The sequence below is a fragment of the Carassius auratus genome, unplaced genomic scaffold, assembly GCF_003368295.1.
Source record: "Carassius auratus strain Wakin unplaced genomic scaffold, ASM336829v1 scaf_tig00216113, whole genome shotgun sequence".
NCBI lineage: Eukaryota > Metazoa > Chordata > Actinopteri > Cypriniformes > Cyprinidae > Carassius > Carassius auratus.
This window is the reverse complement of record NW_020528415.1, coordinates 236,734-308,822: the sequence shown is the minus strand read 5'-3', so window position 1 is coordinate 308,822 and position 72,089 is coordinate 236,734. Positions and strand designations below refer to the sequence as shown.

The window sequence follows — 72,089 nt, the reverse complement described above, 5'->3', positions numbered from 1 at the left end:
TGTAATCGAAAGCTGATTTACTTTTTCCCTACACATACTGCTGTACAATTAATTCAGTATCATCAGTACATTCACAAGATTAAAATATATTTTCTTACATCCCACATCTCGATTATCTCTGAAAGGAAACGTAGAAGGCCAAGGCAGCTTTTCTTCTGTTCCAGTTTGTGTCCTACATACAATTATAAACAAGACTGAGTGACTTCAATACATATATATATTAGAACACTTATATTAGTGAAATTGATCAAATTGAGTTCATTTTTATTCATACCTCCTTATCAAGGCACTGTATGACTGCTAAGGCTCAAGCTCCTGCTTGATGATACATATGCTTCGTACAGCTCTAAAAGACACCAAGGCATCTGGTCCATCCAGGAATGACTGCAGACGATTGATGGTGAACTCTGTGCTTCTCTGAAACAGACACAAGACAGGAGGAAAAATGGAGCCAAAGAGACTAGTAGTGGGCAGCATGTACAGATGAAAAACAATCACATATGTAAATCACATGCCATCCTATAACATAAATGATTAAAAAGGTCATATATAGAGGTCATGACACAAGGAATAAAATCAAGAATAAAGAATGTTTTAAAAATAAGCAAGTTCACAATTACCTTATTGTGAAATTGAACAGAAATAATTGCATGGTCTGCATTAAATATGTTGTGTGACTGCATTAGGCCTGCAAAAAAAAATATACAAGTTAAACAGCAAACGATTTTAATATCAGTAAGGATGTGTTAACTGTACCTCATTGTAACATGAATGTCCTTAAAATCAGCTTCTTGAAAACTGCAGGGTGACAACCTTATTTCTTGAGCTGACAATAACTTTGAAGAAGAAGCGCTGTAACGGAGTGAAAAAGTATTATACAAACAGCTGTCAGCAACGTATCAAAGTAACTAAAATATAAACATTGAAAACTGAAGTGAAATATTAAGCTATTTTAGCATTTGACGCTTTAGTAAACCGTAAAATTAGCGAGGGAAAAAACCCTGTGTCCTTATATTGCCCCAGTCAAGTGCGTCTTTATCTGTGTAACGTTACACCCGGTCAAGCAGCCGCTGCCTGGATTTGAACATTTGTCTATTTTTGAATTACAGTACAAATGCGTGGCGTGGCCCAAAAGCAGAGAAAGACGCTTTTTGTACGCTTGAATCGTGACACCTTAATTCCACAAACAGACGTGCAGCAAAATCCAGGCGACAGCAGGCTTGACTGGGTGTTCACCATAACACAGTGGTGTTCACAGACGGCGGTTCAACTGACCGCGGTCACTCGCAGAGCACGGTCAAGGCAGTAAATAATAATACCTGCAGACTTCAGGTCGAAGACCAACTAAAATATAAGCACCGTGATCCAAAGTGATATAACTATTTTAGCGTTTGAGGCTCTGGAAAACAGTGAATTAACAAGGGAAAAACTTGTGGTGTCGTATTACATTCGCGAAGCACAGTCAAATTGACTAAAATGCAATAAATCGCAACATTATTAATTTACCATTACAAATAAAAAAAGAAAAACTCACCTTCCTCGCATTCTTTGTGTTTCTCGGCACGAATTCGTGTAAGGTCTCCAGCCAGCTGTATTAACTCAAAATGGTGATGGCTTCTCTCCGTGTATCGCCCCTCCCCCAACATATAACTTACAGACACGAGTTAAATCAACTTTTACAACCAGACAAAACTCAGGAGAAGTCAAGACAACACATTACTTTACGTTTAATTTTTCAATAACGTATAAACATAAGTTCAATATCCAAAACTTAAAGTGACAATTTAAGTTAAAGGGGAAAAGTAAGTTCATATAACTAATTTGGGCTGTGATGTTTTACAGTGTAGTTTCATATTATGCTCCATCATTTATTTTTTGTGGTGCCACAAAATACATTGTTTACGGTAATAGTTTTCCATCATTTGGATGACTGTGATCTTTACACACCACCACGAGGCGTGAAGAGGAGACCATGACCAGCCAGGACAAAACGAGGAGCTCGTTCCTAAATGAGGGACTACATTTGTAGCATGGACACACATTTTTAAGACGTGTTTTGTTTTAAAACTGATTTTAAGCCATTGAAACACAAACACCAGAGCTGTATGTGCCGTCTCTTTTTCTGTGTGAGAGGAGTGTGCATTGTTTGTTTGCTAATGTATTGGCTTTGAACGATTTCATAAATCCACACATACGCGTCAGAAATCCCATCTTTGCAAGTTTCCTCATTAACATAACAGACACCCGGCAGAAAGTAACACGATTTAGAAACAGAACCAAACTCTGGCAAGATAAAGTTATTTTATATCAAATAAAATAAAAACATACTACACTGGGCTTCAATGTCTTCTCTTCTGATGTGTGCTGCCACAGACTGTATCTCACTAAATGCAATTCACCCTAAAGTATCTCATTGACATTACACCACAAGCATCTCTCTCTTTCATGTGGGGAGGTCATGTCAGTGACAAACATGTGGCTGAGAATAATGGCCTTCTTAATAAACTATTACCTGGAGACTTGGTGTTGGCAGATGGTGGATGTGACAGAGACAGTGTTGGACTCGTGTGTGCAGAAGTGAAAATACCTGCATTCACCAGAGGACGCAGCTGGATGCAGAAGATGTGGAGGAAACACGGCAGATAGCTCACCTCAGGGTTCATGTGAAGAGGGTGATATACACGTGTATGTGTGTGCATTTTATACATATACAGAAATGTACCTTAAATTACTGTTATTTTGGATGCTATTAATCGTTTTCACAGCCTTACATTAAATGTTGCCTATGCATGAACAGCATTATCATTGTTATGCATATTGCATACCACCTGTAACAACAATAAATGGCAAAATTGATCAATTCTGTATCTCTTTATTTGTGCATCACATTGAGGTAAATGTGTACAGTTTACAGTAAGGTATATAAAACCAGTAAAGGGGCAGTGTAACACATAAAAGGTAATTAGATAAACAACTATCAAGACTACAGGTAAGACAATAAGTAAAAAAATAAATAGAAAAACAATTATTTAATTTATACATGTAGTGCACTTGTAGTGTTAATACAACAGGAGTAACTTGTGACAACAGTGTAACCTTCAAGTATCAAGAACATAGATAATGCAATAAGTGAAGAAAAAAACAGTAAATGGAAAGACAATTATTAAAACTAATTAATTCAGGATCTTTGAGTGGACAACCATTTTCTGCTCATTGACACAGAAAATCTGAAGCTCCTGCACTCATCCATATTTGTAAATTGCAGGTGGCCTCGAGAGATTTCACATTTTTTAATTGCTCAGATGTGTAACATTACGCACTGACGCTACAAACAAGGAAAGAAAATACATCGATGAAGATTACGAGCGTTAGCTCATTAAGATCATCAGACCACCCTTTACTGTAAAACCTGACAAGTGACTTAACTCAAACCGTTTGAGTCAACAGATATCATTAAACACCTGACAAATTAGGTTTACTCAAACCGTTTGAGGAAACTGATTGCCTTAAACCATTTAAGTTTTAAAACTAATAGTTGTGAGTACTCTGAACTTAACTCAGTTGAGTTCACTGAAAGAAGATATACGTTACAATTAAATAATGAAGTGATTAATTGAGTGATAATTGAGCATTAGTGATGAACAGCTGCTGTTAACAAACAGAATTACTGAAGAACTTGTGGAAATCTACCGCTGTATCATTGAGAGCATACTCACAAACTGCATCTCAGTATGACACAGCAGTTGCTCTGCATCTGACCACAAAGCACTCCAGTGGGTGGAGAAAACTAAAACACCTCCACCCTGGTCAAAAAGACACAGCAGCACCTTTACTTCTTACGGAGCCTTAAACTGCTCAATGGATCACTGACACCCAGTTAACTTCCATCGAGAACATTTATCAGAAGCGCTGTCTGGGCAGGGCAAGAAACATGATCAAGGATGCCTCTCATCTTCACTATGAACTCTTCATCCTCCTTCCATCCGGCAGGAGTTACAGGAGACTACGCTCTCGCACTAGTAGACTCAGAAGAGCTTCTTCCCCGAGACTGTGACACTTCTGAACTCCACAACACCAATCTAACCTGCACCTGCTCTTTTACTGCACTCCTCACAGTACTTCTGTACAAAGCACAGTAAAATACTTTTATAAAAATATCATTGCATTACTGTTATTTTGCATAGAATACATTGTTTAACAATTCGTTTGCACACTCAATCCAACTGTATTTATTACCACAGCTCTCACGTTGCTGCTGTTCATAATGTGTATATAATCCTACATTGCTCTGTTCATAATGTACATATAATCCCTGCATTGCATTCATATTTATATTCTGTATATACTCTGCTCAATACTGTTTATAGCAACTCTACTGTACATTCTGTATATCATAGCTTCACTTACTCTGCACTTATATGTATATAAAACACTATATTCCTGCACTTCTGGTTAGATGCTAACTGAATTTCATTAGCTCTGTGCTGTACTCTGCATAATGACAATAAAATTGAATCTAATCTAATCTTTGTACAACATTTCCTTAAAGGGTTGGTTCACCCAAAAATCTAAATTATGTCATTAATAACTCACCCTCATGTCGTTCCAAACCAGTAAGACCTCCGTTCATCTTCACAACACAGTTTAAGATATTTTAGATTTAGTCCAAGAGCTCTCAGTCCCTCCATTGAAACTGTGTGTACGGTCTACTGTCCATGTCCAGAAAGATAAGAAAAACATCATCAAAGTAGTCCATGTGACATCAGAGGGTCCGTTAAAATATTCTGAAGCATCGAAAATACATTTTGGTCCAAAAATAGCAAAAACGGCGACTTTATTCAGCATTGTCTTCTCTTCCGTGTCTGTTGTGAGAGAGAGTTCAAAACAAAGCAGTTTGTGATATCCGGTTCATGACCGAATCATTCGATGTAACCGGATCTTTTTGAACCAGTTCACCAAATCGAACTGAATCGTTTTAAACGGTTCGCATCTCTAATACGCATTAATCCACAAATGACTTAAGCTGTTAACTTTTTTAATGTGGCTGACACTCCCTCTGAGTTGAAACAAACCAATATCCCGGAGTAATTCATTTACTCAAACAGTACACTGACTGAACTGCTGTGAAGAGAGAACTGAAGATGAACACCGAGTAAGTGTTTTACCTCATTAACTATGTTTTTCATACAATAATATTATGTAATAATGATATTTTTATGCTGTGCGTGCCTAGACGATCTGAATCTAAAATAGCAATATCATTTACGTTAGTTCATTGTTTCTTGCATGTCTGTCTTGTGACCAAATTTTGTGATTACATTAAGCATTTAATTAAAAAAGTTTCCATAATGTTAATGTACCTGTATATTGGATTTGTGTGATTTTTACACACACACACACACACACACACACACACACACACACACACACACACACACACACACACATATGTATGTGTGTGTGTATATGTTTGTTTCATATATTCATATATTTTCATATATATATTCATTTGTATATATTTGTAAATAACTTTTCAATATACGGTCCTCAAACTCTCTATACTGCATGAGTTACACGTGGGTAGCATGAACTACAGATTAGATTAGATTTTTTTTTTGGTATGCTTGTACTGTCATTTATTTATGTGCTGTCCCATTTATGTGCATTCATTCTGATAGACGGAGCCCTGCCTCAGCGCATTGAGATCAACATGGAATTCAGGAACCACAACTTATTTTCCAGTAAGACGGACTTCTTTTTACAACAAAATATTTTACAGTGAGTTAAATGGTTTTCCTTAAAGGGTTATGGTTTACCCCAAAATTTAAATAATCATCTACTTACCCTTGAAGTTTGTCTTATGTCATATCACAAAAGGAGATTTAAATAAAATGTCCCAAATATGCTTGTCCATATAATGTCAGTCTATGGCGAATAACATCAAGCTGTTAAAATAGAAGCCAAAGTATAACAGAGTGGTCTTATGTCTCATGTGATGTATATTCCAAGTGTTGTGTGTGTATACAATAAGGTTTGGTGAGAAACATACTGAACTTTTTCATATTATTTAATAAACATCCTGACTTGATTGTTGGTCTCTGTGCATGACTGTGTGCTCATGAGACACTATTAGTTCAGTTCACACTGAATTGCACACAAGTTCTGAAAAACATCAAGATTAATAAAAATATCACATAAAAAACTAAAGGAAATCCCAAAAATGTGTAATTTCTTCACTGACTCCGGACTGGAGCTTCGGTTGTCATGACAGCCGACAGATGAACGTGATCACTTCCTGTTGCAACGAGCACAACAGATGTATTTACCTCAGAGAAAAAAGCACATAGATTGTATTTTATTTTGTGTTTTTATTCATCTTGATTGGTCACAACGCACATTCATGCACAGAGACCAGCAGTCAGGTAAATAAAGATGACATCATTTTTATTGTTTGGGGGCGAAATAACCCTTAAAACAAATTGTTCACCTGAATTGTTATTTACTTATACTCATGCCATTCCACAGACATGTAAGACACATATGTCATACAGGATTGGAACCACATGAAGATTGACAACATTTTGGGGTAAATGTTTTGAGTAAACTATTATTGTATTGTAATTGATACTTGTCTCTGACATTTCAATTGTTAATAAAAGCTTTGATAAATGGATGTGAAATGATTCACCCCCCCCCCCCCCATTTTTATAGTTTCAATTTAAATAAATAATTGTAAACACGCATTGATTTGTGGATTATTATATATATATATGTATGTATGTATTTTATTTTTTTAATTGAACATTGAACTCCTGAACCTGAACACCACACAATTAACTCAATTTTAACACTCCTGAAATGTATATATGACTCCCTCCGTTTCGGAGTTAGAATAACACTTTCAGAAGTGTGAAATATGTACATTACGCACAGAGTACATTTCAACACTTGCTGGATTTACAAATAAACTCTTTCAGTGTTAAAATGTACATATTTCACACTTTCGAAAGTGTTATTTTAACTCCCAAAACGGAGGGAGTCATATATACATTTCAAGAGTGTTAAATTTGACTCAAATTGAGTTCGATGTACACTGGCGTTGTTGCTGTGGGGGTGCCTAATTTTTCCGTCAGACAAGATGAGTCGGGTTGGCGTGAACAAGTTTCTTTGGCAATGAATGTTTGGGGCTTACCCTCCTTGTGAAGGGTGTCAATGATTGTCTTCTGGACAACTGTCAGACCAGCAGTCTTCCCCATGATTGTGCACAACCCACTTAGACTCATTATGTGACCTGCACCCAACTGAAGTTTGCTACCAAAATAAGTATTGATTGCAAGTTTGAGATGATTGAAGTGTTTATGCATAGCTTGTATTAGCTTAACATTGGTTTTAATTTGAAAAAAATATATATTTTTATAATTAAGTTAAAACAAGACATTCTTTAAACTTGATACCCTAATTCAAAGACATAACTTAATTGAAATTACTACGTTGAACCCACTAATGGGGATAAGTTAACAGAATGCTCATTACTGAGTTCACTTTATTTTGAACTTGCATAGCAAAGTTGAAACAACTATAATTGTATAGTCACGTTGACTCACAGAAGACAATTCACAGCTTAACAAGACTCAGAATAATGAGTTAAATCAATTCATTAATCCATTTTGTTTTTAATTGAAATTTTGAGGCAGCTGCTTAACTTATGATTTTAAGAAGAACCAAGTAGATATTTTTTACAGTGATAGACACTGTTTCGTTTCCAATTTCTACAGGTGTCCAATGTGCTGGATTCCTCTTTTTGATCTATTTATTTTCCTCTGTTGTAATAATAAATAATAATTTGTTTGTTTGTTTCACACATCAGTTGTTAACACTTTTGAGTGAGTTTATGAGTTGTCATCATACTGTTTTTTAGAAATGTTTTTTTATTTCTTTATTTTCAGACACAAAGTGTAAGACATAAAATGTATCTGGGAGTTTGTTCAGAGAATGGTCTCATAAAATAAATAAACATATTCATAGTGGCTGATCCTTAACTTGTCTTTATTTATCACATATTTTGGATACACATTTCATCTATATCAAACTCTGGAAATGCCTTGGCAATTAACTGACAACCTGTTACGACATCTTTATACAAAGCTAATTTACATGGGAAATAATCGAGTAAATGTTTCAAATTTATATAAAACTATTGAACAGTGTCAAATAATGATACCATCATTTAAAATAATTATAACTTTTAAGTCTGTCCATTTGCACCGTGCACTTTATACCAATAAAAAGGTTTTTAAAAGCTGTTGTAAGTGAGCTCATAAAATATTGTACATATGTGTCTTGTGTCATTATGGCATAGCGTTTGTGACTTTCCCTGGATCCCCTTCCTCTTCAGATGACACTGTTATTACTGTAGATCACTTTTACTAAGATTACTGCAAACAGATGTCTTTCCATTAACAAGGTAATGTGCTGGATTATATTTATATTCTTAGCAATCACGTTACAGTTACACTTGTAATAAAACTTGTTTTAATTACTTTAATTTCATATATAGTAGCCTGCCATATTTAACTGTTGCTGATTTGATGGCTCCTCATATGTACGCATCAAACTCTTCTTCTTGGTGAGGATGTTGCTGGATTCTGAAATCACATAAATAAAATCTCTACAATACAAATCTGACCTGTACATTCTGAACAGCAGACAAAACACAAGTAGTGTATGTACCTCCCAAAACCTGGTGTCGGGTGCACAAATGTAAAAAGTCTGCTTATTAAGGAATAAGACGTTAGGAAGACCCCCACACACTAAAGATTGTCTCCCTTGTTCTTTATTTCAAGAACTACTCAGCTGATTAAGAGCTTTAAATACCTCAGTCATCTCACAAGTGATGTAGCCTGATGAAGACCTCCTGCTCAAAATGACTTGTCCTCATAAAGAATAATTTAAATGCATAGTCGGCTTAATATCTGTAAAATTAAGAGGAAGACATTTTAAAATTAAGGACCTGAAAATTTGTTAATTCCAAAAAAATCCAGACGACATCTGCAAGTCATACAAATATCAAATATATTAAATGAGTTGTCAACACACCAGTCTGATTATAAAGGCTAGAAACATTTGTTCAGTTGATTTCTGAAGGTTATGTTGGTCATCATATCTGGTACCTACAGAATCCTAAAGCAACAATAATATGATGTCTTTCAGGCTCGGCCTTAAAAGAGTTTCAATACCAATTTTAAGATAATCTAGAGCCCCAAATCAGTGTTTATAGTCTCAGTGGAGTTTACAAGCCCACAAGTTTATAGCAAGCAAAACAGGAAGACAAGTCCTTCCTTAATTCTCCTGCATGGCACAGATTCTCAGTTCTACACATGATTAGCAGACTGCAATAGTAAACTACTTCGATGACTGTCTGTAAAATACTGTACCCTCAGTAGCCCACTGTCTGACATCATGTACCCACTGAAGCACACCCTAGTTCACTGCTCAAATCCTCTTGAGAGTCTGGGGTCAAAAATAAAAGATGAACAAGAGTTTTCACTTTGCAATCTTAAAAACTGAGAAAAGTGATGAAAAGCTTTGTATTCATAACTGAAGGCGTAGCATCATACCTTGATGAATCTGCTGGATAATGCAAGATGAAGGCCTTCTAGCATGGACAGTTAGCATGTCATTCCTGGCTTTTAACAACACAATTATGTGATGGAGAATAGTCCTATTAAAGCTCATGGGATTTCAGTTCATCCACACATTGACCATTGAGTTTTAATTCAAGAGACGGAATGCAGTTTTATTAATGTAATCTCCTTAATTTATGTCATTTATGCAATATCCGACAAAGTTTCTGACACAGAATAAAAATAATAAAAAGAAGAGAGAATAAAAAAAAAAGGTTTTCTAAAATAATATAACCAACAATTACCAGATTTGGTCATGTACTTGGATGGGTGCCACCACATATACCATGTATCTAACTTCAAACCTCAACACAAGATTGGTTGAAAGACCACAACATATTGCTTGTAATGTCGGTAACAAACTGAGATACTAGTCTGTATTATACAAGCTTACACTAAGAGGTCTTGAGGGATACATTAACTATTTAATAAAGCAACAATCATACTTTTACATTTTCTCACACTGGTGCTGGCAGAAAGTGTATCCCATAAAGCTTCTTTGGAGAACATCTCCATGTATTTTCCCAGCCTGTGTGTTTGATTAGTGAAGAAAACAATGAAATAGCTACATTAATATTCTTCCATCTATACTTAAGGACAACTTTGATCCACACTGATCGTACCCTTCCAAAGTGACAAGTCCTCCTCTCCAACATCTGCAAAAAACCTTGTCTTGATAAACTGAGTGCAATAGTTTCCATTTCTTCAAATGTCCTGAAGACATCCACTGAAAACAGTGTGTCAGTATTCACAGATGCTGGTCAATACACACTTCTTATTAGGTCTCTCATGTCAGGAATTAAAGTAAGATGACATCTTACCAAATAAATGTTCAGAGTCGTTTGATTGGGTAACTGTGGGAACCTCTGTAGCTGAATCAAAAGTAGTAGCATCCTCACTGACAACTACAGATACTACTAAATATTTAGTTAGAAATTAAAGACATAAGACTTTTTTGTCTTATTAAAATAATACTGCAGGGGCTCTCAACTCTGGCCCTTGAGATCAACTTTACTGCAGAGTTGAGCTCCAACCTTGATCAGATTCACCTGGATTTACCTCTCTAGTAATCCTGAAAACCTTGATTATCTTATTCAGGTGTGTTTGATCATGTTTGGAGCTAAAGGACCAGAGATGAGAAACCCAGTCATACAGTACTTGTCATTTCTGAACCATACTAAAGTGTTTCTGAACCATAAATTATTAAAGTACTTGAATTAATTTGTTCTGGTAATTATATACTTGCTGGGATAAATAACAACTATAATAATATAAACAAAATACTGTACTAGGTTCATATTATACTACAATACTAAATTATACTACAGTATTTATTACAGTTTATCAGTTCACTATAGTTCATACTACAGTATGCTGTAGCATTCATTAAAAAGTGTTGTGAATACTATAATATCTACAGTATAATAAACTTTACTATAGTAGTAGTCTTTTTTCATGTGGGGACATTGATTGCTTCACTTCCATTTGATATCTTTGGATTTTCTAAGCATTACAGTAGTTGTGCTGAAGTTAACATCTCAGGATGTGTTAACAGTCTTAGTTTGATAACAAACACACATTTAAAAATAGATAAAGCCAATAACATAAGTAAAAGATCTACCATAGTTGCTGCACAGTTTAACATGCAGTAATTTAAATGACAAACTTATTAAAAAGAACATATTTTTTAGTTAAAAAGCTTAAATCTATGTACAATAGGCTGCTGTATTACACTGTTAAGAAAGATTGGGTGGTGGGTAATCCCAAATAATCTCAGAAGACATGGTCCACCTGTAGCTGAAGCTTGTTTCCGTGTCTCTCCACTTCTGCTTCTTTTAAGCAGTGGACGTCCTTCAGCATCTTTCTTTCACCCATCGAGAGCATTGTATGATAACACTGACATTGTGTGCTCTAGCTCCCAATATTTAATATTACCACCAAAACTACAAGATCACTGTCTCAGTAAATATACACAACTTTTTTTTGAGCAAGAAGCATGTCTGCCAGGAAAATAGCATCCTCTGCTTTCCCTCTGTTTTCCGTGCAGACATTTTAACAATCATATATTGCAAAGGAAGATAAAAACATGGATAGACAAAAGGAGGATTCAGGACGAGGTGTAGGGAGGCTAAAGGGAAAGTCAGGAGAAACAAAAAGGCAGGCTAAGTGTTTCGGACAGTGAAAGAGAATAAGGTGAAAGAAAAATAAAGAACAGAGTAACAGTGTTAACTTGAGGACAGTGAAGTTTTGAGAGAGAGAGGAGTATAGAAGAAGCTCTTAAAAGAGCTGTTGGTTTTCTTGCAAAGGGATTCACTAAGTGGAGGTAACACTAGAGAAAAGTGGTTTGTAAGAACAGGAGCTGTAGGACAAAGGAACACAAAACAGTTAACTCTCTTGAAGCAAGGCTTCCTGGATTAGACACATGCAAAACCGCAACAAAATAAATTAAAATTAAAATTAAATGTATGCATTTAGCAGATGCTTTTATCCAAAGCGACTTACATTGCATTTAGGCTAACAATTTTCTCCTATCATGTGGGGGCCAGCCGTGAATAGTGATGTCATGCACTGACAGCCAATCAGACTACAGCAACTGGCCAAAGAGCGGAAATTGCGTCACAGCCAATCAGATTTTTTCATGCATTTATTTGGACCAGGGTTCGAATCCCACTCACGCAGGTCTAAACCATTATTTCACAGCTTTGTACTTTTTAACCAAACAAAATTCTAACATTTAACAACACATTACAGCTGCAAAGTCTTTTTTTATTTATTTATGTCTTGTCTTTTTGGATTACAAAGCAAAGGATTATGAATGAATGATTATTATTAAAATAAATACAGTAAAATAATGCTAGTATAAATTACATGGTTATATTAAAAGCACAAATGGTTATATTAAATATGAAATGGCTTTTGAAAAGTAAATTAAAGACAATTAACTTACTAACTTAACTAACAATGAAAATTGATTGATGGAATAAATCAGGAGGAAGCAGGACGAGCAAGGTCTGTGGAAGATTTTTAGTAGTAAGGTTTTAATTAAGCAAGTATATAATCAATGTGAATCTAGCCATTTTTGTTTTAAGTTATTATTCTATTAAAAGCTAATAGAAAGTTGCCTACGCCCTGGAATGTACCAAACTGATAAGAAACACAGGGTCAGATATACATTGAGGGCCTGCGTAAATCAAGCAGAGGGCCTCTCCTCTAGGGATGTATGAAATGTGTAGACTAAAGATAAAGTTGTTGACTATGTGGAACCGCCCCATATAATGTATAAAACCAAAAACAAAATAGCATACGAGAGATCTTCTTGCCAGGAGCTCTCGGCTTTGTTTTGCGCAAAATAAAGTCTTTTCTTCTGAGAGAAAAATCCCTGACTGAGTTCGATGCTTTGGAGAACCGGCAAAAGACACCACATATTTGGCACCCCAGATGGGACTGGAAAGGAGCAGAGTGGACGACTGCTTATGAGCTGACTGATGAGCAACACACACACACAGTGGTGGCCACCATAGAATAAGGTAAGCATTTTTGCTTATATAATTAGTGTGTGTAGTTGACTGGTCAGTTCTGAGTGGTAAGGACACTTAAAATCTGCTCTTCCAAATTTAGAAAAATAATAGGATATCTAAATTGAAAAAGGGGTTTTACTCCAGAAGAAATAACTGCATGCACATATTTGGGTTATTAATAGGAAAGCCTTGGAAGGTAACCTTGATTTAAAACAAAAATGGTGTAGGCAGAAAGACATTGTATGCAATGGTCTGTGTTTATTGGATAGCTGTGACCTAGGAAAGGGCAGTGATAAACGGATAAGCAGATTAGTTAAGGAATCGCGAGGAAAAGTCCCACGGATACCGCTTTGAGAAAGTATAAGTGAAATTCTCGAAGGACTGAATAGGTGGGCCCTTAAGGAGCTCTAGGTGAGCTGTGTTTTGTTGTGTGGATGTATATGTGTCCGGACGAAATGAATGTGTGAACAAATAAATTCTGTGTTGGGTGGGTAAAAGTTGCGCACCATTCTTGGACCGTCACTTCAGGGTGGCTGGGTGGAGTTGGACGCAACGGGTATCCACTTGAGAGGGATTAATGTATGACAAGCCTTGATAATAAAGGGATAATTAATGACTGATTATCCCTTGGATCAAGGGGAAAAGTATGCGAGAATAAGCCCTCTGGCTCAATAAAGAGTGCAGAAAGTGTGAATGAGTTGAGGAAAATAGTATCAATATAGTTTGAACCAAAATCTATAATGGATTTTTGCATTTTGGATGTCTGTGTGAAAGGGGAGAACATTTTCTGAGCCCAGTACAGTGGGAGTGAGAGCAAGGGAGGAAGTTTCCACATTAAAGTTTTAATACATGGGTGGACAAAAAAGGAAAGAGAAGTAAAAATAAAAATAAATAATTATTGTTAGAAATAGTTATCTAAAAAGTGATAATAAAATAGAGTAAATAAAATAGACAGTTAAATAATAATAAAAATTAAAAAAGTGTAAACGCATGAGACAATAAAAACTAAATTCAAAAAGGTATGATACATAATAAAGAATAAAAAGTAGGGGGAATGGTTAAAAAATAGTTAAATTCAGTGAGAGGAAAAGAAGAGATTGTAACCAAGTTACTATATAAAACTAAAAAGTTGATCTTTGGTGGTAATAATATAAATAAAGATATGGCAGCCACACCAGTGGAAATCATTGGATTAAAAAATCCACTGTGTAAAGAGCAAATAAACAAAATCTCAAAAAAATGGCAGAAGAGAACAAAAAATATGACGACAAAATGGCCAAAGGAAGGGACATTTGATGTGGCATTGTGTGAGGAAATGGAAACTCTGATAAAAAACTATAAAATTAAAAGCATCAATATGAAAAAAGAAAAAAGAGAAACAAAAAGGGAAAAAGAGAAACAAAAAGGGAAAAAGAGAAAGAAGTACTTGCGCTGTTTAAAAAAGAAGGGGAAGATATGTTGAAGAGTATAAAACAGGCTAGGAAAGTCCTGAAGGAGGCAGAGAAAGATAACATGAGAAAAGAAAAGATATATGCAGAGCCCCCTCCTTATCTGCCTTTAGCATGGAGGTAACAGGAGAACTAGAGTTAGAAGGGCAGTTAGACATGGATGAGGAAAATAAGCCAGCTGTGAAAACACAGAGGCAACCCAGAAAGGATAAGTGCAGGAGCCCTAAAACAATAAAGTTAACTGTATGAAGGTTGTTTTAGAGAAAAAATAAATACAAATGTTCCAAGAAATGGACTAATATAGAGATGGCAGATATGGTGGAATATAGAAATAATAATAAATTAATTAAAATAAGATATGCATTTATTATTTAATAACTTATATTAATAGATTAATTTAAAAGATGCACGTGCTTAAAACTTTATATCTAATATGTGAAGACATCTAAAATTTGTATCTTGTTATGCCTGGGACACAGTATGAAAATGAATCCATTACAGAGTTTCAGAGATTGGGCTTGTTTAAATGTAAAAAATAAAATAAATAACTTGTGCAATGTGGAATGAGAGCAAGATTGGGTGACCAAGTTAATAGACATTTTGATACAAAAGCCATAGGTATTTTACAATAGGAAGGGAACTAGTTGCTTAAATAATTTAATTTAATTATTTTATTTACAATAATAGGAATTATTTTATGTTGGTTAGGAAACATTAATTCACCAATACCAGATTATGCTGAATCATGTATGCAAATATAGAAGAAAAATGATGACTGAAGTCTTTATTTTACCATACGCATGTCATGCTGTTATAAAAGGGTTTATTTTATTTTATTGCAGTATACTTAGATAATAAAGGTAGCTGATTTCTGCATTTTGCAAAGAAGAAAAAATGCTTGCTATTTTTCTGCAATGAAGAACTTGCTTAACTAACAAAGAATAAGAGAACTGCTGTTTTCAACCAGATGATTTTGTTTTTATTAAGGGACCACTGAAAGAGGAGGATTAAAAGTATATAAAATTTGAAAAAGAGCTGACTGCTCAGAAACAATTTGGTCAGAAGTTACATACGTACATTTGATTAATGCAGTCTCTGAGTGTTAAACTTTCAGATGATTTCTGGAACAGTGCCTTGACAAAGGAAAGCAATGAACTAGAGAAGTGGCAAAGCAGCAAACACAGAAGCAGAGAGAAGAAGAGGGAGGGGCTAATGGACGCTATACCCTCCTGAAAGAGAAGAACACACTTCAGAAAGGAGAAAGACTGAATTTAAGCAGGAAAAGGTGAATCTTTCACTTGAGACTTTTCCTGAGGGTGAAAAGAACATTATGAAATGCCAAACTCTGGCAGAAAGCAACCAGAAGCAAAGCAGAGGAACAACAGAGACCGTACGCCACAACATCAAGTCTTTGAGTGCCATCACAGACTGACGACCCAGTACAACAGCCCAGGCTGATGATGTCATCGGAAGGACTTCCATGCCTTCAGTGCACAGGTCCTGCAGATTCAATGAACACTATAGAGACTGCTTCAAATGTTAATTATTTTATTTCATTATCTTATTTACTATGTTTTAATCTTGATTACTCACTGGTCTCACAGCATTTCTTTAAATTCTGTGTTTTAACTAACTCTCTCAATCTGCTTTTCAATAGGTTCCAGTCCAATCTTATATTTTAAAGAAAAAAATATATATATATATATTCTGACAGACAGAAGTGAGTACTTGACTCACCGATCAGATAAACATGGAGCTGGATTTGGCATAGTAGGGCTGTTTCATTAACCAACTAGGGGAAAATGCATAACTGAATACTTGACAACAATGCGGAGTGCTTTGGGAAAAGAGAATAAATAAATAAATAAAAAAGGGTATCTTGATGAACAATAGAAAAAATATATATGGTTGAAAAAATAGAAATATTGGTCACTCCATTTTGTTTAAAGGTAATTTTCTAAGGTAAAACTGAATAAAATAATAATGAATAAAAAAATTATTCCAAAGATCCAAAATCATGAAATCAAATACGCTGTCATCACTGGGGATAACAAGATGGAAATGTTGATGACCATGGATCCAAGATTTACAGAGATCTCCAATCCTCTTCTCAGAGTTGCTCATGAGCAATAACAAAAAGTATTTGAATAAACTTTAAATTAGACGAACAAGTGACATTTGAGAAATTATAATTGGCTCTCTCAAATGCCCAATGCCTAGGCCTAATATTCTAAACAAATTCATCTATGAGATTTTGAAAAAAGGAGAAGAAAATAAAAGTTTTTGGCAAAAAAAAAAAAAAAAAAAAAAAAAAAAAGGGGGAGTGAAAGTGTGTGAAAAAGTATGAATGATGGTGTTGTATGGCATGAAAGAGAGTGTCTGACGAGACACTGAGGCAATTCAATCAATTTGCCCAAACAGCTGTATACAAATATGAATGTGGGCCCACAGGGCAAACTTATGCCCAGAAAAATAATGACCATGGATGAATTTGGTTAAGTTTCCTGGTCAGTACCTAGGTCTTTGTTGTGGCAGAAAGAAAAACAGTGCCACACATGCGCAGCGTATAACATGGGAAGGCAGAGCAGAGCAAAGCAAGCTTGCTCTGTCTACCCAACATTTAACTTTCTTTTCAGCATATCATGATGGAGCTGATTGTGTCAAAAGGATGAAATATTGTCTTTCTGACTGTTAAAATAAATACAGTGGGTTGAGTGTTTTCCAGGTCCAAAGGCCTATGCTACTGAGCAACATAGGCTTAGATAAATTATCCATTAATCTAGAGGAACTCAGTTTACAAAACAAAGAGATAACCAAATAAGCAAATTGTTGAGAATAAAATTGAAATGAATTAAAAAATAGTAAAGACAGCACTTGAATTGTAAATTGAAATTGAAAACTCAAAAAGGGGCCAGGACAGCCCTCAACCCACATTACATTTCCACAGGTCACACCAAGAAGGACGACTAGCAAGATGAGCAAATTAGCATGCTTGATAAAACTAACAAAAAACTCTTAAGTTTTCCATTTACAGGTGACAGCTGTTCTAGTAAGACCAAGGAATGCTTCGCCCCATCAAAGAGAACCAGTGAGGGTGCAGTTATGATCTCAAGAGAGCCTGGCATTAATCAGCAAAATGGTTACAGAGTGACACCTGAGTTCACATCTCTAACCTTAAAATAATCCAACCAGCTTCAACAACTCCACACAGCATGAAGTGAGGGATGAAGGGCGTGCTAGTAACGACCCACCCTTGCCAACGAGGGAAAGACCATTGCAACGACTCGCAAAGAGTCTCCCTGGTGAAGATGGAATGAGAGAATGATGGGACTGCTACTGAGATCAAAATACTTGGGTGCAGATGTGAGCCAACAAATAGAAAAGAAAAAGTGGAAAGAGAATGTCAAGTAATGGTAGATGAAGAATTTGAAGGTTATGAGAAGGGAAATATGGATGTAGGAAGATTTGAAGGGAAAATAGAGCAATTGGATGCAACAAATAGAATGAAAGGAGCAAAATAGAAAAGCTCAAGATTATTTGTGAATTGAAGAAGGAAAAGTATATGTTATGTTTGGGGGACAATGCTGTATTTATATACCAAATAATACTGCTCAAGAAGGAGCATTTAATGAAGTACTGATCAAATTTAAAAAGCTAAGAAGGGTAGATAAAGAAACTGTTGGAAAAGATAATAAAATGTAAGACTGGTTTGATTTACAGTTAGGAGCATGGGGAGCACAGTTTATAACTAAATTGGGAAAGTTTTTAGGAATGGCATTATTGACAGGAGATTTACTATTTTAATGTATACTTCCTATATTGAAGTCACAAGTCAAAGCCACAGTTAAGCAAATTAAATTCAAAGATGTCAAAATGATGGGAAATAGATTTTTGAAGGTAACCGAAAAGGCTCTCTATGATACATAAGGTATCTAAGCTGAAGATCAACTCTTATAATCTTGTGATATTCAATGTGTGATGTGATGTATGTATTTGTATGTCTTTTATACATAACTGTGATAACCACCGGCAAGTGCTGAACCAATTGCACGTTCATGCTTTTAACAATGTTTACTATTAAAAGAGGGGTTAGGGAGACTGGATCTTTTACTCGCTCCTAGTCAAATTAGGAGAGAGATGTTTGGTCCAGTAATCCCTCAGAGTGGAATTTCATAATCTAGTCACTGGTGATAATACAATGTGACTTATTTAGTCACTAGGTAGTGTAACTAATATGACTGGATTATGGAGTAGCACTCTGGATAAGAATAATCAAATGTGAGACTTATTAAGTCTCAAAGGGGAGAATATGTGGAAGATTTTTAGTAGTAAGGTTTTAATTAAGCAAGTATATAATCAATGTGAATCTAGCCATTTTTGTTTTAAGTTATTATTCTATTAAAAGCTAATAGAAAGTTGCCTACGCCCTGGAATGTACCAAACTGATAAGAAACACAGGGTCAGATATACATTGAGGGCCTGCGTAAATCAAGCAGAGGGCCTCTCCTCTAGGGATGTATGAAATGTGTAGACTAAAGATAAAGTTGTTGACTATGTGGAACCGCCCCATATAATGTATAAAACCAAAAACAAAATAGCATACGAGAGATCTTCTTGCCAGGAGCTCTCGGCTTTGTTTTGCGCAAAATAAAGTCTTTTCTTCTGAGAGAAAAATCCCTGACTGAGTTCGATGCTTTGGAGAACCGGCAAAAGACACCACAGGTCCGAGCAGTGGAATCGAAAAAAAAAAAATATATTTAACTAATATATATATATATATATATATATATATATATATATATATATATATATATATATATATATATATATATATATATATATATATATATATTAGTTCAATATTGCTAAGCGGCAAATTAATATCACATATTTTTCTGATATTTTTCGTTCAGATCATGCTGCAAAAAATGCTGTTCTTCCTCAGTATTTTTGTCTTGTTTTCCAGTGAAAATGCATAAATAAATCTTAAATAAAGATACATTTACTGGAGATACAAAATTACATGAAATACAAAGACAAGTTTAAAAGAATTTTGTGATTAAAACAAGAAGTAATATCTGCTATTTGGCAAAAAAAGTCACCCTAATTCAAAGAGAAGTTGAATAACTCATTGACAAATATTTGTTATTGTTTTAAGTGTAAACTCATTTAATTTGTATTACATTTTTCAAGACTTCATTTTACATTTGCATTATAAATTACATATTGATTGAAATATATTTGCACTGGACAACAAGCCACAACTGAGGAAGTGATTCAACTTTCTTAAGCCATTAATTTGTGTAAGGGTAAATTAAGACATTTTAAAGGCCATGTTGCAGGTTAACCACCACTGTCGAATAATGGGTACATAAATCACTCAAGATATGTATATCATTTTTAAAATGTCTCAAAAATGGTCTTAAAGAGCAGTTTATTTTAAGTTTTTGGTATTAACGTTTTTTGTACGCAACACTGTGATGACGTCACGTTGGGGAGAAGTGGAGGAAAGGTAGCCTCAGCCTAGTATGATGCCGCGTTCCAGACAACCCGTAACCCGTGTTTTTCCAACCTTAAACCCGTGAAAGTGCACTGGAACAGCAAACGTGAGAGGGCAAATGAGGAATTACCAAGAACTGATGGCCGTCAAAGCCAATTAAATGCATGGTCGGATGAGAATGAGTGGAGAGTTTTTGAAGTGTCCTGGCGAGTTGCTATCATTTAGCAATGCAGCAATGAGCACTGGAGCTAGTCTACGAGCAGCAGCGCACAATAACGACCCATATTTATTTATTTTTTTACTGTCATTGAGTAGCACCGAGTTTAAAAATCAATGTTTATCTTTACGTTAGTTCAGATAAGTACCGGTAGCCTTTGTCATAGTGTCATAGTACTGGTAAACTTTGTCTTTGTCATCTAGAAATATAAGGCATCATGCTAGCTATATGGACATTTCTAAGCGTTTATCTCTTATATTACAGACACAAACAAACACACTCACACACATACATACATATACATACACATAATACATAAATACATACACATAATATATATATAAGATTCAGGATGCCAGCGATTTTTAAAAACCTTCCTCCTTCCTGCAACAGACAGTTAAACTGTTGAACAAAGGTCATGTTGTAGGTGCTTACTGAACGGCTCTCAGGGTTGATCTTATGTATATATGTATATATATTGTAGCCGCACTGGGTTGTACATAATTATTAACTCAGATGATATATAGGGAATTTGAATAATTAATCAGGAATATTATTAATATATATATCTCATATGACAGTTACATTAATATTATTGATTATGAAAAATAGCTCAATTGCATTTATCAATAACTCATTACAGGGCACTGTAATTTACTCATTAATATGTCAATATTCCATTCTTCATATCAATTATGGTGATATCTCTTACTGTAAATTACCGCAAATCAAAGAGTGGTTTGTCCAGCAAACGGCCGTAAGATTAACTTATCAATTTTCAATAAAGTTATCACTTCTTATAATTCAAGAAAAAATATTCTCTGGCCATGAAAACATTATCCTATCATTGTGATAAATTTAGTTACTCAAGTAAACAGCATGTAGCTAAAGATCAGACACTTCATTGACTCATAATGTGAGCGGTTCAGAGGCTATCATGAATATATATTGGCTTTTAATAATTGAACTAATAATACATCAAACTACAATTACACAGAGTAAATACGCGTACGACAATACAGACAGTAAACTTTGTACAAGACATAACGGAATCCAAATGAGGGAGAGAGAGAGAATGAATGAGAGAGAAAGGGTGAGGGGGAGGTGAGAGAGAGAGCGTGATCACAGAATGAGCTCAGTTATGCAAACTCGCAGACAGTAACCTTTGAAAGACAACAACGAACGGAATCAAATCATAGACAAACTTTAAGCAGCATTTAAATCTCCATAGAGAGTGATACTTGCAGGTGTCTCTTTGTGACGCCAGACCGGCGTGCGTGTGAGCTGCACTGGAGCCGCGTGAGCGTGGTCTCTGTGGCTAGGCGGGTTTGTTCGTGTCTTCCTGGGCTGCTGCCGAATTGCGCGGTATTTGAAAGGTCCAACAAACAATGTTTCAGAATTCGTCTTCCGTGTGTGGAGAGGCGAATAGTTGAATAAACTTAGTAAAGAAAAGTAACAAAAACAACGGAAATGGAAGCTTCCGAAGGAGCCATGAGAACGTGCTGAGAGGGACTGCGATAGGAGAGCGGCCCAAGGCCGCGAAGCAGGACGAGCAGGGTCCGAGCCGTGGAATCGAAGAAGGACTAAAAGGAAGAGAGGAGGAGGAACTTCCTGGGTCAGCTCTTATGGCCTGAAATGGTTCACGCCTCTGTTCGCGTGAACAACCAATGAACGTCCGCGATCTGAAGCGGGAAAAAGTTCCTTTGTCTCTGTGGAAACACCCACCCTAATAAATTAGGGTTTATCAGATTTCAACAGTGATATTCTAGCAAGTTCGTAATTCCAGATTAATAAATTTTACACACCTTTTATACAGGTGGATAGTTGGGTCACAACATGACAATTCCAAAAACACCAAACAGTACATATATAACTGATAGAAACACAAAGTTACATTCAAATGCAGAATTACACACATTTAATAGTTTGATTAACACATGATAAATTTATAAATAAATGTATTTACTCCAATTTATATGGGAAACATCTAATGCACCAAAAAGGCAATACTCTATACACTTAGACTACATTTGGAGTACATTTTACCATTCTCTTTTCTAAGAGTTAGCTTTCCTGTCCTGCTTGTTAGGTTATAAAGTTTTACGACCTGGTCAGGAGTAGGGTTACAGAATCATGACTCTATTTGAGAACCTTAAAATGAGGAGAAACATTTCCAATTTACAAGTCAGCAAAATTATAATCCTCGCATAACAAGGATTAACCATTTTATGCAATACACAAACATATTCCAAAATACATATTATTAAGGACTTACATAAAGAAAATTTGTGTGTGTGTGTTAAGGAATGTGGGGGGGGGGGGGGGTCGTTTCTCCTTTTAGGCTGCTCACGTGACTCTGGAATTTCTTGTCGTAAATAATTTAAATCCAGCCAGGCTGGCGCCAGGCCAGGCATTTAGTGTAAAAAGGTTTCATTTTATATGCCTGAATTTAACCCATGAATCGATGACCTGCATATCTGTTACTGTATATATATATATATATATATATATATATATATATATGTGTGTGTGTGTGTGTGTGTGTGTGTGTGTGTGTGTGTAAATCATGATGTTACTATTGTAAAACTATAATAATCTTGCTGTTCTTGGCAGACTGATATTCATTTAAAGTTTCATGACTGTACTGTAAATATAATGCCAATGCAATAACAACAACAGTACATTTATTGTTGTGATTCTACTAAAATACCATGGCTAAATTATGGTTAATATAGTAAAACCATGGTCAGAAAACATTTTTGAACTGTGGAATACATGTGATCTCATTACAAAAGTGAAAATAATGTTTACTTCATTCATAATTCAGCTTGTAATAAACAGATGACGTGTTAATGATGACAAACAATACACAGAAATGTAAATCACGGCTATGTGTTCATTCATAATTTGCAAACAAATCAATCTAGGCTGTAGTAAACAGTTTAGAAACAAACAAAGTTTACCAATGCGATTTCATCATTAACGGAAACAAAACTGATGTCACGTAAATATCTTACCTTGTTAGACGCTTGAGAATGCGTTGAATTTAACAACAGAGGCGATCGATCGCTGTTGTGTGTTTTCTTCTTCTATGGAGTCAAAATAATGCCGTATATATACGCAAAAAAATTACGTTTTGCAAAAGAAAATATAGTTTTGCAAACGAAAATTTAAGTATTGAGGAAAATAAATTTTCTTTTTGCAAACAAAAATAAAAAAATTGCAAAACATAAATTAAACCGCGTGAAAGCAATGATTTTGCAATACATATTTTCCATGGTCATATCTTTTAATTTATCTGCAGCGCTGCTTTTATTTTGCATGTCAATCTAGTTTGAGCTTGTGATACCATTTTTCCTTTGCACTTCAGTTTTCTGCATGTCACTCCTTGTGGCACTGTTTTGACGTGGGGGTGGAGTCAAGGGACGGGGGCGTGTACAACATGCCTCCCTGGAAGTGACGTCATCGGCCCGAGATGCAGCTCACTGATCCAGGTCCTGTCATGATGAGCGAGACTTTCGAGTGGATTGTTTCTTTTTATTCAATAGCATTAAAACATTTATGTTTTCATTTTATTTACTTTATTAACAAATGTATGTGTATTAGCAGCGTTTGCTCAAGTTAAAGAAGTTGTTACCATGAACATCTGCTGTTTATTTCTCTCGATGTGCACACTTTTATAGCATTAAAATGTGTATTGTTTCATTTGGTTAACTGCAAGTGTTAAAAAATCTCTTAACTTGTGGAGGACGCCAGCGCACAGAAGCGTTCTTTGTTTACATTAGTTCAGAGTTACTGCTAGTTTTAATGTAAAATAATGCAATTCACTTCATAAACTATAACTTACATCATTAAAGAGGTTTACGACTCAAGTTTCATATCGATCGCGAATTCGTTTTTCATTTACATAACTAATGGCATAAATTAATAAATGTCATTGTAAGAGTCTTTTTGGTTTAGTTTTGTCGTGGCCACGAGATTAATTATTGGGAACATAATGTCGTGGCCACGAGTTTAATGAATAAACAAACCAGGGTGAACGGCAACCTGAGATTATAAGAGATTGATAAAATATGTTTATCCATCCCACAGTCCGTTGATCGTGTCTTTTTATGTAATATATGTTCATATAAGGCTATTATTATTTTTCGGACTATAAGTCACACTTAAGTATAAGTCGCATCAGTCCAAAAATACGTCATGACGAGGAAAAAAACATAAGTCGCACTGGGTTATAAATCATATTTATTTAGAAGCAAGAACCAAGAGAAAGCATTACCGCCTACAGCCGCGAGAGGGCGCTCTATGTTTATTAGGGGTAGAATACAGGAGAACTGACTGAGCAGCATAAAGCGCCCTCTCGTGGTTGTAGACGGTAATGTTTTCTCTTGGTTCATGTCAAATTAATTTTGATAAATAAGTCGCACCTGACTATAAGTCGCAGGACCGGCCAAACTATAAAAAAAGTGTGATTTATAGTCGGGAAAATACGGTATATATAATATATCCAAGTGGATACTGCACACTGCTGGTGGTTGAGGAGAGACCCAGCACATGATTGTACATCGCTTTGGGTGGACAACAATACACAATAAAGCTCTATATAAATGCATCATTCATTTATTCATTGGTTCATATAGGCTAACCGTATATAATTGATAATAATATTATATTAATTAGGGCTATATTTTTATAGTTATTGTTATGCTTATTTACCCTTTTCAATTCGTGTATTGATTACCCAATTAACGTTCTGTAATAAATGAGTGTTTTCATTTACAAATGAAACTAGCGAATTATTCATTTATAATTCTACTATTTATTATTATATGGTTAGGATATTTATGTAGTTATTGTTAAATCCATCCTCTAAAGTGCACTTCCAGTAAAAATTCCTGTCACATAGCATAATCAAAGCTTTGTTGGCATGTCGGGCTTTTACAGTATAAGCTATTATTTACAAAACTCTTCAGGGCTGCGTTTTCCTCTGAACTAATGTAAACAAAGAACGCTTCTGTGCGCTGGCGTCCTCCCACAAGTTAAGAGATTTTTAAACAAACACTTGCAGTTAACCAAATGAAACAATACACATTTTAATGCTATAAAAGTGTGCACATCGAGAGAAATAAATAGCAGATGTTCATGGTAACAACTTCTTTAACTTGAGCAAACGCTGCTAATACACATACATTTGTTAATAAAGTAAATAAAACGAAAACATGAATGTTTTAATGCTATTGAATAAAAAGAAACGATCCACTCGAAAGTCTCTGCTCATCATGACAGGACCTGGATCAGTGAGCTGCGTCTCGGGCCGATGACGTCACTTCCAGGGAGGCATGTTGTACACGCCCCCTTCCCTTGACTCCACCCCCACGTCAAAACAGTGCCACAAAGAGAGACGTGCAGAAAACTGAAGTGCAAAGAAAACACGGTATTGCAAGCTCAAACTAGATTGACATGCAAAATAAAAGCAGCGCGAAATTATATTGCATCCGTAGTGGTTTAGCACTACCATTGAGAATGAACGGGAAACGGTTTAGGGCCGTTTAGCTAAACAATTCAAGGGCGCGGCGCGGGGACCGGGGACCAACAACCTTGCATTTGTTAATGCAATGCTCTACCACTTGAGCTACAGGAACACTTAAAAATAAAGAAGGTAATTGTGATGCTGTTATTGCACAATGGATATTTAGCATGCAAACTGCATAAATGAACAGATGATCAGAATTCTTATAAATGACTATATTATTGTTTAGCCTATAGCCTATAAAATAAGTATATAATTACTGCAAGCTTATGACACTTATAAACAGGACTGCATAAAGTAGACTACAGAAAGTACACTGGCAGAGAAAGGATGTCAATCAAAAAAACACAAAAAAAAAACGCTGTGACTATTCATTCACTTATGCGCTTTATAAATGTGCTTAAAACTGGTAGTGTAAAATAGGTTACCATTGTATTTAATCAGAACACAATAATACTAATAATACTATAATTATTATTTATTTTGTGTTATTTTTGCACAAAGCTTTAACGTTAAAGTCCACACATGCAAATATGAGGTTAGCTAGACGCTAGTTAATTCAGGATTTATTAAATAACCGCACTCTAAGAATGAAATATATGGCTTAAAACATGACCCAGCCAGGCCGTGACCAGCTAAACTGAGGTTGAGTCCAGGCACTGACCTGTCTGTAGTCTAATATGGTGATGTTATATTGCTAAAATCACAATAAAGACCTAATATCGACACAACAATTACACGCTTAACTTGCGCGGGAATGTTTTGCGAATGCACTAAATAACTTATATTTGGTCTGTTGTTGGCATTGAGAAAATGATCGCCCTGCTGGTACTCTATAACTTCACCTTCATACATGCGTGTAACTTTCACGACTAGAGGAGACAAAGCGTGACACTTACACGCATCCTCGAGTGGACCAGTGTGTCTGCTAAACACTTTGGCTTTTAGCATTTAGTATTTATTGTTTTTTGACATTTAGGCACTTTAGAAATTGTGTTTTAATACACTACCAGTCAAAAGGTTTTGATTAATAAGATCCGTAAGAAGTCTCTTCTGCTCACTATCATTTATTTGATCCAAAATACAGTAAAAGCAGTAATATTGTGATTTTTTTTTTCTTAAAATGCAATTTATTTCTAGGATCAAAGCTGTATTTTCAGCTTCATTACTCCAGTCTTCAGTGTCACATGATCTTCAGAAATCATATTAATATGCTGATTTTCTGCTCAAGAAACATTTATTATTATTGTTATTATTATTATTATTATTATGTTGAAAACAGATTAAATTTTTTTTCCAGGTTTCTTTGATTTTTTACCTTAATGTCTCAGCCCTGATTTCTGAGCAACTGAGAAAGTATTTTGACAGAGTTCATGATAATATAATATTCTACAGCTGAAATATGACACTTAAATGTAAGACATAACTAATTAATACTCAAAAACGATTATTCAACAGCTGACCGTCCCAAACTAATGTCTAAAAAAGTATTTATTTATTGTTTGTGTGATTTTTATTTCAAATAAAAAAGGTGATGAGAAAAGTAGTTTAAAAATCAAACAGCAGATAAATGTGTTTTCCTGAACATGAAAGTGACGTGACATTCAGCCAAGTATGGTGACCCATACTCAGAATTTGTGCTCTGCATTTAAACCATCCGAAGTGCACACACACAGAGCAGTGAACACACACACACACTGTGAACACACACCCGGAGCAGTGGGCAGCCATTTATGCTGCGGCGCCCGGGGAGCAGTTGGGGGTTCGATGCCTTGGTCAAGGGCACCTAAGTCGTGGTATTGAAGGTGGAGAGAGAACTGTACATGCACTCCCCCCACCCACAATTCCTGCCGGCCCGGGACTCAAACTCACAACCTTTCGATTCGGAGTCCGACTCTCTAACCATTAGGCCACGACTTCCCCAAAGAATCATCAGATCATTGAAGAGGATTTTGTTTACATCAACATTGCATCAAAGAAAAAAAAAAAAACGGACAACACCAAGCTGTTTAAATAAATGTTTAGACAAAATATTCCACACAGAACTACTGTTTTTAATAAACTGTTTTAACCAATTTATTTTAAAAGTGTTGTTTGTACTGTTGAGAATGACATGAAAATAAAGAGAAGAACAATATGATATTTTTTGTACTTCTGTACAAAGTCTGATGAAAAACCACCTTTACTGCAGATAGTGAATAAAATGAGACAAACAGCGAGTAAAAGGCCCAGCATTTCTAAACACTGAAGCTGTCAGTCAGTTCAGCACAAACTCTGTGTGTGAAAACTCCCGTTTTAATCAATTAATCTGTCAAAACTGCACAATCCAGCTTTTATTGAAACTGTGTTTCTGCTTTGTTTGTTGTAATGAGAGGATTTGTGATTGTTAGCAACAGACGACACATAGCTAACTTAATATAGAATTAAACAGAATAACAATGAGTAGAAAATGTAACAGAGATCATGGACATGTTTAAGTAACATGGAAATTTCACACATTGTAGATTTGCTTTATATCTTTTGATACATTTAAAGGGGGGGGGGGGGTGAAATGCTCGTTTTCACTCAATATCCTGTTAATCTTGAGTACCTATAGAGTAGTACTGCATCCTTCATAACTCAAAAAAGTCTTTAGTTTTATTATATTTATAAGAGAAAGATAGTCTGTAGCATTTTTTCCCGGAAAAACACGAGCGGCTGGAGGCGTAACGTGTGGGCGGAGCTAAAGAATCACAAGCGCCAGTAGGCTTTTGCGTTGAGAGCGTTTGGAAGCTGTGACATTACCGTGAGGAAAAAACCATCATCCAAAACAAACCATGGCTAACAGTCAGATTCAGCGGTATATTTATGATTCAGAATCGGATCCAGAGGCTGAAATTGAACAAGAGCAGCATCAGCAACGACTACAGCAGGACGTCTCTAGTATGTATTGAAACTGTATATATTTGCTTAGCGGTTTTGGAAAATGACTAAGTTCCACTTTATCTCGTCTTTTTTTTTTTTTAAGGTGTACATGTGGAAAGTGCAGTTTGATGACAACATCGCATGTTGTTTACTTGATGTGCTTACGCGCCGATAGCTAAGTTAACAACACAGAGATATTTGAAGCAGTTTTACTCACCGCCTGCGGTTCCAACACACGATCGCGACCCTTTTTCGTTGGGACTGCATTATCCTTAAGAAATAAACGATATGCAAATCCGGCGTCAAACTGAGCCTTGTTTGTAAAACAAGCATCTTCGAAATGCAGGGAACAAACAAAAACACTTGCACAACTCCGTTGATGCTCTGTAAAAATAAACTCCATCCACTGGTCCCTTAATGCTGTTTTTTTTTTTTTTTTTGGTAATCTGTGCAGGGTTGTCTTGCCCTGGCAACCAAAAACACACTTCTTTTGTGACATTTCGGTCTCTCGCTCTGATCAGTGAATGTCTGTGCTCTGCTCTACGGGAGCGCGCGCTCTTCCGGGAGAAGTGCCCTTAGGACCCATATAAGGAAATTCCGCTCCATCTAACGTCACACAGAGCCATACTCGAAAAAAACTTTCCGAAACTTGTGACAAACTGGAAGGAGTATTTTTGGAACAAAAATACTCCTTCAAACGTACAACTTAATTTTTGAAACTTTGTCCATGTTTAGTGAAGTGACATTCAGCCAAGTATGGTGACCCATACTCAGAATTTGTGCTCTGCATTTAACCCATCCGAAATGCACACACACAGAGCAGTGAACACACACACACACACTGTGAGCACACACCCGGAGCAGTGGGCAGCCATTTATGCTGCGGCGCCCGGGGAGCAGTTGGGGGTTCGATGCCTTGCTCAAGGGCACCTAAGTCGTGGTATTGAAGGTGGAGAGAGAACTGTACATGCACTCCCCCCACCCACAATTCCGTCCGGCCCGAGACTAGAACCCACAACCCTTCGATTGGGAGTCCAACCCTCTAACCATTAGGCCACGACTTCCCTGATTTTAGCATGGGAATCCAACTCTTTAACAGTGTAAAAAACTCAGTATGCATGAAATAGCATTTCACCCCTCCTTTAAGTGCTGCACATCACATTTAAACATTTGAATCATTATGAATGAGTTTAATAGAAATATTATTAAACTGAAGAGCCAGAGAGACTAATCTGAGCTTCTTCCTCCTCTGTTCCAGCTTTACATTAAACACAATGATCATCTGCTTGAATACTAAAGCAACATTAATCATTCAATATCATGTTTCTAACACACATGCTGCATTATTTGATTGTAAAGTCTTGAATCTCTTCACCTGTATGGATCACATTTACACATTTATCACACATTTATTTCTCCTGATAGACAGTAGTGAAGCTCTTCTGTGGATCTTCAGCTGATGTTTACTGCTCCTCTCAAGACCAGTTCACATTATGAGATAAAGCATTTATCATCTTTTGGTGATGGATCTCTAGCTATCTAAACTGTAAGGTGGAATAAAAGAGAATATCATCAGAGTTCAGTAGAACAAAGTACAAATTAGTTACTATATTTCAATCACTTTTTTGTGTACTTTTTCAAAATCACTGTTTGTCCTCTAGTTTAAACATGTTTGTACTGGTCTCAGTAAATAAGTGAAATGATTGCACAGCTCGCTGGAATACTGGATTCTGATTGGTCAGTCGTGACATTCGGAGGTGTGTCATTCATTAGGTGTGTGTCATTAGCAGCAGAATAACACACAGTCATACGGTATTTGAGTCGGGCGTTTCTTTGACTTCTCTCGTATCACAGCACCGCGCTCTCACTCGTTTCATTCAAACACAACTGCTATTAGCTTGTGCCTCAGTTACTGACTGGATTTACCCTCAAACCAAACCGCAGGAGATTCCTGTTAATAGTAGACTTGAGGAGACATTGTTCAAAGTGTGTCTTGTTGTTCAAGTTGTTGCTAACTGACCAGAAGTGTTTAGCTGAATCTAAAGTGTCTCTAATTCTTCACTTCTGTGTCAAGAAAGCATATAATAAGTGTGATAATGCACATGCAGCCGGATGTTATCACAGAATAAGTCTCTTCAGGAGGACACTAGTCCTGATCACCCTGTCGGGTTTATTCTGTGATAACAAGCAGCAGGAGGTACAGTAAGTAGACATTCAAAAGGCCCTTTTTACTGCCGCCGCAGCATTTGTAAAGAACATTTTCAGCTTTTGACCGCTGAGTGGCGCTTTAACCACAAGTTATCAAACAAGCGCATCAAAGCACATTTTCGAAAATAGACGTCAGTTTTGCCTCGCTGATGTGTTACATTTGACTGCTTCAGTCACGGAAAATGAAAGAAAACACTATAGTTTAAATATTTAATATATTTAATATTTAATATTCACAGATGAAAGTTTGGTATTTATGAAGTTATGTGCATTTCTTAGAACGAATTCAAGCAGGATAAATGTCAAGCCTGTGCCTGAACCTGTGATTATATTTTCTAAGCTACATGTTATTAAACCATATTTTAGATTTGACACATTTAAAATGTGTGCAGTATTATTTATATTATATGAATTATGTGTTATATTATTCAAAATAAATTGTGGTTTACTTTGCACTGGAGCATTAAAAGTGGTAGCGTATTTTAGGGTGGTAGGCTACATGGATTAATATGCAAAATGTCAATATTTTCATATATTATGCCTATATTTTAATTTATATTTTAAATATAAATATATTTTTTCCTTTAATAAAACAACATGCATTTTTGTTATTCGTTACCTGTCCTTTATTTTGACATAACTTACTGGGAAAAAGACATTTGTCTGTAAACTGATTAAGAAATTGTTGCATGTTTAAACGTGAAGCACTGTATAATTTCGTTCCCATTATTTAGGCCTACTTAGCCTAAAACAAGAAACTAATAAAATTAAACCTGCACGATTAAATCTTTGAAACTCTAAAGAATGGATGGATTACGTTCTCTCATTATAATCAACAAAATACACACGATGTAAAAAAGAGGTTTAGTAATTGACAACTTAAGTGATTTTAAAGGGAGCCTTCTTTACTTGCTTTTAAAGTTGGGCAATAACATATGGCCTAAAAAAAAAAATCCTAGATTTTTTTTTATTTTAGAAAAAAATCTGATTTATGATTTAAACCGATTTTTAAATCAATATTTAAATGACGAAAAAAATCTTACAAAACAAGTTGTAATACAGTTCTTTATCATTCATTTAGCAGTCAAATTTATAACTGCAACAAGATGATTAAAAAAAACAGTAATGTTATTACCTTAATGCTGGAAAGACCTTTATTTATGTATGTATGTATGTATGTATGTATGTATGTATGTATGTATGTATTTATTTATTTATTTATTTATTTATTTAATACTAGCCCATCATGCATCTAACCATCCACTCAGCTTTAAGAGCTGTTAAGATTGAAACTGCAGCTCCGCAGTGAGTCAGTGTCATGGACGGAGGACCTGTTAATATATTTTCTAGTTTATATTTCCATCTCGTTATGCCGCTAGTTTAGTATTTTTTTTTTCTTTTTTCTTATACAACTTATTTGTAAATAGAGCAGATACTTTCTGTGTGTCTACACGAGACACGAGATATTATTTTACAGCCCTGCTTGTTTTAATGTTTTCATTTAATATCTGTATTGACGTCATGGTCATATTATCGAATTATTTACTGCCATGCGACCTACAAAAGTAAAGCTTGGCAAGTCGATGAACGAGCATTGCTGCAGGTTGATTTTTAGCGGATGTGCTGTGCTTGTGTTCCCGCGGTCGTCTTCATTTCGTCAGGTGAAACATCTCTCTCTCACAGCAGAGTCTGTGAGAAGCAACAACTTCCCCTCCACGCGCAATGATACCAGAAACACACTCCGCCTTCACTCCGTGAATAAAGTATTTCAGTATGTTTGAAATGTTATGTTCATAATGTAGCCTATAAAATAATAATAATAATAAAAAAATAACAGGAGAGTTTCAAAGTGGCTAAAGCTATTTTGTGTCAACTTTTTCCCTGTATCACATGCCAAACTAATAACGTTGTAAGCATTACATTTTTAATTGCTGCTTTCTGCTGTGAAAATTTTGTTTGTGATGAAAATAACAGTACATTTTTGTCAGTTATTTTATCTAAACAGATCGATTAACTTCTTCAAGATTTCAAAATCAGATAGCATGCTGATAATGTAGTAGCACTGTAAGATTACATTTGTTTGAATGCATTATTGCGAAAGCGATTGCGTATGAATCTGTTTAAATCATGCTTTAACCTGAAAATAATCAGTAAAAGAAACAGACAAACTCTTAACATTCCGCTCGACTCATTGTCATTGTAACCTTCTGATCAAGCTATAGCTAAATATGTTTAACATGAATTCTTGCTGAATATGCAGTTATATTATGGACTGTTGGCATGAATTGTACTCGTGATGGAGCGCTTTTGGAGCGAGTGAAAACACGACGCTCATATTCAAGTGTATGTGCAAAAATGATTAATGTGCATTAATGACAGGGAGGCGCCATCTCATCACTGTAATTTTTTCCTGATAATGAATTTATAATTGTTTAATTAACATAATATCGTGGTGTCTCACATACATTAAAAATATATTTACAGAAAGCTTGAAATGTTTTTTAAATGAAAACGAATTGTGTAATCTGTGAATGAGAGAGCCAGCACTGTGAATTTCATCTTGCAGCCGACAAGAAAACATTTGTTTATTAATAAATAATTAAAATGTCTAATTTTTTTCACAATTATTAGGCTACTTCTGTGTGTGCTTTGTTGCAAACTTAATGCATGTTCTTGTGCGTGGAAAATATTAAGATTTGATTATGTAAATTTAATATAAACCTCTGATTAGTTGAATATATCAAACGAACGACTAGAACTAGAAAAATCTTACGTGGGGACAGATCATTTTTTTAGTCTATAACCAAAACAACAGTCCTATATAAACCAGTTCAGCGAGTGAAATCCTCATAAAGACACTATCCATATGAAAGAGCAATTCACACGTTTATCCCAACCTACAAGTCATACATAACTAACCCCAAAAACCAAAACCCCTCCAGCTGAACTGAATTCGGTCTGTTTTTTTGGCTCTGAAGAACGGTGTGTTACTGGGCTGAAACATGCCTGCACTCAGCAGCACTACTCTTTGTATTCATTATTTTCTTGCAGCCCATATTATTATTTTCACAAGACAATAATGATAATAACAAATCAATCAATCATTCGGGACTCCCGCTCAGTGATGCAGCTTCAATGTCTGCGGTTTGACTTTACTAAATCAGATTGAGGCGAATACAACTTATTGATCACGAGCCCAACATTTAGCAAGGCTGGAAAACATTAATTCTAATGGAAGGAAGACATATTTCATTGAGCTAATGCTGTTAGAGAGAGAGAGAGAGAGAGAGAAACTAGTCTAGGGCTATTCTTAAACTTGGAGCTCATTATATTGAAGGACAAATCCAAACACCAGAAACGTTATGCATTTTATGAATAATGAAATGTCATAAAAAGTATGCATTTTATTTATTCACATGCTGTATGGTTGAAATTATATTGTAGTTCACAACTTTAAGTTCCATTGTTTAAAAAAAAAATGCTTTATTGGCTAATGTTTCATAAACCTTCAGTTGTCATGCTCTAAAATCCATGCCATTAGTAATTTCACAGTATTTTCACCTAAATCACTAACCTTTAAAGTAACAATTCTATAAGGGTCAAAATTACTCAGGCCTATGGAATTTTTTAATGACATTATTTTATTATTTTTTATTTATTTATTTTTTTGAATAATTGTAGCCTACATAAATAGGTAAAGCAAAAAAAATATTTGGATCGTCCCTTATTTTTTCCCTTATTTTCTTAAAGAATAAACATGTATTTTCTACAAGAATAAACATGATAACATATTAATAATTAATAACAATAATTTAAGAAATTAAAAACTTTTTTTAACTTGAATTTAAATACTATTAAACTAACTTTAAATTCTCAAGGAGTTTATAAAAAAAATGGTTAAATGTCACAGTGCATGTTAAATAGCCTAAATGAACTTGTGTTAATAATATAATTAGATCTAACAATATAATTCAAATTTTTAAAATGAACAATTCCTGTATAAAATGGGACAGCAACCTTTATATCAAACATTTTTAAATCGCCCACAGCTGAGCATAGCGGGAGGCTGATCTGCGCCAGAGCGCGTGAAGTGAATTTTCAAGTCATTTTCAGATGCAATGAAAAAAATAAATAAATAAATAATCTGGATAGCCTAGATTAGGCCCAGGCTCTGTTCTGAAGTATAAAATAATTTTAATTACTGTTAACCCAGAGTAACAAATTTTAACGGATTAATCGCCTATTTTCATTTGCTGGATGTTTTCTTTATTTTTTATTTTTTAAACACGCTAAAAAATATATGAAGTTTGTCAGAGGAAAAAAAATATATGAGTCGTGTATAGGTTTCATTTTAACGGATTAATCACCTATTTTCGTTTGCTGCATGTTTTTTTTTTAAACACGCTAAAAAATAAATCAGAGTTTGTGGAAAAAATATAAGTCAGGTATAAGTTGCATTATATTACATTTAGAAATAATAACGGCTGGCCTAATAATGTTATAATGTACCAACAGGATATTTTTAGTTCCCTTCACTTTACAACAAATCCTTTAAATTTAACAAATTTATCAGAACAAAACAAGAATTAAAAATATATAATTCTAATGGATAAATATAATTGCAGTATATAATAATATAGGCTTAGAAAAAAATAAAAAAATAAACAAATATAATAATTTAAAGCTAAGCAGGTAAGGTTGGGCTTTCTCATTCGGGAGAAATCCAAACTTTCCATATTCGTGATGTTGCCCATTTGAAGCTTAACTATTATTCATGAGGAAAATAGGCTGTGTAGTTCACTCGTGTTTCAGTATCGATGTAAAAAAATCATAATTAACAATATGTCAAAGTGCTAACGCTGAATGTGAACGACTGCTGTTCCCAGTGAATATGTGCGGGATCAAACAGCTGAAACAAATAATAATTTTTTTTTTTGGTCACACATAAGGCATAATTCAAAAATGTTGGTAGTTTGAAAATCAAGAATAATAACAGAGTTAATACTAATTATTGCTAAATGCTGGACCGTTCCCATTTCGCTCTGCATATGGAACCTGAAGATTTTTTTTTTAAACCAAGAATGAACCGAAATGAAAATGAAAAACATTTAGCTTATATGTACAGTCTTGTTCAAAATAATAGCAGTACAATGTGACTAACCAGAATAATCAAGGTTTTTTGTATATTTTTTATTGCTACGTGGCAAACAAGTTACCAGTAGGTTCAGTAGATTCTCAGAAAACAAATGAGACCCAGCATTCATGATATGCACGCTCTTAAAGCTGTGCAATTGGGCAATTAGTTGAATTAGTTGAAAGGGGTGTGTTCAAAAAAATAGCAGTGTGGCATTCAATCACTGAGGTCATCAATTTTGTGAAGAAACAGGTGTGAATCAGGTGGCCCCTATTTAAGGATGAAGCCAACACTTGTTGAACATGCATTTGAAAGCTGAGGAAAATGGGTCGTTCAAGACATTGTTCAGAAGAACAGCGTACTTTGATTAAAAAGTTGATTAGAGAGGGGAAAACCTATAAAGATGTGCAAAAAATGATAGGCTGTTCAGCTAAAATGATCTCCAATGCCTTAAAATGGAGAGCAAAACCAGAGAGACGTGGAAGAAAACGGAAGACAACCATCAAAATGGATAGAAGAATAACCAGAATGGCAAAGGCTCAGCCAATGATCACCTCCAGGATGATCAAAGACAGTCTGGAGTTACCTGTAAGTACTGTGACAGTTAGAAGACGTTTGTGTGAAGCTAATCTATTTTCAAGAATCCCCCGCAAAGTCCCTCTGTTAAAAAAAAGGCATGTGCAGAAGAGGTTACAATTTGCCAAAGAACACATCAACTGGCCTAAAGAGAAATGGAGGAACATTTTGTGGACTGATGAGAGTAAAATTGTTCTTTTTGGGTCCAAGGGCCACAGGCAGTTTGTGAGACGACCCCCAAACTCTGAATTCAAGCCACAGTACACAGTGAAGACAGTGAAGCATGGAGGTGCAAGCATCATGATATGGGCATGTTTCTCCTACTATGGTGTTGGGCCTATTTATCGCATACCAGGGATCATGGATCAGTTTGCATATGTTAAAATACTTGAAGAGGTCATGTTGCCCTATGCTGAAGAGGACATGCCCTTGAAATGGTTGTTTCAACAAGACAATGACCCAAAACACACTAGTAAACGGGCAAAGTCTTGGTTCCAAACCAACAAAATTAATGTTATGGAGTGGCCAGCCCAATCTCCAGACCTTAATCCAATTGAGAACTTGTGGGGTGATATCAAAAATGCTGTTTCTGAAGCAAAACCAAGAAATGTGAATGAATTGTGGAATGTTGTTAAAGAATCATGGAGTGGAATAACAGCTGAGAGGTGCCACAAGTTGGTTGACTCCATGCCACACAGATGTCAAGCAGTTTTAAAAAACTGTGGTCATACAACTAAATATTAGTTTAGTGATTCACAGGATTGCTAAATCCCAGAAAAAAAAAATGTTTGTACAAAATAGTTTTGAGTTTGTACAGTCAAAGGTAGACACTGCTATTTTTTTGAACACACCCCTTTCAACTAATTGCCCAATTGCACAGCCTTAAGAGCGTGCATATCATGAATGCTGGGTCTTGTTTGTTTTCTGACAATCTACTGAACCTACTGGTAACTTGTTTGCCACGTAGCAATAAAAAATATACTAAAAACCTTGATTATTCTGGTTAGTCACATTGTACTGCTATTATTTTGAACAAGACTGTATATATGTATATATATATATATATATATATATATATATATATATATATACACATACATACACATACACATGTGCCTTATATTTATTTACTGTTTAATAAAAATAGCATGCATAGTATCCTTTGTGTAAAGGTCTTCTTTTAATTTTTGTTGAGTAGACTGTAGCCTAAGACTATCCTACATTTTGAAATTAACAAATTGTATATTTTTTTAATAATGTTTTTTTATGTTACAATGTTATATCATAATGTTATTGTTGTTTTACTTCCTTCTTCTATCTCATTTTACAATTACATGAATTTCGCAATCCGTCCCTTTGCGCAACCTGGCAGTAGTTTCGCGAATGATTTTAACACGCGACTGAATTACAGTTGTACGCGCGGCGGTAATGCCCAATTAGGCTGTCCACCTACTGTACATTATCTCTTACAGAAAGTAAGTGTAAAGTAATGTGATGTGTTGCTTGTCAAAGTAAAAACACACAAGAGACCGAGACATTGATCATGTGATGCTGAACGACTGTGAGCTGAAGCTGAATCTGCTCTGATTTTACCAGCGTTTTCCTACAATCTGAACAAATCTATTTCAAACTCTAATGATTCACTATTACTGATGTCATTAATAAAGCAGCTGTTGTTGTAGAAAACTGTGACAGTGTGCTTTTCTTCTCTTTCCTCCTTTGTGTTCAACATTTTTATCAACTTTATGTGGCAGGTAGAGATCGGTAAGTTCATTAGGCATTAGTTTATTCATTGGTTGGGGCCGATAGAGGGGGTTGGATTATGTGTATATAAACAACATGCGTGTGTGACCTAGACGAGCGTCACTTCCAGGGACCCCGTTTCGCTTCCGGTTCATGGACTAAGGGCTGTTGTAACTTTGGCTTTGCAGGACGATTGTGGCAACTGTAGTTATCTCCGTGGCTGCAGATATTGTGGCTTTGACTTATTGTTGGTGGCGGCTTGTGTCTCGCATCTGTATTTGCGACCACATTCAGTCAATACAATGCTGCGTATGGGTGGATGATGACCGTATATGCTGAGTTATTTTCCTCGCATATCCTGAGCTCCACCAGCTGAGTGATTAAAATGAAATTATACTTCGCATTGCATCTATGGAATATTATCTTCACTTCTACTGATTCCTGGGTCCCTGTGCCTGTTATCTGAGTGATAGGGGCATGCAGTGACGTCACCACTGTCTTGTTCCTGGTTAAACATTCGGGAATTCCGTTTTAATACGGTTGTGAATCCGCTGAGTGGTGTGGGAGTGCTTTTGCATTTATATGGTCCAGATGTGTTTTCATTTAATTGGTTTATTTGTTATTTTGGGTTAATTTCTGCATTATTGCCAGTGTACTGGCGTGATTATTTGTTTTTCTTTCTGTTTGTTTCAGTGATAATTGGTTTTGTTTTGTTTATTCTTTAATTTGATTTAATTTGGTTAACTTTGCCAGGCATTAAGTGTCAGCTGTGTTGCCTGCCTTAATCTTGTGTTAATTATTTTTGTTTGTGTTTGAGTGTGTGTGTGTGTGTGTGTGTGTCTGAGATTCTGTGTTACAGGAGCTGCAGACCTTTTAAGGAGAGCAGGGCTGAATAATTTCTTTGGGTGGTGATGGTGTTTCCTCACTGAGTGCTGTGATTTGCAGTGTGCACTGGGGCTTTTGGATTGGTGTGAGTGTGCAGTGTACTTAGAGTAAAGGCCTGTACGGCCGGTCATGTAGCCCAGGCTGCAGCTCCTCATTGTCTTTTCTGGACCAGTTGTGTAATTGTGGTCCCATTTTTACAGTGAATGCATCTTAAGCTTTTTTCATTAAATTCAAAATAAATAGTTATATTTTTATACCAGTTCCTCTGTCTCCATTGTCTATTTTGCCACAGAGTGGGGGACCTGTGTATAGTATCTTTAATAAATTCCTTGGGTGAGATTCCCAGGGTGGCGTAGTCAGGCATTGTTAACCCTTTGGGTCTTTAATTCATCTAAGTTCACTTAATTCATACCTTCCCTCTGCCATCTGGCCACATTTACATTTCATTCAGACACAAACCCTTTGAAATAAAGCTTGATGATCATTTGATAAACTCTTTTCACTAATATTTGAAAGTATATATTTGTTCACATATCAGAGGTAAATGAATCTCTTTAATATCACAAAGTGAAGTTTACTCACCTCAGTTTACAGTTTGAGTCTCGTAGCACATCAATGAGCTTCTGCTTTGAGTCTTCAATCTTATTCTCTCTCAGATGAAGCTGTTTTAGAAACTGCAGAGCTTTTGTGTTTGTCAAAGACTGAGTTAAAGAATAAACATCTGTAATGCCACAGTCACAAAGACTAGAAAGAGACAAACAGAGGAAGAGAGATCATCTTACAAACAAATCATTAAGATGAAGAATCTTTCACAAATATAATATGAACACATTCATCATGAGATATTGAGTATAAAGTGTTTTGTTGAACTCTTATGTGCTGTTCGTTTGGGGACGACACTCGTGCTGTTTGGGGACCACAGGGAACACAGCCAACAAAAGGACATTTTGTTGGTATATGAGTGACATTTTTGACATTATGTAACAACAAAACCAAAATTGTTATATTCTCCAATTAATTTCTATGGTTGATTTTTGGGGGGTGTATGTGAGGGTAATCGTTCTACATTGTGATCATGTGGAAGGGTAGCCACTTCATCCTTGTGTATTTTGTGGTCTGAATTGTGGTGGATTTATTGATTTTATTTGATAAATTAAGAAGAAAGTATTGATTTGATAATTTCCTCATTCATTTCAATGTGAGTCTCCAGAGAGAGACATTTTTCACACTAACAGACAACCAGGTATCAATCCAATTTAAGTTTCTATTTGTAGAGCACAAAGTGTTGACAACCGTACAAATCTCATGTCATTTAGATAAAGGGAACATTTTTGTTTTTATTTCATCAAACGTAATTTGGGTCTCAAAAGACCTTGAACAGCACATAAGAGTTAAACAAAGTGATTTTCATCATTTTGATTCTTGTATGTGAATGTTACTGACCTCAATCTCTCCAGTTTACAGCGTGAATCCTTCAGTACGTCACATAAGTGATTCAGTCCTGTGTTTTTTATTTGATTCCAGCTCAGGTTCAGTTCTCTCAGGTGTGATGGGTTTGATTTCAGAGCTGAAGTCAGGATGAGACACTGTTTCTCTGTAATACTGCATCCATACAGACTGAAGACAGAAAGAGAAAACACAATGAATCAGATACGTTATGTTCATGTGTGAGTAATTCATCATGTGTTAACACCATACAGTGCAATAATTAATACAACATTGCCAAAAACCTTATTATATGTCCATAAACAAAAACAGAAAAGTACTTAAGTAACTTAAACTTAAGTAGATTAAGATATCGGATCATCTGCAGAACTGCTTAAAAATAATATTAAATGAGTTTAAATGTGAGAAATCAAGAAAATTCTGTTTCTGATTTACAGTTTACCTAAAGACATTTTAAACTTTATTTGCAATTGTCATTCTTTACTGTACAGCATGTCTGAGTGAATACAAAAAAAAATAATAATAATTTGGTCCATTAATGAACTGGATTGCTGTGATCTCCGGTGATTGACTGAGATGAGACCCTTGAGCAAGAACTGAACCCCAACTGTTCCTCAGCTCCGCAGGTGTGTGTGTGTGTGTGTGAGAGTGTGTGTGTCTGTTCATGGTGTGTATGTGTGTGTGTGTGTGTCTGTGTGTGTTAAATGCAGAGCACAAGTTCAGAGTATGGGACACTGTACTTGGCCACACATTACATCCTTTTCCTGAAAGTAAACAGTAATCTTTAATCTGACTGTAACTGCTGTAGAGTATAATGATACTAACTCTAGTTTCTCCAGCTTGAATTGTGTGTTCATCAGTAGATCACTGAGGTGTTTCACTCCAGAGTCTCCTAGTAGTTCATTCAGACTCAGGTTCAGTTCTCTCAGGTGTGATGGGTTTGATTTCAGAGCTGAAGTCAGGATGAGACACTGTTTCTCTGTAATACTGCAAGCACACAGACTGAAGACAGAAAGAGAAAACACAATGAATCAGACACGTTGTGTTCATGAAGTCACAGCAGAACAACCTTCATCTGTCAAATCACAGTCTCTTAACCTACATTGAGAGAAAGAGAGAAGACAAAAGAAAACTATTTAATAAATTCACAATGTCTTGATAAAACAAAACAAAAAAAAAAAAAAAAAAAACAGAAGAAGAGTGTCTGAATTTGAACTTTGGATAATTTTCAACAATTTGGTCTTCAAAACTTGTTCATTTAATCAAATAATTTACACTTCATGATTTATGTACAATTTGTGCTGATTCTTGATAGAGATAGAACAAAGTTTTAATTCCTAACAACCTTGTGTGAAAGGTGTTAAAATCTTTTATATCTTTTTATTTCTGTCATATAATTCTTATTTCATCTTTTGTCTAAAACTGATCATATTGTCTAAAATAAAAGTCCTGACTGCTGCGTATTTGTGTTTAAATTGATTCTGGTCTGCACATCACAACAACGTAAATGCATTCGCTCTGCTCTGTCCAGTGACTTGATCAGCTTTGCTACACAGATTCAACTTTGCACATCTAAATAAAACTGTAGGTTTGTCTGTGTGTGTAGATGTGAAGTACAGTAATATTTCTCTGAAACAGGTCAGACTGAAGAAGCAATGCCTGCACAGAATAAAGCCCAGTCTGGACCGGTTCTGTTCAGTTGTGTTACACATTCATTAATCTGGTGTTTGATGACAGAGAGATGATATGAAGCATCAATAAACACTATGAATATGTTCTGATACAGCAGAACAGAACTATTCTGTTGTGTCCCATTAATAAACACAATGAAAACAGTTCTGCGCCACTGGATAAAAGAGAAATGTGTGTATTTTTGGCATTATTAACTGAAATGATTGAATATTGGGTTGTGTATTTGACCTGCTGTATTAGCATAACTTTCAAATGTTTAAATTACACAACTTTACAAGTCACCTTCATTCATAACCTCCTCTAACCTAAACTCAGAGACCCAGTTGGCCAAAAAACCCTGGCCGTTGTCCCAGAGGAAGCCTGGACGATCAAGCCCCAGAAGTGACCTCGAAACCAGACTGACCCTGCCTTTATGAAATTACATTTAAATATAGAAACATGCATACACATACACACATATACTTTTTTTTAATTAGTCTTCAATCCTCAGTTTGTAGTCAGTAAACATGATCACATTCAGCAGTCACAGCAGATGTTAGAGACAGAATTTAACTGAAGTCTATTCAAAAGTTGTATTAATCTATTCTAAGCTGTATTAAAGGCAAAAGATGGTAAACACATTAATAAAATACTGGCTATTTCTAATGTGTTCACATTATTTTCTCCAACCCCTGTGCACTTAAAGGAATGGTTCACCCAAAAATGAAAATTACCCCATGATTTTTTCACCCTCAAGACATCCTAGATGTATTTCTTCTTTCAGACAAATATAATCAGAGTTATATTAAAAAATGCCCTGGCTCTTCTAAGCTTTATAACGTGAGGTCGGACTCAAATGAGAATTAAAATAGATGACTGTAACATTACTAGTCATGTAACATGTGAAATGATGTAAGATACTCACTTCAGTTTGTTGAGTGTACAGTGTTTATCCTGCAGTAGAGCAGAGATCTGATTCACTCCTGTGTCTCCTAGTTTATGTCCACTCAGATTCAGCTCTCGCTGGAGTAACGGGTTTTTACCCACAATTCCAGTCACATACTGACAGCCTTTATCTGCAGCAGGACCCAAAAACCTGCAGAAGAGAAGATGAAGCTGGAATCAATTCAATGTGCAAGTTAACAGTAAATTATTTAAAAGAAACTCAGGGGCAAAAGCTCACTAGATCATGATTCTCAAAAATCTGAAGATCTTTCTGGCTTTTAAGCAGGAGATGTCAGGGGCCGGGCTAGAACTCGGATCTCTGGTGTGGTGGTTGAGAGATCTGCCACTAGGCCACAGAGGCTGAGGTGCTGGACCCAATTGAAATACTCAAGGCAGTACTCCAAGCAATATTGGTTTATTGAAAAAAAAGGACTTTGGAAGCCAGAAAATCCAACAAAAGTTCTTCTCAGACAGAGGAATTAATAACAAGAGAGATAATGGGAAAACAAAACCACAAGGGAAAATAAAAACTCCACGAGGGGAGAAAACAAAACTAGAGCATGTGAACAATCAAATAACTAGGAACGCCTTACTTGAGGTAGCATGGGAAAACTTGGAAGGACTTGTAAATACAGAGCTGGTAGCATGCAGCCTGGACTCAAAAACCAAGTGTCAAACAAGGGAAAGACTCAGCTAAAATACTCTAAGGGAAACAAGGCACAGGTGACCTGGATAACGCTAACAAGAGTAGCCAAAGAAGAACAAAGACAGAAGGGAACACAGGAGACCTCTAGAGGCACGGAGACAAACTACAGGAGGTCAAATGCTGACAGGACCCCCTCCGCTAGGAACGGCTCCTGACGTTCCTTCCAGAACACCCGGGCCTCCGGGTGTGAAACTCCCGGATCAAGCTTGGGTCAAGGATGTCTCTGGCTGGAACCCAGGAGCGCTCCTCTGGCCCGTAGCCCTCCCAGTCCACCAGATATTGTAATGAGTTCTGGACCCTCCGGGAGTCCAGTATCCGGCGCACTGTGTAGGCTGGCTGGCCGTTGATGATCCTGGGAGGTGGAGGGGGCCTGTGCGGGGGAGCAAACGGAGAAGACAAGACAGGTTTTAGTAAAGAGACATGAAACGTGGGGTTAATTCTAAGGGAACGAGGGAGAAATAAACGATAAGAAACAGGGTTAACTTTCCTTGCTATGCGAAAAGGCCCGATGTATTTCTGGGAGAGTTTCTTGGATTCGACCCAGAGGGGCAGGTGCTTAGTAGATAGCCAAACTCTTTGACCAGCTCGAAAGTTGGGGGCTGTCCGACGGCGACGATTAGCCTGAACTTGGTATCTCTGGGAAGTTCGAAGGAGGGTACGTCTGGCCTTCCTCCACGTAAGCCGACAGCGTTGGACAAAGCGTTGGGCCGAGGGAACACCAACTTGCGCCTCTTCCTCTGGGAATAATGGAGGGGTATATCCAAACTGGCATTCAAAGGGAGATAGTCCAGTAGCTGAGGACTGGAGGGTGTTGTGTGCATATTCAGCCCAAATTATATAGGTGGCCCACGACGTGGGATTGTTAGCCGCCATACACCGTAGGGTGGTCTCCAGGTCCTGATTAATACGTTCTGTCTGGCCATTAGACTCCGGATGGAACCCAGACGATAGGCTGGCCGTTGCCCCCATCAGCCTGCAGAAGGCTCCCCAGAACCGGGCCGAGAACTGGGGACCTCGGTCAGAGACAATGTCCAGGGGAATACCGAATATGCGGAAGACATGGTTCATGAGGAGCTCCGCAGTCTCCTTGGCTGAAGGCAGCTTGGGCAGGGGAATGAACCGGGCCGCTTTGGAGAACCGGTCTACAACCACCAGGATGACTGTATTGCCCTTGGATGGCGGAAGCCCGGTAACAAAGTCCAGAGAGAGATGGGACCAGGGCCTGCGGGGAATAGGTAAGGGATGGAGCAGCCCCTGAGGTCGCTGATGTGCAGACTTTCCTTGGTTGCATACGGAGCAGGCCTCCACATAGACTTTAACGTCCTTCTTGATGGATGGCCACCAAAACCGCCTCTGGAGAAAGTCAAGGGTGCGGGCACTTCCTGGATGGCAAGTCAAGGGAGACTCATGAGCCCACTGCAAGACCCGGGATCGGGCCACTTGAGGAACGAACAGGCGTCCAGGGGGACCACCACCTGGATCAGGCTCATGGGCAAGGGCCTCTCGCACCGTTCTTTCCAGTTCCCACTGAAGGGGCGCGACGATACTAGACCTCGGAATTATTGGAGTCAAATTCTTCTCTTGGGTGTCAGGGGAGTAGGCTCGAGACAGGGCATCTGGCTTGATGTTCTTGGTGCCAGGTCTGTAAGATAGGAGAAACTGGAATCGATTAAAAAACAGTGACCACCTAGCTTGCCGAGGATTCAACCGCTTAGCCTGCTGGAGATACTCCAGGTTTTTGTGGTCCGTGAGAACCTGGAAAGGGTGCTGGGCCCCCTCGAGCCAGTGGCGCCACTCCTCCAAGGCCAGTTTAACTGCGAGCAACTCACGATCCCCCATGTGGTAGTTGCGCTCGGCATCCGACAGGCGACGAGACATGAAGGCGCAAGGGTGTAACTTTCCATCTGTACCTCTCTGCGACAGGATGGCCCCAACCCCCACCTCTGAGGCATCCACCTCCACCACAAAAGGTCTGTCTGGGTCAGGGATCAGAAGAATAGGAGCGGAAGTAAAACGGCGCTTGAGATCTTCGAAGGCCCCCGCTGCCTCCGGGCCCCACTGAACCATGGTACCTCCTCCCTTAGTAAGTGCTGTCAAGGGGGCAACAACAGAGCTGAAATTCTTAATGAACTTCCGGTAGAAATTTGCAAAGCCAATGAAACGTTGTACCTCCTTCACCTTAGTAGGTATGGGCCAGTTGTGGATCGCCTCTACCTTCTTAGGGTCCATCTCCAGGTGGCCAGGAGTGACAATGAATCCGAGAAACTGAGCCTGGGTAACATGAAATTCACACTTCTCTGGCTTTACGTAGAGGTGATTATCAAGGAGTCTCTGGAGAACCCTGCTTACATGCCCCTCATGCTCCTCCAGTGACTTTGAGAAAATGAGAATATCGTCAAGGTATACAAAGACGAATTGATTAAGAAGATCCCGGAGGACATCATTAATTAGTGCTTGGAATACTGCGGGGGCATTGGTGAGTCCGAACGGCATTACGAGATATTCGTAGTGGCCTGTGGGGGTGTTGAAGGCAGTCTTCCATTCGTCTCCCTGCCGGATCCGCACAAGATGGTAAGCATTGCGGAGATCCAGTTTAGTGAAAACAGAGGCTCCTTGAAGCAGTTCAAAGGCAGTGGCCATGAGCGGTAGGGGGTATCGATTTCGAACCGTGATCTTGTTGAGGCCCCGGTAATCAATACAAGGCCTAAGACCCCCGTCTTTCTTCTGAACAAAGAAGAAACCTGCCCCAGCTGGGGATGTTGAGGCACGGATGATACCGGCTGCCAAGGACTCCTTAATGTAGAGATCCATAGCTGAGCGCTCTGGAGGAGACAGGGAGAAGATCCGACCCCTGGGAGGGCAAGAGCCAGGGAGTAATTCGATAGCACAGTCGTAAGCGCGGTGAGGTGGTAAGGAGGTAGCCCGGGACTTGCTGAACACTGCCTTAAACTTATGATAAACTCTGGGGACTCGAGACAGGTCGATAGACTCTTGAAACTCGGGACAAGGGACTGGGGAACTCTGAAGTTGACAGGAGAGTTGGCAGGTAGAGCCCCAGCATAGGATAGTGCCAGTGGGCCAGTCGATATGGGGATTGTGTCTGCACAGCCAAGGGTGACCCAGGATAACCGGGTACTCAGGGGAGTCAATAAGATAGAGGGTCTCCTCCTGCTGGTGTTGAAAGATGGTAAGTTGCAGGGATTGAGTGGCTTCTGTAACTTTGCCCGGTTCCAGAGGTCTGCCATCCAAGGCAGTAACTGCCTGGGGTTGAGGAAGAAGTTGTGTGGGGATATTAAGTTTCTTCGCCAAGGTTAGGTCTAGAAAGTCACCTGCAGCCCCTGAATCAATCATAGCCTGGACCTGATGCTGGTGGCCCCCCCCAGGACAACGTAACTGGAACTGCTAGGACGGCGTTAGCAGGAGGAGCTCTAATTTTCCCCATCACAGCCCTCCTGTTGCTGTATGGGGACAGGCGTTTCCCAAGAGCTCGGGGCAAGAGGAACGGAAGTGGCCGGAAGCACCGCAGTAGAGACAACGACGCTCCCTCATGCGACGTTCCCTCTCGTTAGGAGAAAGCCTGGAACGGCCCAATTGCATATCTTCTGGGGGATCGTGGAGCAGTTCAGGAACTGGGGGATTTCTGGAGGAAGGAGCACAAACTGGAGAACCGGACCTCCTCAGAGAAACTTGGGACTGAGACTCCTTGCGACGGGCAGCCCTCCGCTCTCTCAGACGATTGTCTAGCCGGATAGCCATTGCTATGAGAGATTCAAGATCTTCAGGCGTTTCTCGAGTGGCTAACTCATCTTGAAGGGGCTCAGACAACCCTCCCTGAAAGCAGACCCTCAGTGCCTCATCGTTCCATCCACTTTTTGCAGCTATGGTCCGAAACTCAATGGCAAAATCTGCAGTGCTTCGGGGGCCCTGACGGAGAGTGAGTAAGCGCTTAGACGCTTCCCGACCACTGACAGGATGATCAAACACCCGCTTGAACTCTTCCACGAATGCCATATAAGACTCACAACAGGCGTCCTGGGATTGCCACACTGCTGAGGCCCAAGAGAGTGCTTTGTCTGAAAGAAGGGTGATAATGTAGGCAATCTTAGAGCGATCCGTGGGGAAGCTTGATGGTTGGAGCTCGAAAGTGAGAGAACACTGGGTGAGGAAACCCTGGCAGGAACTGGGGTCTCCAGCAAAGGGCTTAGGAGGCGGTAGTCGGGGCTCCACCACAGGGGAAGGCCTGATGCCACTCGGAGGTGATGCAGAGGAAGGTGAAGAACCCGGGAGGCGTTCAAATAGCTGGCGGATGGAGCTCATTACATCAGCCAGGAGCTGAGAATGTTTGGCCATTAGCTCTTCTTGTCGGCTGAGAACAGCTTCATGGCGCTGAAAGGATGCCTCATGTTGAGCAATCACTGCCAATAGGTCCTTGGAACTGAGTGTTTCTGGGTCCATGAGTCACTTGGTTTTTCTGTCAGGGGCCGGGCTAGAACTCGGATCTCTGGTGTGGTGGTTGAGAGATCTGCCACTAGGCCACAGAGGCTGAGGTGCTGGACCCAATTGAAATACTCAAGGCAGTACTCCAAGCAATATTGGTTTATTGAAAAAAAAGGACTTTGGAAGCCAGAAAATCCAACAAAAGTTCTTCTCAGACAGAGGAATTAATAACAAGAGAGATAATGGGAAAACAAAACCACAAGGGAAAATAAAAACTCCACGAGGGGAGAAAACAAAACTAGAGCATGTGAACAATCAAATAACTAGGAACGCCTTACTTGAGGTAGCATGGGAAAACTTGGAAGGACTTGTAAATACAGAGCTGGTAGCATGCAGCCTGGACTCAAAAACCAAGTGTCAAACAAGGGAAAGACTCAGCTAAAATACTCTAAGGGAAACAAGGCACAGGTGACCTGGATAACGCTAACAAGAGTAGCCAAAGAAGAACAAAGACAGAAGGGAACACAGGAGACCTCTAGAGGCACGGAGACAAACTACAGGAGGTCAAATGCTGACAGGAGATGAGGAAAGTTAGAAAAAAGAGATAACTAGCTTGTGACAGCTAAGCATTCATAGTTATATATTTAGTTGATCTTTTGATGCCGGCTCTTTCTATTATTATGTAGCAGAATTCACCAAACACTGGATGCTGATCCACTGACAGAGAACATGATCTGGGTTCAGACCATCTCTGGATTAGGGGTGGGTATGAAAGTGACTAGCGGTATTATGTTGTTCCATGATTTGGATTTTGCTACACCGTGGATACTGGATATAGTTATATATTCATGTATTAAAATTTTGCATTTAATATAGTTTTGTTCAATTTGATACACTTTGCAAATTTGAACACAAATGACGATAAAGAGTCGAGGCTGAATGTTTTTGTCCTCTGCGTGCAACACCGTGCTACATCGAACACAGAGCATCGTAACAGACCAAACTAATAGAGCACAGATCACCTGCTCCAGTGGTTCCCAAATTGAGGGATAGTGTACAGTCAGCAGATTATTTTACAAAATAAACCTCTGCAGGGTGATGAAGACTACACTGTATAATTTCACCGCTTATCATGCGCCCATTTCCTGATAAGTAAATAATTGAACACAAAATATTAGTCTGACAAATTTGAATGACTCAACATTAGCGCTCAGTTATCAGTTGTAGTAGTTGTGGTTGTATCAATAACAGACCACTAGATGAAGCGATTGATGAATCAGAGTTGTATTGCAGGGAGTCATGAAGAGATATAAATAAACGATGCATGGTTCTGCTCTAAGCGTCTACAGCACTCGTTCACGGGTCAAGAACCTGTCTCTGTCGGACACGTCCGATTCAAGAACCGAGGAGCTGATGATACTGCGCATGTGTGATTCAGCGTGAAGAAAACTAACACACAGAGCGTCTGAACTGAACTGATTCTTTTTATGGTTGATTCTGAACTGATTCTGTGCTAGTGTTATGAGCGCGGGTAAACCGAAGGCTTGAATTAAGGGCAATCATCGCCAATGACGCCATTACGTAGAGTGCAAAAGAACCGGTGAACCGTTTTCTTCAACCTGTTTATTGCATCTAACTGTCCGAAAGAACTACTGGTGATCCGAAAACCAATGCAACCGGTTCTTGACTCGTGAACGAGTCAGTCTTTTTTTTGTTATCTGGCTCGGCTCGGTGTTCATCTTAAGTTCTCTCTTCACAGCAGTTCAGTCAGTGTACTGTTTGAGTAAATGAATTACTCTGGGATATTGGTTTGCTTTAACTCAGAGGGAGTGTCAGCCACATTAAAAAATTAACAGCTTAAGTCATTTGTGGATTAATGCGTATTGGAGACGCGAACCGTTTAAAACGATTCAGTTCGATTTGGTGAACTGGTTCAAAAAGATCCGGTTACATTGAATGATTGGTTCGCGAACCGGAAATCACAAACTGCTTTGTTTTGAACTCTTTCACAACAGTCACGGAAGAGAAGACAATGCCGAATGAAGTCGTAGTTTTTTTTTGCTATTTTTGGACCAAAATGTATTTTCAATGCTTCAAAAAATTCTAACTGACCCTCTGATGTCACATGGACTACTTTGATGATGTTTTTATTGCCTTTCTGGGCATGGACAGTATACCGTACACACAGCTTCAATGGAGGGACTAAAAGCTCTCGGAATAAATCTAAAATATCTTAAACTGTGTTCCGAAGATACATGGAGGTCTGACGGGTTTGGAACGACATGAGGGTGAGTTATTAATGACATAATTTTATTTTTGGGTGAACTAACCCTTTAAGCTGTAACTTTTAACCCAACTAAACTGTACTGACATTTATCAAAACAACAGCAGCTCATTTGATCATTTTGAACATTTTTGATGCAACACAATGTATACATTACTAAATTAGTCAAATAATATAATATAATTCACATGTGTATCATTTATTTTTCATTATTTTATCAGGTCTCACCTCGCCTTGAGTTGATAGTTTGGATCCTGTAGTAAATCACTGAGCAGCTTCACTCCTGATTCTCCAGGATCATTTCCTGTGAGATCCAGCTCTATCAGGTGTGAAGGGTTTGATCCCAGAGCTGAAGACAGAGCTTTATAACCTTCTTCACTGATACTGCAGTCTGAAAGTCTATTAAAAAAACATGATAGATCAATTCCTAAGATATACTGCACATACAATTACACAAACAGCAGATTTAGATATTACTTTTATCTTCCAATATGAGATTTGAATGATTATCACACTGTAAAATAATTATTTAATTTGATTATTAATTTTTGCATTTTAAAGTACAGTACTTAAACCTAAACCATAATTACAATGCTGTCTTAATTTCTTTATTTTAGAGTCCTCAGTCTTTTACTTTGGTAGAAAACTCAACAGTGACCTTTACGTTAAATTACATGAACGTTAAACTAAGTATACCATTCAAATTCAAGTTATAAGCACAAAATAACTCACTCACCAGCATTTATTTATTTTTTATTTTTTACATTTAACAGTCATTCAGAACTACTACTGGCCAGAACAAATATATCAGAAATAAATCAGATTACTAAAAACACATCTTAGATTAAAATATATTTCATATTAAATCTGATTCTGAATTATTGAATGCTTTCAGTGTTACGACTAATGTTTGGAGATACAAATGATACAATTCTCCATAACTTATAAAGCAGCATTTATTTAGTTTTTATTTCCAAATACAGCTCAGTCCCAAATTAATATTTTAAAATTTATGAAACTGTGGTGGATCACAGTAGAATCTGGGTAATTAATGGGATACACTTTTAAAATACTTACATCAGCTTTTCCAGTCTACACTGTACATTTTCCAACAGAGTCAAGATGATCTTCATTCCTGGGTTTCCTAGTTTATTCTCACTCAGATCCAGCTCTGTCAGATTTGAAGGGTTTGAATTTAGAGCTGCAGCCAGAACATGACAACCTCCTTCTGTGATACAGTTGTTCTTCAGACTGCATAGGAGAGAAAACGCTTCAGTTTTAATCTGAATATTTACCAGGATTTTTTAGCTGACAGATGACAAATACTAGTGATGATGATGAAGACACATAAACACCCAGAAGCAAGAATTTAAAAGTGTCCTTGTAACAATGAAAAAAACTCACATCAGTTTTTTGAGTTTACAGTGTTTATCCTGCAGTAGAGCAGCGATCCGATTCACTTCTGTGTCTCCTAGTTTACTTCCATTCAGATCCAGCTCTCTCAGGAGTAACGGGTTTTTACCCACAATTCCAGTCACATACTGACAGCCTTCATCTGCAGCAGGACCCAAAAACCTGCAGAAGAGAAGATGAATCTGGAATCAATTCAATGTGCAAGATAAAAGTAAATTCTTTAAAAGAAACACAGGGGTAAATCTCACTAGATCATGATACTCAAAAATCGGTAGATCTTACTGGCTATTAAGCAGGAGATGAGGAAAGTTAGCAAAGAGATGACTAGCTTATGACAGTTAAGCATTCATAGTTATATATTTAGTTGATCTTTTGATGCCGGCTCTTCCTATTATTATGAAGCAGAATTCACCAAACACTGGATTGCTGATCCACTGATCCACTCAACAGTTACATGATCTGGGTTCAGATCATCTCCAGATGTGTGTGTGTGTGTGTGTGTGTGTGCGTTATCACTGATCATCTCCTGACACACATTACATGTTTGTGGCCTGTGATAGATCTGCTGTAGTAGATCTACATCACTGATCTATATATGACTGGATCACTCATCGCGTTCTAAACTGCCTTTTGGCAGTGAAGCCAACAGAAGTGTTTGATCCGCCATCTTACTATTACCTACCAACAGAGAGCACCATTGAGTCACATGCAAACCGCTGACCTAAAATCAACCGATTTGAAGCAAATCAGTCAAACATGATTATTTTTTATGATGCTTGCATGTAAATTCATTTTTACACTATGTTATCTGCAGTGTTTATGGTTTTTTTGGGCAGGATAAGGATATATTTAAACCGAATCCTTCATGATCCAGCCTCCAGCAGTGAGTATAATGTATTTAAATGAATCATTGAATCATTGAAAATCGCCTTTCCTAATTATGTGCTAATTAACAAGTTTCACTATGAAAGTGGCTAACGTAAACAGTCTCTCAGAGAGCAGATCATAAGAAAGGGGCGGAGTCAGCAGAGCTCATTAGCATTAAAGTAGAATCTCACAAACCAGCCTGTTTTGAAAAGAGCTGTTTTTGACATGGTAAAAAAGGTGTTTTTACACTAACATTGAGAAATTTTAAACAAACTATGTTACAGACTTTTCATTAAGGCTCTAAAGAATCATATCAACTTGTGGAAAATGGGCTTTATATGACCCCTTTAAAATTGCTCTATACCGAAATGAAAAGCTTAATTTACCAATTTGAAATAAAGCTTCATGTCTGTAAGGTTTTTTTTTTTATTTATTTATTTTTTTTTTGCATTATTGACACATGGTTTTTCTAATTTATGTTGTTCAGTGGCTTTGAAGCAATGTATTTTGTTTAGAGCGCTATATAAATAAAGGTCACTTGACTTGACTTAATTAGTCAATTAGTTATTTCTCTGAATAAATTATGTGTATATTTTTTATGTCCTGATTGAGCAACATCTATTTCAGACTCTCCAAGATCACACATATGTTTACTAGCATTAGCTACTGTTTCCATGTAAAATGTTGTATGCTAAATTTATAATAATTTAACCACCATTTAAATCATTACCTGCTTCAAAATGAATGCTGTTAACGAAATCATTGTTGAAACATTTGCAGTTAGCAGCTACTTTACGAATAAAAACACTATAACAGAATTATATAAACAATGAATAACTGTTCAAGGCGAATAAAAATATGTGTATACAAAGCATAAATCTTTCTTCAGATATCAGAATGAGCACTTTGTCATTTGTTTTATATATATATATATGTTGAGGTCGTGTCCTTCTGATGTTTATAATGTTCATGATGTTTGTTACTGTAATGAACGTAGCTTTTTAATAAGTAGGGAACATTCCCTTGAGTGTTTGCATTGTAAGAATGTACAAGGATATTTCAGATTTAAAAATGCTGACTTGTTATGTGATGTTTTCTCATTAAAAACATACAATTCCCTATTAATTCAATATTTACACAAACTAGGTATTACCAACATGGCGGCGCGGTGGCTTCACATTCATGATGTCATGAGCAATCCAATTCTCTATTCTATATCAGTGATCTACAGTGTTTTGAATCTGAGCTTGAGATAGTTTCCGGCTTTGCTACCGTTCGGACATTCTAGCTTTCTGCTCTGAGCTTTGCTTCTTATTTCTGTACTTTTCTCTGATTTTTCTAAGATTTCTACTTCAGCAGATCAGCACAGTGCTCAAACAACATATTTTGGCACAAACGCTAAAACTAAAAACATTGGGACTGGAATAATACTACAAAAAGAAGACTTTGCCTGCCACTGCCAGCAGCTTACATTCCGGAGACAGGATAACAACTGCCTACATTCAAACAAAAGATAGAGAAATGCCTCCTGTTGGATCTACTTGTTGCATGAACTGCTGCAATTTTCTACAAAGGATTGTGATTCTTGAAACAAAGTTACTTTCTGGACTTCCAAAACAGACAGAGCATACAGCCGGTGAGTCCCATGAAACTTCTGAATCTCAACAGTTTATACCAAGTGTAGAGGAACAAGCTGAAACTGATCGCCACACTAATCGATGGCACAAACAGGGAGCAAGACCCAAAGGAACACAAGATATCAGATTGTCACGAGTTTCTCGTATTGCTACCATAGCTTCCTCTACCCCAGATTCGACTACGACAAGGCTTGTAAATACTGGTATTCTACCACCCCCTATACATCTGGAAAACAGATTTGAAGCATTAATGAATGTGGGTGAGGAATCCCCAAATGTGATTAAACATGGATCTGATCAGCCAGCAGCTAACATCGCTACTAACAGGTACTCAAGGATAAGCAGACAGCGGCATTCAGCTCAGAGCACAGTCGAGCCCAGGACTCTGATAGTGGGTGACTCTATTATCAGAAACATCCATAGCAGTACTAAAACAACATGCTGCCTTCCTCAAGCAATGGTCTCTGATGTGATCAAGGAACTTCAGAACATTCTGATAAAGCACAAGACTGCCAATCGAATCATCATCCATGTGGGAAAGATTGATATTCGAAAAGAGCAGCCAGAACTCCCTAAGAAGGACTTCAGTGAACTCTTTGAAACACTTCAAAGACTCAAAGTTCAGTCATTCATCAGTGGACCAGTCCCAGCAAGGGGAACAAATATGCTTTCACGGATGCTTGGGCTGAACACATGGCTACAAAGATCTTGCAGTATAAAAGTAGTGAATTTCATCGACAATTCAATATTTTCTGGGGCCACTGACAACAGTTTAAACCGGATGGCCTCCACCCAAACAAACTTGGTGCCAGAGTGTTTAAGGACAATATCTACTTCTCCCTCTGTCATCCTTCAGCAGAGTGTGTCAATCCATTCAGCACACACACACCGGGTCCGAGTCATCATGTGGTTGACGTATCCCAGAAGGACACTGATAACACCATGCAGCCAAAACAAGCACTGCTCATGGACACTATCCCTGCTGAGCCCTGCCCACATAGCTCCTCACAGACAGACTGTGATGTATCAAAACAGCCACAAGATTCACCACCCAAGGATGATGTGGCGAGTGGGGCGGGGCCGAGGGACGTGGGAACAAGGAGTGAGGCCTCGAGTCCCACGTAGGAGATGGAAGGATATACAACTGGAGCGACGACAGTGAAGGACGAGAGAGGACCAGGCCTGGGCTTTTAGTTGTGTTTTGGTTTTTATTTGAGCGCACCAGTCGTCAGTGAGGGGCTGGTGCGCTGTTTTGTGTTTATTTTGTGATTATTAAAGTTTCTGTTTGATTGTGTGCCGGTTCCCGCCTCCTTCTTCCCGATGATTAGGAAGTTTATTATTACAGATGACTTTCTGGAACACAGCCAGGGAAGCCAGTACAACATATCACAGCCACCGGAAACACCAGAGACACAGCCCATCTCACCAGACACATTATCCCTCTCTCCAGCATCTCCACTTCTGTGCTTCTCACAGAAAATGGAGGAATTGGTGTATGCTGGGACTAAACTCTCTCACTCATTCGCTGCTAGTCCTCAGATATCAACAAAAAAACGGCGGGCCCCCCAACCTCCAAAGCCTGTGGGCCCTGTTCCTATGAGAGCTCTCCGACCGCTGCCACAATGCCAGGGCCCAAACCCTCTATCTGCTGAAGGTGAACCAAAAACAACTGATAGCAGCTCTCAGTGATTTTACACTTCCGGCGTGCCGTTATGATGGCGTCGCTGATGAGTGCTCTGTGCAAACTTTGCTGTTTTTCATGTTTTTTTGTGTTATTCGTGTTACTTAGTATACTTACTTTTGCTCAGACAGTACAGACTCTAATATAGTATGATCGACAAACACTACTGGACATCTGATCAAATTTAAATTTCGGTTCGGAAACAACGCCGCCTCTGAACTCCAGCTTCAGCGTCTACGCGCTCCCTCTGTTGCCGGCTTGCGTCCTAAGACACCGTCGGAAAAGGAGGAAAGGCAAACGTGCTGGAATTCTATCCAGATCGCGGAAAAGAAGTTGTAATCCTCCTCTCCCTACCATCTTGTTAGCCAACATACAGTCTCTGGATAACAAACTTGAAGAACTTAATGCGAGAATCACATACCAATGGTACATTCGTAACTGCTGCGTTCTGGCTTTCTGTGAGACGTGGTTACACTCAGAAGTAACCGATACGGCCATTACACTGCCTGGATTCTCCGTTTTTCGTCATGACAGATCGCTAAACTCCAGTAAGAGCAGAGATGGAGGTGTGTGCTTTATGATAAACACTCGCTGGGGCACTGATGTTACAGTTTTATCTACACGCTGCTCCCCTGAGATCGAACTGCTCTCCATTAAAGTGCGCCCAGACATTAGATCACTGCTATTCAACACTAAAGGACAGTTACAAACCCCTCCCCCGACCAGCATTTGGCAAAGGTGACCACATTAGCATACTGCTGTTACCAGCCTACAGACAATGCCTCAAACAGGAAAAACCGGTTACTAAAACAGTCTACAAATGGAGTGAAGAGGCCATCTCCACACTGCAGGACTGCTTTGATTCCACAGACTGGCAGATGTTTCAAGATGCAGCAGGAGACAACATACAGGAATACACATAGACTCTGTGATAGGCTACATTAACAAATGCACAGAGGATGTTGTTCCATCCATTAACGTTAAATCATTTCCAAACCAGAAACCATGGGTCAATGGTGAGGTGCGGGCCAAATTAAGAGCACGGACTGCTGCCTTCAACTCTGGTGATTTAACTGCTTATAAGAAGTCCAGGTATGACCTTCAAAGATCAATAAAAACAGCCAAAAGAGACTTTAGAGACAGAGTGGAGTCAGAATATCATGGCTCTGAACCCTGATGCATGTGGAGCAGTCTACGCTACATCACAGACTACAAAGGAAGGAAAAGCAGTGGTGTGTCTTTGTCTGCCTCTTTACCAGATGAGCTCAATACATTCTATGCTCGTTTTGAGGCAGACAATACATTTCCTGCTGTGAAAATAACTGCTGACACTGACACCTGCCCCTTGGTTCTAACCACACACAAAGTGAGTAAGGCCTTCAAGAGAGTCAACGGCCGCAAAGCTCCAGGTCCAGATGACATACACCAGGGACAGGCAACTCCGGTCCTGGAGGGACACTGTCCTGCAGAGTTTAGCTCCAACCCTAATTAAACACACCTGATCAAGGCAATCAGTGTTTTCGGGATTACTAGATAGATACAGACAGGTGAGTTTTTATGAGGACTGAAGCTAAACTCTGCAGGATAGTGGCCCTCCAGGACCGGAGTTGCCTATCCCTGGCATACACGGACATGTCATGAAGGCCTGTGCTGTCCAGTTGGCAGATGTCTTCACCAACATCTTCAACCTCTCCTTGAGACTTACAGTGATCCCCACATGATTCAAGTAAACCACCATTATCCCTGTTCCCAAAAAAACAACTGTCTCCTGCCTGAATGACTATCGCCCTGTAGCACAGACATCAGTCATCATGAAGTGCTTTGAACGGCTAGTCAAATCCCACATCTGCTCCTCTCTGCCTGACACCTTGGACCACAATTTGCTTACCGTTCTAACAGATCCACTGATGACGCCATTGCAATGGCCATACACTCTGCACTAGAACACTTGGAGGGAAGAGACACCTATGTGCGGATGCTGTCTGTTGATTACAGCTCTGCATTTAACACCATCATCCCTACCAAACTTATAGCCAAACTGAAAAATCTGGGTCTTAACAGTCACTTATGTAACTGGGTCCTGGACTTCCTGACCGGAAGACCCCAGGTGGTCAGAATTGGCAATCACACATGCTCCTCACTTATACTCAGCACTGGTGCCCCACAGGGATGTGTACTCAGCCATCTCTTGTACTCCCTGTTCACTTATGACTGCTTTGCTAAGCATAGCTCCAACATCATCATCATATTTGCTGACGATACTACTATCCTAGGACTCATCACTAATGGCGATGAGACATCCTACAGAGATGAGATTTGACAAGATGAGATGAGACAAGTTCCTTGGCATTCACATCTCTGAGGATCTTTCCTGGAGCCTTCACTCAGAGACCATAGTGAGAACAGCCCATCAGCGTCTCTACTTCCTGCGGAGACTGAAGAGGTTTTTGGCATCTCCTCTAACATCATGTCAATCTTCTACCGCTGCATTATTGAGAGCATTCTGACCGGCTGCATCACTGTATGGTACAGCAACTGCTCTTCTTTGGACCGCAAAGCTCTTCAGCGAGTGGTGAGAACAGCAGAGCTCATCATTGGGCATAAACTTCCAGCCTTACAGGACATCTATCAAACTCGCTGTTTGAGAAAGGCTCAAAGGACCATTAAGCATCATTAAGGACCGCACTCACCCTGCTCATCACCTGTTTGCCACACTGCCATCTGGCAGACGTTTCCGATCCATCCGATCACAGACAACCAGACTTAAGAACAGCTTCTATCTTCAAGCCATAAGACTACTTAACAATCAGCTGTCCTCCATCTAAAAAAACAAAAACTAAAAACTAAACAAAACAATAAAACAAACAAACACCAGAATACATGCTGCTCTTATGTTTACTTTCATTGTACTTACACTGCCACTTTTTTTAATATTCCTTCATGTTACTCTGTGACACTCCACAATGACTTTTGGACATTGCTCTACTCAGGAATACATCTGAATGTGTGCTGCTCTTAAGTTTATTTATTGCATCTGCACTGCCACTTTAATTTTCCTCCATGTAGCTCTACGTCACTCTACAAAGACATTTTAGACACCGTTCTACCCGAGTAATCATAATATTTCCTCAGGACTTCTTATGTACACTATAACTCTGAACACTGATTACCTTTATTGTACCTGTCACTTCCACTTTATATAATGCTCTGTCCATGTCTTTCTGTCTGTGGGCACTGTAGTCACTCAAGAACCTCAGTGCTCTCCATGTACATCTATGTCTTATGTCTTGTAATTGTCACTGTATGTCTGAGCCTCGTCACAAGCATTTCAATGCCCAGTTTTCCCCAGTGTTAACTATGCAAATGACAAACAAATGCCTCATTACTTTTGACTTGATATGTGTCGGGTCCCCACTATAATAGCTGCAACATTCACAAATGCTTACATAACAAGCGTTATGTAATCCAGTGTGCCTGTAGCTTTCACTATTTCAGTTTTATCACATGATAGAAAGTCTAAGGCCTTCTCAAGCTGAAGGGCAAACTCATCTAACCTGCGTACTATTATGCATCAAACTAAGATTCATGTAAAGACACATCAAGTTAGCACTTTTAAACATTTGCTCACTAAAAAATAAATAATTTCTAATCACGACTTTATAACCACAAACAATCTGGATTTTATGTTTCTAAATGAGTGAACAAACTCCATCGCACACATGTAAGTAATAGGTGCATAGAAAATTAAGACCTGGTAGGTCGTGCAAACCTATAAGTAATATCCCTAGATATTCGAAAGACAAGTACTGATAAAATGACACTTGCTTACATTGATAGACATCTTTAAATAGAGCAGCTACACCTCCACCTCTCCTAACAGTCCTGCAAACACTCATGTAAGTGAAGTAAGGAGGGGCTGCTTCATTTAGGATTGTCTTCTAGCCATGTTTCATTTAGAAACATATAAGGAACTCCCGCACACTATCCTAACTTGCAAAATAAATTTTAATTGCACAACGTCTCGGTCACACGACCTTCATCAGGAGTATACAAATGTTCAAATTCATCTCTTTTAAGATAAACACATGACCAATTAACAGAGCTCCATCTGCATAAGCTCATTGGGAAAACATAATTAGCACCACATCATAAACAGTTACAAATTATTATAGTTACAACAATCAGTCAAGAGATCGGTGTCTTAACTTTACATTTAGCAAGTTAAGATAGTGTGCGGGAGTTCCTTATATGTTTCTAAATGAAACATGGCTAGAAGACAGCTGCAGCGTAACAATCCTTAATGAAGCAGCCTCAAGTAATGCAGAGGTCAGAGAGATTCGGCCACAATATCAAAATGATACTATGTCTATTTTTGAAACAATTGATAGCAAAATTCTGGAAGACATAGTGCAGCAACTAAAATTGTCAACCTGCTGTCTTGACACACTTCCCACATCTTTTTTTCAAAAGTGTGCTTAACTGCTTAGAAGCAGATCTCTTAGAAGTGGTGAATGCCTCACTTCTTTCTGGGACATTTCCAAACTCCCTAAAAACTGCAGTTGTTAAGCCACTCCTGAAAAAGACCAATCTTGATAACACAATTTTGAGCAATTTTAGACCAATATCTAATCTTCCTTTTATAGGCAAAATTATACAATAGGTAGTTTTTAATCAGCTGACCAAATACTTAAACTCAAATGGATACCTGGACAATTTTCAATCTGGTTTTCGATCGCATCTCAGCACAGAGACAGCACTCATTAAGATAATAAATGATATTCGCTTAAATTGTGACTCTGGCAAAATATCGTTGTTGGTATTGCTAGATCTCAGTGCTGCGTTTGACACTGTCGATCATAACATACTACTAGAGAAACTGGAAAACTGGGTCTGGCTTTCTGGGATGGTACTCAAATGGTTCAGGTCATACTTAGAAGGGAGAGGCTATTATGTGAGTCTAGGAGAGCATAAGTCTAAGTGGGCGTCCATGGCATGTGGAGTCCCACAAGGCTCAATTCTTGCACCGCTCTTGTTTAGCCTGTATATGCTTCCACTAAGTTAAATAATGAGAAAGAACCAAATTGACTATCACAGCTATGCTGATGATACCCAGATTTATCTAGCCTTATCTCCAAATGACTACAGCCCCATTGACTCCCTCTGCCAATGCATTGATAACATTAATAGTTGGATGTGCCAGAACTCTTCAGTTAAATAAGGAAAAAAAAGTTTTCAAGGTAAATGCATACCTTGACTCTAGGGGTCAAACAATTAAAAATCAAGTCAGGAATCATGGTGTGATTCTGGAGACAGAACTTAGTTTCAGTAGTCATGTCACAGCAGTAACTAAATCAGCATACTATCATTTAAAAAAACATTGCAAGAATTAGATGTTTTGTTTCCAGTCAAGACTTGGAGAAACTTGTCCATGCCTTTATCACCAGCAGGGTATACTATTGTAATGGGCTCCTCACCGGCCTTCCCAAAAAGACCATTAGACAGCTGCAGCTCATCCAGAACACTGCTGCCAGGATTCTGACTAGAACCAGAAAATCTGAGCATATCACACCAGTCCTCAGGTCCTTACACTGGCTTCCAGTTACATTTAGGATTGATTTTAAAGTTATTTTACTCGTATATAAGTCACTAAATGACCTAGGACCAAAATATATTGCAGATATGTTCACTGAATATAAACCTAACAGAGCACTCAGATCACTAGGATCAAGTCAGTTAGAAATACCAAGGGTTCACACAAAACAAGGGGAGTCTGCCTTTAGTTACTATGCTGCCCGCAGTTGGAATCAGCTTCCAGAAGAGATCAGATGTGCTAAAACACTAGTCACATTTAAATCTAGACTTAAAACTTATCTGTTTAGCTGTGCATTTATTGAATGAGCACTTGTGCAATATCCGAGCTGATTGCACTATATTTTCACTGTTTTTTTGTTGTTGTTGTTTTGTTTTAATGTAGAATCATTTTCTAACTGTTTTTAAATTCATTTTAAGTAAATGCTTTAATCATTTTAAAAGTTTTAAAATAGCTTGTTTTATTTTTGTTATAATATAAATAAACTTGCCTTGCCTTGCCTTGCCTTGATGGACATTAATCTACAGTGCATTCAGTAACATTTAAACAATCAGGATCACACTGAATATGTTTTTCATGAAAAATGTCCACAATGACACAATCATAAATGTTATTTGAGGCACCAAACTACTGAACACCAGCACATCTAGTGACACAAAATGTCTGATTAACCTGTAACTTTTAACACAACTAAACTGTGCTGACATTTATCAGCAAAACAACAGCAGGTGCAGCATCTCATCTTTAATGTTTGATCATTTTGAACATTTTTGATGCAACAAATTGTATACCTTACTAAATTAGTCAAATAATATAATCCACGTGAATCATTTATTTTGTATTATTTCATCCATCTCTCACCTCAGTGTCTTGAGTTGACAGTTTGGATCCTGTAGTAAATCACTGAGCTGCTTCACTCCTGATTCTCCAGGATCATTTCCTGTGAGATCCAGCTCTATCAGGTGTGAAGGGTTTGATCTCAGAGCTGAAGACAGAGCTTTATAACCTTCTTCAGTGATACTGCAGTCTGAAAGTCTATTAGAAAACATGGTATTATTCCTTATAACACAGATACACAAGTACATGTTCTAGAATGTAGAAAATAAAAAGATGCACTAAAGGATTTTTGACCTGAATGGACTCTTTTCACAGTAAAGCTGGGTAAAGTTATATACCGGTGAACTCAAACTACAACAAATGCTATTTTTAATTTTCCACAATTATAACCTAAAGTTGCAATCAAAATTACTCAACCCCTCAGAGACTGCAGTGCTTTACAAATACAAGCTTTTCTAAAGATCCAGGATAAAATCTAAATTGTATCTATAACAGTTCATTGACTTTAAAAGTCATAATGTCAATATATAATCTTATATAATGTATTATTTTGGAGTTATAAGATTTTAATAAGAGTGCCATGTCACAATTATTCAACCCTTATTTAACATTGCTGTTTTACTTGGCAGTCTAAAGATTCCAGGTTTTCATCCAAAATATCTTCAATTGTGTTCCAAAGATGAACAAAGCTTTTACGGGTTTGGAACGACATTGGGTTAAATTTTTATTTTGGAGTGGAGTATCTCTTATCTCTTATTTGCATAATTTATATTATTTGCATATAGAGAAGCTATAGAGAATAAATAACTGTATTAATTTAGAAAGTCTGTAAAGGCTGTAAGAAGACTTCCAAGACATTAAAATCTCTCATCCTTATTCCTTATCTTAAAGTTTGTTGTACCAGAAAACCTTTTCAGGGTGTTGAAGAAAAATCACAATATCATAAAATGTTTAATCAGAGCAACTGAGAAAAACCTGCAATGTACAGCCAAAGACTTGCAAGTTGACACGATGAAAGGAGGAAAACCATTTCAATGCAGTGTGTAAGAAGAACACTAGACAAGTATAGCCTTCATGTTGAGACTTCTTGCAGAATACCACTCTTAATCAAGAAGAACAAAAGACTGACTTGAACTTGCTAAAATTAATTTGTGTAGACCTGTGGAGCTCTGGAATAATGTTTTATGGAGTGATGTGACCAAACTGGAACTTTTTGGACCCATGGATCAGTGGTATGTCTGCTGCAAAAAAGTCTAATCTCATAAGCAGAAGAACAACATCTCCATCGTCAAACAGTCCTGTTATGGGGTTGCTTTACTGCAGCAGGAAGTGGAAACCATGACTGTATGAAGGACATCATGGATAATTTGAAGTATCAGGTCATTTTGACAAGAATTGTGATGCCTTTAGTGCAAAGATTGAAGCTGATGATCAATGGACTTTCCTGCAGGACAGTCATCACAAAGTACAAATCCAAATCTACTTCTGCGTGGTTCAGGGATCAGTCATAGAATGTGCTTGAGTGACCTGTTCAGTCTCCAGATTTAAATCCTATTGAAACTAGCTGGTTGAATTTGAAGAAAGCTGTGTCAATGTGAAAACCAGAGATTATCAGTGATCTGGAAGCTTTTTCAGATGAGGAATGGACCAATACTGTAGTAGACAGGTGACAGAAGCTTCTTAGCACTTAAATGCAGTGTTTATTGCCGGACTTTTTGGGGGGTTGAATAATTTTGAACATGAATGTTTAGAGCCAATTTGAATTTCATCATGATTCATCAATGTTCCATTCTCAGAATCACTCAAAAGTGTATTAACAAACTTTATTTAACTCTTTACTGATGCCTTTGTAAAATTGTTTTCATACAATTATGTTCTCCACAGCAAAATGTCTTGCAGGTCAATTGGGTTGAATTATATTAACTGAATTATAGTGTTTGCAACTGTATTAAAAACTTCTTCGGTGATACTGCAGTCTGAAAGTCTTCAGAAAGATCAAACTAATAAACAAATAAATGAATGGATAAATAAATACATACATAAAACATGTATTACACCATTAAGATATTAACATCTCCCATCACTTCCAAAAATCCATCCGTTTATCAATATTTTATAAATACACCAACAAACCAATTTCACATAACTGACCGATTCCTTGTGACACAGCACCAGTTTACAGACCAGCTGGAGCTTTACATTGATTCATGTTTAGATAGACCAAATTCAGACCTGAGTATCTGTAGTGGCTGTGAATTTCTCAGCAGACTGGAGATTTCTGTCACTCCAGAGTCTCCTATTTGATTCCTGCTCAGATCCAGCTCTCTGAGGTTTGAATTAAATGGGATACACTTTTAAAATACTTACTTCAGCTTTTCCAGTCTACACTGTACATTTTCAAACAGAGTCAAGATGATCTTCATTCCTGGGTTTCCTAGTTTATTCTCACTCAGATCCAGCTCTGTCAGATTTGAAGGGTTTGAATTTAGAGCTGCAGCCAGAACATGACAACCTCCTTCTGTGATACAGTTGTTCTTCAGACTGCATAAAGAGAAAACACTTCAGTTTTAATCTTAATATTTACCAGTATGTTTTAGCTGACATTTGACAAATACTGGTGATGATGGCAACTCATTCAGTCAGCAATCTCTTATACAAGAAAAAAACACCCAGCAGCAATAATTTAAAAATGTCCTTGTAACATTGAAATAATGTACGTCAATGTGTTGAGTTTACAGTGTTTATACTGAAGTAGAGCAGCGATCTGATTCACTCGTGCAGAACATTGAGACCCAGTGGTCTCGGTCTACTCATCGTGCCTAGATCTAGACTTAAAAAAGGAGGTTCATGGTCACTTGCATTCAGAAATGCCTCCAATAAACCATACATGGTGACAACACCTCCCTTTATAAATTATTTGAATGTATAATGTCCTCACCGAAATCATGGAAAAAGAAAGCAGTACTAATTGAGAAGCCATTCTGTGGTCTCACTAAACAGAACAGCGCTTTTTTTTTTAACGCTCTCGGTACAGCGCATGGTTTGCCTAATCTTCCATTATAGCCAGATCATTCATGACACTATAGCAACATTTCAAATGACTTCCCGGCTGCACGCAAAAAAAAGGCTTATCTTACATATTATTTGTGTCTTGTTTTTAGTTAAAATAATCAAAATGCATTTACTTTATAAGAAAAAATATATTTAGGCTTATTTCCTGGGGAGATAAAAAAAAGACTAAATATCTTATCTAACTTGAACTATTAATTTATAAATGTAGTATTTGCAATTAAAGGACACAGAAAGGACACAGAAAACACACAGTCGCACTTTCTTTTTGTAGTATTGCCATTCTAGCACTAGATTATCTGCTTAACCCTCTGGAGTCTAAGGGTATTTTTGGGGCCTGGAGAAGTTTTGTCATGCCCTGATATTTGTGCTTTTTTCAGTTTCTTATAAATATCTAAATGGGTAAATCTAATATCACTGTAATCAGCACAAACTGGGCTATAATAATATGTGAAATGCATGTATGTACATGATTGTATTTTTGAGAAAAAAAATGTTATGCATGGTTAGTGAACAACTAAAAATGTTAAATTGCTTGAATAAGGCCATAAAACACATACATAACATTGGTTCCTGGGATTGTTGAGAACTGGAGCTTGTAGCCTAGAATTTTTCTTTCTAAATTATGTGAAAATCATCTTGTTTACTCATTCACAGAAAACAATATATTGATTTAAATTTTCTATGACACTTTTTGTTGGTAAAAGTCATATGCGAGTAGGTGTCAACTATCATGAATATCATTGTGATTTACACCTGAGAAGACAAAGGCCCGCATAATGAGCTGCATAATGAGCCTCTAATTCAACTGTGCCACTGTGAGGGAGGACTTACAAGAAAGAATGTGAGAACAAAATAAATCTATATAATTTTATGTTTGTAGTATATTAAGAATATATTTAATTATCCCACAAAATAATTTAATATCCACTTGGGGGAGCAGTTAAACAGTTTATTAGGCAAAATCAAAGCTTACTTTCAAACTAATTTTTTGTCATCCTTACTCCAGTCACACAATCCTTCAGAAATCCTTTTAACAATCTTATTTTCTACCAAAAAAAAAAAAAAAATATTTATCATCATCATCATTATTATTATTATTAATGTTGAAAAGAGCTGAGAATATTTTTCAGGTTCTTTTAGGGGGAATAAATTGAAAGAACTGCATTGTTTTTACATTTGTTAGAGTTATCTCTATTTGTCACATTTATATTATTTACATCAAGCTTTTGAATGGTATAGTATTGTATATTGTTATTGAAACTTCATAATGTTTCACTTGATTATACATTTAGTCAGGAATTATAGTTTGGAAAAAGTATTTGGAAAAAGTCTAACTAGTTAAATGTTTACACGTTATGTGAAAACTAGTACAAGTATAAAAAGAGACTTACTCATGTTTATGATCTCTGCTGAATAAAGTGCTTCATTCTTTTTTCTGAGGAAATCCATTTCTCAAATCCTCAACCACATCACATCTTTTTGGAGTGATTTATGTCTTATTCCTCTCATTGCGAAGCAAACAGTAAAATAAAATAAAAACTTGAAGAACAGTCTGGCTGCTTTTTCTTCTGTGTGGGCGTATTCAAGCCGCGCGCTTCTGTTTGAATCTGAATAGCGCGTTAAGCGCGGGGGCGTGGTCACATTAGATATAATGAACAGAGACATGAAAAATAGACATCGCGTTTTTTTCATATGGATTACTTTATCTCAGAATATTTGTTTTTGGCAGCACTTGTTTAGTTTAAAAGTAGACATTTCAGGCTTTCTATAGATATCTTTCTCATGTCTCTTTGTTGAGTATTCACGGAGTTACAGTTCATTTTAATGACGTGTTTGTAAATGAAGATCAGAGCACACAAAGGCTGTAGACAGCGCACATTGTTTGTTATCTTTATTTTATAAGTGCACGAAGGTGTTTTGTTATTATGTCTGTATCCAAAAAAAGTAGACCCTTTACAGATTCGATTGATGTATTGCTCTTATCTGTACGATTAAAACTGAGAGTGTAATTTAAGTTCTTTTCGGGGTTATCCAGAGAAAATGACTCAAAACGCATATATGCGTTAATCGACTTCAAAGGGTTAAGCATGCTCAGAGTTCTGCTTATATTTACACACATTCCTATGTTTAAGTACAAGTTGGTAGATCCCACACTTTGCATGAGACTGTTCTTACGCACGCATTACACACACATCTGTGTGTATGCACTGTTGATAAATGAGGGCACTGTAATGTAGAGTTTATGCTGGAATTAAAGCCTGCAAATTTCACTGAGCTGAAGTAGTTCTGTCCTCAATTCTGTGGCAAATTATCTAGGTCCATGTTAACAGATGGATCAATTTTAACGAAACACTAATGATTGTCACAAAACTTACCACAGTATCTCTAGTTTGCAATTTATATCCTTAAGTCCAGTGCAGAGCAGCTTCACTCCTGAATCCTGCAGATTATTATTGTTCATGTTCAGCTCTTTCAGATTGGTATCTGATGCAAGAACTGAAGCCAGAGCTGGACAGCTTTTGTCAGTTAAGCTACAATCATTTAGCCTAAAAGAGAAATAAATCAAATCACAAGGTTCAATACATGAAATACATTTGTTAAATACAAAAAAATACATTTATACAAATTATTTTCAGATTAACAGAAAATACACTACATATATATTATAATTGTATTGATTCAAATTTCCTACATAAAACAAACTAGCATGCTTGAATAAAACTTAATAAAATATGTAAATTAATAATAGGCTTATATCATTAATGGCAATGAGTTATATATTTAAAAGTGCTGCTGTATCTTGATGAGTTTCTTGAGGTGGAGATGTGGAGGTTAATAATTTATGCATTGAGGTTATGCAAGAGTATATCTTCTTTAAAGCAGTAGTTTAAGAAGTTGAACTGCATATAGTGTTGAGTTTTTTTTTCTGATGAGGTCAGCTGGGTCACCTTCTGCATGCAGTAAGTTAGTAAAATAAAGATGATGGGATTGCAGAAAGTTATCAGAATGAGATGTGTAGCACTGCGTGAGGCAAATGGTGGTCACACCAGATACAGACTGATTTTCAGACACCCAGCCACCCCCCACCCCCCGAATAATCAATACAGCGCTGGACTGAAACTAGCAAACACACTTGCACTGTGCCTTGCGTCGCATTGTGCCGGGTGTATGATAGGGCCCCATAAGTCGCTCAGTGACCTACGACCGAAATACATTGCAGATATGTTCACTGAATATAAACCTAACAGAACACACAGATCATTAGGATCGAGTCAGTTAGAAATACCAAGAGTTCACACAAAACAAGGGGAGTCCGCCTCTAGCTACTATGCCGCTCGCAGTTGGAATCTGCTTCCAGAAGAGATCAGATGTGCTAAAACACTAGTCACATTTAAATCTAGACTCAAAACTCATCTGTTTACCTGTGCATTTATTGAATGAGCACTGTGCGATGTCCAAACTGATTGCACTGTATTTACATATTAACTGAATTTTATGTAACATCACATTTTTTCTAACTGTTTTAAATTCATTTTAAATAAGTCCATTTTTAAATCATTTTCAAAGTTTTAAAATTGCTTGTTTTATTTTTGTTCTTCATGATTATTTTACTTTCTTTTATGTAAAGCACTTTGAATTACCATTGTGTACGAAATGTACTATATAAATAAACTTGCCTTGAAAATCACAGTTTATTTTATTTCTAATACAAATATTTTATTTATATCTCCATTTTATTTATTTGTGCTGTTGTTTGTAGTTAGAATATTCTTATTTTCGTTACTTTTGTTTGAAAGTATAGTTTTTCCATAAACATGGCACATACCGAACTGTACCGAAACAGTGACCATAAAACCGTGATACAAACCGAACCATGAAAAAGTTGGACGTTTCACCCCTAGTATCAATGTAGATTAATGCAATTTTAAGATGAGAACAAAACATGACAAACTATATTAAATAACTTACATAGCTTTTTTGCAGGTTTTGATGACTGCTGATAATCTAATGAGACACTCGTCTGATTTCTTGAATTTCTGAAGCTCAAACACCTCCAGCTCCTCCTCTGATGTCAACAACACAAAGACCAAAGCAGACCACTGGGCAGGTGAAAGATCAGCAGATGAGAGACTTCCTTTGCTAAGGTGGGTCTGAATGTCTTTTATCAGAGTTTGGTCGTTCAGTTCATTCAGACAGTAGAACAGATTGATGGATCTCTCTGGAGACAGATTAGCTTCAAATTTCAGCTTGATGTACTGAACTATTTCCTTTTTTCTTTGGTCATTGTCTTCTTCATGTGTCAACAGACCCTGTAAGAGTTTCTGATTGGACTGGAGTGACAAACCAAGGAGGAATCGAAGAAAAAGATCCAGGTGTCCATTATCACTCTCTAATGCCTTGTCCACTGCAGTCTTGAGCAAATCAATCATTTTTTCACTTTTGTTTTCCTGTCCTGTAGAGTCTTGATCAAACACACATTTCTTGTTGATGTCTAGAAACAGATGTGTATAAAGGGCTGCAATAAACTCTTGAATGCTCAAGTGAACAAAGCAGTACATGGTACCAAGAACGATCCCTGTTTCCTCCTTAAAGATCTGGGTACACATGCCTGAGTACACTGATGCCTTATAGACATCAATACCACAGGCTTCCAGATCTGTGTCATAGAAGATCACATTGTTTCTTTCCAGCTGATCAAATGCAAGTTTCCCCAGTGAAAAGATGGCATCTTTATCCCAGGAAACATCTGGTGTATGTTCTCCATCATACTTTCGTCTGCTCTGCAGGATCTGAAATCTGAGGAAGTGTGTGTACATTTGTGTCAGAGTCTTAGGAGTGTCTTCAGTATTTGACTCCTGCAGTGTTTTGGAGACATCATCAGTCTGATTGATTTTCACAACATTATTTCTTTTCTCTTCTAAAATGTTCTGGAGAACAGTGGATGAAATCCAGCAGAAGACTGGGATGTGGCACATGATAAAGAGACTCTTTGATTGTTTAACATGATCAATGATTTCTTTGGCCTGATTCTCATCCGTGAATCTTTTTCTGAAGTACTCCTCCTTTTGTGCATCATTGAATCCTCGTATCTCTGTCAGCCGGTCGATACAGTCAGGAGGAATCTTACTGGCAGCTGCTGGTCTGCTGGTGATCCAGATGACAGCAGAAGGCAGCAGATTTCCCTTGATGAGGTTCGTCAGGAGAACATCCAGAGAGGCTGGTGATGAAACATCAGACACCGTCTCATTATCCTTAAAGTTTACAGGAAGACGACATTCATCCAATCCATCAAGAATGAACAAGACTTTGAATTGATTCCTTCTTGTAAGCTTCAGTCCTTTTGTCTCTTGGAAAAACTGAGTTATAAGGTCCATCAAACTTAGTTTTTCTTGCTTCTTTAAGTTCATCTCTCTAAATGGAAGAGGAAATATGAAGCTGATATCTTGATTTTCTCTTCCTTCAGCCCAATCCAGAACAAACTTCTGCACAGAGACTGATTTTCCGATGCCAGCAACTCCTTTTGTCAGTACAGTTTTGATCTGCTTGTCTTGTTCAGGTGCTTCAAACAAATGTTTGCACTCAACCTGTATCTCCTGTGATTCATGACGTCTGGAAACAACTTCAATCTGTCTCACCTCATGTTCAGTATTGACCTGTTCACTACAACCCTGAGTGATATAGAGATCTGTGTAGATGTTCTTCAGAAGTGTAGAGTCACCTTGCTTTGCAATTCCTTCAAACACACATTGATACTTCTTCTTTAGGCTACACTTTAGCTGATGAATGAAGACCAGTTCATCTAAACACAGGAATAAAATACACAGATTGTTTAGTCTCTGGGTTTGTTACAGTGGGGCTCAAAGGTTTGGGCACCCTTTGCAGAATCTGTGAAAATGCGAGTGTTTAAAAAAAGAAATTCATACTAAATGCATGTTTTATTAAGTACTGTCCTGAGTAAGATATTGTACATAAAAGATATTAACATTTAGTCCACAAGACAAAAAAAAATGCTGAAATTATTAAAATAACCCCCTCAAAAGTTTGGGAACCCTTGGTTCTTAATACTGTGTTCTGTTATCTGATGATCCTCGACTGTCTTTCTGTTTTGTGATGGTTGTGCATGAGTCCCTTGTTTGTTCTGAACAGTTAAAATGAG

The 72,089-nt window shown here is 37.5% G+C and overlaps 1 long non-coding RNA gene across 1 annotated transcript; it reads right to left on the bottom strand.

The window, feature by feature from the left end:
• Window positions 1-30,302: 30,302 nt before the first annotated feature.
• On the bottom strand, window positions 30,303-40,086 carry LOC113097135 (uncharacterized). Its single transcript, XR_003288777.1, has 3 exons — window positions 39,929-40,086; window positions 37,185-37,187; window positions 30,303-30,331 (listed from the first exon to the last, which is right to left on the bottom strand). It is a non-coding gene; the product is annotated as an uncharacterized LOC113097135 (long non-coding RNA).
• Window positions 40,087-72,089: the final 32,003 nt, after the last annotated feature.